This window comes from Manis pentadactyla, chromosome 14 (genome assembly GCF_030020395.1).
Source record: "Manis pentadactyla isolate mManPen7 chromosome 14, mManPen7.hap1, whole genome shotgun sequence".
Taxonomy (NCBI): domain Eukaryota; kingdom Metazoa; phylum Chordata; class Mammalia; order Pholidota; family Manidae; genus Manis; species Manis pentadactyla.
Window position 1 is genome coordinate 68589538 of NC_080032.1, and position 72089 is coordinate 68661626.

A 72089-nucleotide genomic window follows, 5' to 3' on the forward strand; every position below is an offset into this window, starting at 1 on the left:
TGGTAGTGCAGGTAAGTAGCCAGACGTGAACAGAGAGGGGGAGGGGGACTTCACTGGGGTTTGCCTTCCGCCGGATGCCTGCAAGGTACACATTCTAGGGACGCCGTTTCAAGGGATAAAGGGGGTGAGGGTACAGGTAACAGACTAGCCAAAACCGCTGGTTCCAACAGGGAGGAAAAGTTGGCCTAAACTTCACCCCAAAATACATTATATACTCATTAACGTCATAAAAATCATGCCTCCCGAGCTATGACAATTCTAATGAAAATCAAATATAGCCAAAAACTCCCCACCCAAAGTGAGGGAGAGCAAGCCTGGAGCCCAAGAAGATTCCAGCTGTTCCCTCTGAAACCCAGTCCCACCTAGTGAATGCTGATCCCTCTTTCCATCTCCCTATCATTTCCTTGGTGCAATGCCTCCTGGGTCTGCTGGCACCCACCTCTCAGGTGTGTACTCTCGCTTGTCTTTAAATTCTTACTCTCCAAATAAATTCTTAATGCCCGACTGCTTTTTGCATCTGTTCTCAAATTCTTTCTCTCGAAGAGACCCAGGACCAATCTCCAGTAACAACTGGGTAAAGACTAAATGAGATAATACAGCTGAGGAGCTTGGGAAAACATTAATACTAAAAAATGCTAAGCAATATAATTTTAAAGACTATTTATTTAAATTATTAAATAAAAGATATAAAATGGTATCCATGCTGTGATACCAAAGATATTAAAATAGAACTCTATATTTTAATAACTATTACCTCCAGTTGGCAGATACAAATTACTTTTAGCTTCTCCTTTTCTCTATTTTGAAGTTTTGGCAACATATATGTATTATACCATTAATGAAAAAAATGTATTTTAAAGCACTCAAAATTCCCTTTTTCTTCAATGTGGAACAAACTGCTGCTAAGAATAAATTGAGATTTGCCTTTTCTTAGAAAGATACTTAAGCTTTAATATCAAAAGCCTACTATTTCCTGCTTATTTGTTCATTTTTTTGTTCACTCACTTATTCATTTATTCAATTGTGGGTAAAATTGCAATATTTCCAGAATCTCTTGCTGGGCCTTAGTCCATCTCCATATCAATAGGTGTTTCCTAGAGTTGGAGAGAAGTAGTCTGTCTCCATATCAATAAGTGATTACAAGGGGGCATGTCTGGACCAGAAATTTGGCATTTTTCTACCCTCAGATATTCAGGAAAACAATAGCAAAATAATCACAGAGGGCATGTCTGGACCAGAGAAGTATGGTAGGGCCCTGTTTGTAGCAGGATCACGAGAGACATAGGTGAGCAGAAGTGAACAACTCCTTGTAAGCAATAAATGGGCTTCTCCCAATTTATTTCTTCCTTTGACTTATTTTGGCTTCAAAGGTTATTTGCCCTGGGCTGGGAGCATATTTTCCCCCCAGAGTTACAGCACTCAACACATTCATTCAATCAAAACATACAAAGAATGCATAAGCCATAGTCTGTGCCCTTAAGAAGCTTGCATTGTATTGGAAAAAGAGACACTGACCACCAATTATTATACCAATTTCAGGAACAATTATAGAAGCACTATGAAAAAAACAATTTATAATTTAACCTTTTACTTCAAATGAGATCACTTTAATGCCATTCATCTGAAATTGTGATTCCTAGGAGAAAATACTTGCTATTATTAAAAAAAAAATTGAAGAAAAAATGCACATAATGATAATGGCATTTTGGAGAATGTTTGCATTTAAAATGAGTTAGGCAAAGAAAATGTCATGAAAATGGGTAATTTGCTTCAAACATATGAAATCATCATGAAAACTCACAGGGTGTAAGTTAGTTGTATTTTTGTTGTTGCACCGAATTTATAATTTTAAGAAAAATATATTTTACTTACTGTCTTTAGCATTATTCTACATGAGTAGTAGCCACTGAATCTGACATTTAAATTAAAATATCCTCAAGAGAATGTCTGAAGTTTTATGGTCAAACAGAATTGAAACCAGTTTTCCTCTCTGTTTATCTGAAAATGTCATATGGCTCTGTCTCTGGCTCCATTTCCTACACGCCTGGTAACACCAGGGGCAGTCTCAGGGAGAGGCCCAGGGTCCCCAGTCCAGCCAGCACGTTCAACTTAAGCGAAATGATAGTTACTGGGCACCACACCTTCGATGCAGGGCAGAATCCTAAGACGATAAACAAATTCAGGAAAATGACATGAAGAACGCATTTCATGTTGCTTCCCCTTTCTCCAACCCCTCCACCTCCTGCCCCTCAGTGTATAGGAGTACTGGTACTCTATTTTTGTGTGTGAAAAAAAAAATGCTTGCAAAGTCAAGTAGCCCCATCTATGATCTGCCAGTGTGAATGCTTCTCTACATTCACATCTAACACTAAAAACACATTTTAAGTATATATGATCATATGATATATTTTAGATACTTTACGTACGCTCTGGTTTATATTTTAGAGGTCTTTTTTTTCTCCTCCTATCTTCCTAATTTTGTTCATTGTTCTACTTTCTCATCTCCAGGTAATCATTGTTGACTACCTGCTGGATATTCTTCCTTACTTTTTCTGTGCCAGTATTGAAATATATTACTTAATATGTCTTCCATTCCATTCTCTGATGATTGATCTTTTCCAATTTTCCCTTTATATGTTACAAGGAAGTTGCCAATTTCCTTTAGATTTTCAAATTTATTGCTTATTGTTTATGGCTACATATATAAACTTATTCCTAATATCTGCTAATTTTGCTTTCTCCATTATTCCTTTAGGAAAACCCCTTTGGCTATTGGATTCTGTAAGTCCCGGGAGAGGAAATCCTGGTGCCAAATGCCTCTAAAAACCGAAATCAGTCAAAGGGAGAAATAAAGTTTAAAATCCATTTATTGCTTACAAACTGCAGTCTGGGGCTGTTTCTTTCTCTTCCTGCTCCAGCAGCAGCAAAACCGGCCTCCACAGTCACCTCTCTGGTACAGATAAGCCCTCTGCTGCCCAGGTAATTACCCACTGATGTGGAGAAGAACTTCTCCACCCCTGAGGAAAGATGGGAATGCACTAAAGCCATACTTCTTTCCACCTCTCAACACCTGTTGAAATGCAGATGTACTAAAGCCAGGTGAGATATTCTGGAAATGTTACGATTTTACCCACAGTTCTTTTCAATGAAACCAGTCTTCAAATTGAATTTCCTCTTCAAAACTTATTTATTGATTTAAGCTTTTAAAATAGGAAATTGTCTCAATTTCTTTTATGATTTTTATTAATGTAAAGTCGGTTATTTAGTTTGGTTACTATATTCTTTCTTCTGTGGTAATGAAAGAGTTAAAGTCATAAATCTTTCCGTAATAGCTGTTTGTAAAAGGAAATGTTTTCCTTTGCAGTACATTTTTAAAGATTTGTAAGTTCATTTGTTTTGTTTTCTTTGATTAAAATATTCTTAGAAATATGTTTTTTCCCAAGTACTTAAGATTATTTGGTTTGTACTATTATTACTCTAATTTTATTGTATTATGATCAGAGAGTGAAAGGTCTATTAGTTTCTAAAAATTTTATATTTGGTATGTTTTAAAAAATAAATTACCGAGTCTTTGTTCCGAAGATACTCTATCTTAAGAATTCAGCCATATAAAATATGTATATTTATATGTATTAAATAATTGTATTAATTTAAGCATTGGATCATATATTGCATACTGATCAGATTTTTGCTAGCTCTTCTATAATAACAAAAGTAGTGTTTTAAAATCTCTGAGGATTTATTTCAAATAAAATTCTCCTTGAATCTCTAATAATTTATCTTTATATATATACCTCATATTATTTGATGCACATAGATCTATGGCTTTCAGATTTAATTCATGAATTATGTATTTGGTCATTAATTAACATACCTTTTCTTGGTTTAATTCAGACTTAATATTTATTTGGTGTTCTTCCTCTAGTAATTTAAGATTTACTTGTATGCCTTTCTTCTTGTTCTAATTACTAGCTCTTAGACACAGAATTAATCATCTATTATGAAATAAGACACTAACCCTAATACTTCCACCAAAGTGCTCTAATTATTCACTGTGTGAGTTACAATAATATAATATTATTATAAAATTGCCAATCTCACTCTCCAATCTGGATTTTTGTAATACTTTTTCCTTCACCAAATCTCTCCATATCCTTAGATTTTAATGTGTTTAGTAAAATTTCTTATAGACTATATTATAGATTTCTCTCAATAAATCTACCTTATTGCAAAAATGATTTAACATTTCTATTACTATCATTTTTATTGTAGTCATTTCATCACCAGCTATTACTTTTGCTTGCCTCTAAATTTCCCCTTATTTTGAGGGACAATTAATTTCTTGTGTATCTGGAAATTTCCTTGTGTATTTTTCTCAGATGGGGTGTATAATGATTTTTTATTTTGCTAGAATGGATGAATTACCTTTTCTGAATTCAGGGTGGGTGAATGGCAATTATTTTTCTCCCTATTTCTCAGTACTAGAGTGTATCTAATTAATCCTATAATTATTTCCTTGTTCACATCTGTTCTTTTTCCTCTTTATGGACTCTTATTATTTACATATTAGATCACTTGGCTTCATTGTCTGAGTCTACCATGCTCTTCATATCTCTTTAATTTTGAGTAATTTCTTCTGTATGTTCTTCCAGAGCATCCAATTGGGCCTGTATCTGGATGATAAGGTATGGCTTTAGGTTCCTTTCACTCAGCAAATGAGGAGAAAGAAGAAAGTTTGAAAATGTAAATTGTAGGCAGAAACTTAGTCTCACAGCGCCTTTATTCCATTTGTGTGGTCCACAAGATGTATGCTCTCTAAAGTTGCCTTTAATTGTTAGGACAACAGCTGAATCAAAGTAATTGTGCTAATTACACTTTTCTTCCATCTGGTGCTTCACTCAGTAGTGTAGCGTGCTGTCAATCTGCACTGAGTCAGCCAACTTCTCACATATAATTCTGTTTTTGTTAGTGCACTCAGCGTAATAAACAGCCTCATAATATATATATCCACAGTACATCTTACCATTTAAGTCATTTGTGTTTCTTACAAACCTGAAAAAGAAAACAAAGAACTACACTTGGTGAGTCAAACAAGTGCAACACATTCATGAACAAAAATTGCTTTTTCAACATATTATTGCTTCTAGGGTCTGCATTGTCTAAAATAAATTCTTATTATTATTCGGAATATCAAGAGTGACCAAGTTACTCATTTTTATCAACACAAATGCAATGTAAAACACTGCCTTATTTCTCTCTGTGTTTTTCATTTCCTCACAACTGAAATATCTGCCATCCTTTACTTCCAGTGGTGTAGGCACTCCCCTTCCCCAACCCTAGTATGACTAGAATAATGCAATTCCATTACATTCTCTAGTCTAACTGGCTGAGTAGTAAATCTTTGACACTTTCTTCCTCAAATGTTTTTCATACCACCCAAACCAGGAATTCACATAATGTGTGGCACCATAAACTCAGGGTCATCTCAAGCCATTTTTTAGAGATTTGACTCTGAAGTTCTGAATAATTATCAACAGCCCCTAATACAAGATTACTCATCAGGGCCACGCATTAAAGACAAAGTTGTGAATTGAAAATATTATCTTTGGGAAAAAATATAGCATCAATACTTGGATTGATAAATACAGATCATTAATGAACAAATAAGTCAATCAATTAAACTTTCAAAAGTGAAGTTTCCTAGTTGAGGTGACATAACACAGATGTCATCAATCACAGTTCCTTTCAAGAAACAAACCCCAAAATAACACTAAGAATAAAAAATAAGAGGAAATCATGTATATATGCATATATATTATATATGTGATTACATATATTACATAGATCACATAATACATATTATTATATACTTTTATTTCAATATTACTTATTGATAATTTGAAATATCTGTTTCCATGCCCTTATAAATTACCTCAAATTTAATTTCAATAACTTCAAATTCTTTTTTTCAAAACAAGATTGCACCTATAGTCTTTCCTTACCACCCTACCTTTTCCCTCTAGTCCCTCACTCCGAAGGAAAGCTTTCAAATATACATCCTTCCCTCCTCTATCTGTGCATATCTCACCCCATTCTTGCCTATCATTGCAAATGGCCAGAGAGAGAGACGTCTTTCTGAGCCGTATTTCTATCTGTAGAACCTACTATTTCTATCTGTAAGGACAAACAGAACAAAACGAAAGCTTCTATCTACTGTGTGACCCCACATGCTGAGTATGCAGAATTCAGTGGGTGTCAGCACCCAGCCCAGTTGTCCCGAGTTCAGTCCCACTTGACATGTCCTCAGCCAATGAGTGTACTTAAATTCATGGGCTTGCAATAGTATCCAGCAGGTTGAGGCTCTGGTTTCTTTCTTTAGCCTAATCTCTGCACCCCAAATTTAAGGGATTATGGGACACAAATAGAATTTTTGCATTATTTTTATGTAAGCCTTGTTCTTTTTTTCCCCATTACAAGCAGAATGAATGCAACATGGGAATTCATTTGTCATGGTATATTTCTAATCACATTTCTTCATTTATACCATATATTTATGTATTATGTCATATATATATGCATATGCCATATATGCAATATACTATGTCCATCTTCATTTTATTCTCTGTACTGGAAATGCTCTTCTAGTCTATCTCTAGATTTGTCATGCAAAAGTGGCCATTTCAAATGTCAGTAACACAAATTTCAAAGTTAAAACTTATTTTTGATTATTCTCTGTATTCTAACTGTAGCATTTATCATGTTACATTCCTTTTATTTATAGAATTGTTTATCTGCAGATACAATTAATGGTTAAGTAACTAAGGGAAGTTGAATCCCAGCACATGATTTTACCTACATGGATAGAGCCCTGTGAATATGTTGTCTTCTAAACTTTTATTATTCACAGAAATTCTCCCTTATTTGGCTACTATAAGTTCATTAATGACTTGCCAAGTTAATGAGAAGACATAACTTTTTCCTTTATTAAATACATTAAAGAAGGCTGCTGAAAAAGAGCTCTGTAAGGACTCAACTTTAAATGAAGCTAGTTTTAATGGTAACCTACAATGCTCCTGAGGAGAACACCTTTACTCAAACCAACCATAAAAATTCAACAAGAATAAAGACTTACCAGTCAGAGGAGACAATTATATCATCCAAAGCGTGGTAGTCTTTTTTATATTTACTGGGAGATAATCCCAGCCAATAGCTACTTAGTTCCTGGGATTTTATGAATTCCTACAGAAATAAAGATAGTTTGTTTAAATAATTGTCTCCCAGTTCTGTACATTACCTCACAATATAGTTTCTTACAAATTAGTATTTTAAGGTAACACTTTTGACATAATACCACTACTTTTAAATGCCATTAAAAGAAACTGAGACACGGTGCTCTCTACTGTAAGATTTCCTCTAATGTTTACACATTAGTTACTGTTGTACATGGAGAAGATCTACCGATCCATGCAACACCTTGACTCAGGGTCCACGAAGGCCACAAACTTTAGGATCCACATATCGAGCAGTGACCATTCAGCCCGGGGCCAAGAGAGGTAGCTCATCGCTATAAACACAAGTGAACAGAAGCAGAAAAAGTACGAGAAAAATGTAGCAAAATCAGATGGAGTGGCTATAGAACAAAATTAAGAACCAATGTAGAACTTTATAGCCAGCTTAACAGTTTTTCCTCATATTCCAGAAATTTTTTTGAGTAAAAAACTATGCATAGATCATTTGAAAATGACCAGATGAAGAAGAGACTATGGACTGATTCCCCCTCTTCTATAAAAGGGGTCAAAGATTCTTAAGGGAGCTGAGACTTTTGGGAAAATGAAATTTTTCCTTAAAAGTAAATATGTAATTACTATCTGAGAGACCAGAAATGCTGAGTATTAAGCAAAATATGGAGATACTATTTATATATTAGGAAAAAGAAAATAAATAAATACATAAATACATGAATAAATCTTCCAGGGAACTCACTTTTCCTGGGACCCAAGGACTTAGTGCAATATATCTGCTTGGCCTTGCCTCTTAATTCCACTTTCTTCAAATACATATTTTATCCAAACTATCTTCTTATTTTAGTATATATTGACTTTTTCTTTTAATTAAAAAAAAATACAAAAAAAATACAAAATGGTGGAATCTCCTTCTATGTAGATTTTATGAAATTGGTAACCATCAGGAATAATTTCCAGATCTGTTTTTAGATAAATGCTCAAAAATCGTATTTGGAGAGTAGATCCTAAACATCCAATTTGGAAATGCTCACAGACCTAAAGATTCTGGGTGCCCCGTATCTACCCATCTGCCTAGCCTCTGAGATTCCACTGATGCTAAGGTCTTAAGGTAGGGCTGTACATGATTCACCTTGGCAGTGACACCCTGAGATGAATGCACTATATCTCAGTCACCTCATAAAGCAAATAAAATGAGACAGAATCACATATGGATTCACACAAATCCTCCCCGATATGTCTCACTCCTCTCTATTACATGATGGGAAAAGGGACTATCTTCCTGACAGGCAGAGATCCGTGGGGCCTTACCAACACACTTTCACTTTTAATCTTCAACAGGCTGGCATTTTCAGCAGAACATATCCTGTTACTCTCTTGCCAGGTTTTAGAATCCTTAGGTAAAAATAGATAACAGCTGTCCTCAAGCCACAGCCACTCTTTGGGGCAAGGCTTACATTTGTGCTCTGGAAGAAGAAGGTTGTTTCATTTGGTTTGCATTGATTAGCTTCAGTATTCTTATTGTTCCCATTGTTAAAGTAACCAAATTTACTTGTCTTCTTTATAGAACAGAAGTGAAGAAAATGAATCCTGTGTTCCATATATACCACCACAATATGTCCAAAATGTAACTTACATAACACATTTCAAATTAAACACTTGGATTCCAGCGTACTTTCCTGCCTCAGGAGCCCTGAATCATGATTAATTGATTTATTTCTCTCCCTTTGTCTTTGTTTTTTATTACTACAAAGCCAATTACAAGAAACATTGTGTGATGAGAACCAGACCCACAAACCTACATCAGCCCTACCCTCTCCAATCCAGCAGTTCTAGCTCTCTGACATTTCAACAGCACGAAGAACATGTTTTAGTACTTTGAGCTACAGAAACTATTAGAGATATTAAAAAGACCAATTCCTCCCAATTCCAAGGATAGGACCTAACATTATTTCTTCTCTATTGACTCTCATCAAACATTGACTGAAAAAGAGTGAGGTCACCTATTCAGTCACCTATAAAGAGGTTACCCATCCTTTCCTCACTATCTTCTACTGACCTCAGTGACCAAAATAACTAGTAAATCTCAGATTAGAAAAACTTACACTGTCTAATGTTTATTAAGTAACTGTCATCCCCTGATAATCTGAGGGCCTATAGTTATTCTGTTTTCTTCTAACAACACAGAAATATCAATGAAATATCCCTATCAACCACATTTAATTCCTTCCTCAAATAATGGCTTCCTAGGGAAAGGTTGCTAGCTATTGATGAAATGATTATCAGGTGACTCGTAGGCTTAGTTCATGGTCTAATAAATAACTCAGAAGAGGAATAGGGTTACCTGGTTCTTTGCTATATAGCTCATGACATAATTTGGTGGCTATTTTTTGCAGAGTGACAGAGAGGTCCCTGATCTTCTTGGAACTGTCCATGTTATGCTCCAGTTGTAAAGAAACATTTCTCTGAAGTTCTTCTGTGAAATTCTGGAGTTCATTCAATCTTCCCATTTCTATATTCAAAGTTACATAAACTCCAAAAAGAGAGAGATGATAGAAAATTTTAATCCCTTAAGACAACTGTCACCTCCTTTTTGCTGACCTAGAATTAAGAATAATAATGGTCTAGGGAAGAAGTCACTTCACAGGAGTGAGAGAAAGAGACTAATTACCAGGTAGTAAGTACCTAGTTATAAGTCCCCTTTGTGAGTGTGTCACCAATAATCGTTCCAAAGCCTCAATTCAAGGAGTAAACTTTCTTGTAAAACTCATGCAATTCTAGGTGTTTTCCTTTTCAATCAAAACAGGGGTAATACATACATATGCTTCCTAAGACTCCCAGTCCGATCAGCAGCAGGAGGCATAGAGCTGTCAGAGCCAAGGCCCTGTGACGCCAGGCATGGGGAGGAGCAGGAGGCGCTGCAGGAAGCAGAATCAGCAGAGTCCTGGATGTCGCATACATCTTCACTTAAAGCTTTCATTCATTCATTTGCCTTTATTTCTCTCCTAACATGTTCCCAGGAAAGGAATGCGTTTTGCTGGAAACTCAAGGACATTCTAAAATACCTTTTTAAAGAATAAGTCAAAAAATTCTGGCCACTGTTTTACACACAAACTGGGTCTCACAGGAGAGGCTGATTCAAGAAACAAAGAAGCAAATATATATATATATTTTTTTAAAAAGAGAAGGTAAGGACACCAACCAATCTGAATACAACATACCTCATCTATACCAATCTGGGATACAGAGTAGCTGGCAGCTCACAGATAGGTCAATTTACATAATCCTTCCTAGAGCGGACAATTCTGAGGTGTCAAAGAAAATAATTTCAGCTATCTATGTTTTACCCAGAAAATCATGAGAGTGTGGCTGTGGGACATAAGTGATAGGTTGCCTCTTTGTAATGTTTCTGGGAGTCCTCCTGTCAGCCATATTTTAGGCCAGATCTACATTATTTCCTCCTTAGAATTTGTTCATGTTTTTAGCAATTGACTTTTGTTGAATGTGTCTTTTTCGCTGAATGGTAAAGCCTGAAACAGATCATTTCCCTCTTTAAAAAACAAAACAGGAATTTCTGAACTTTATATTATAAATTAATTATAATTAAATCACTACATGATTTGCATTATCATTTGTGTAGACAGATACTAGGTATTTCAGGAGAATGTAATTCAGGGCTACCTGAAGTAACAGTCTTACTCTAACTCCGGGAGAGGGGATTCCCCACCCAGAGCAAGTTCCCCGTGAATTTGCTGAAACAGAATCCAGGCAAGGGCAAGAAGTCTGGAAGTGAAGTACTTATTCTCATGGCTCCGCCTCTTCTTGCTGGCACGAGTCAGGAGCCCCTCTCACAGGGCTCCCAGCTCCCAGCTCCCAGCTCCCAAGCTCCCTCTCCAGCCTCACTACTCTGCCCCCTCACACACCAGGAGGAATTCTGTGGGTGCATCCCTGGTGACCAGTGGGCACCTGACCAATTACATACCAGGAATGGAGGGGAGGAGAAAATGGGTGTTTTCTCTCCATCCCTACCCTGGATGGCAATCCTGTGACTTGTCAGCCACTTTGCTCCCAGTAAAACATCCCACAGATGTGCAAACAGGATGCCTATAGGCCAGGCAGGAATCTTGGTCAGAAAGGTCCATTTTCCCCACACTTACTATACTTCTCATCTTTGTCCTACATCTACCTCACTGTTGGTGATACAATATTATGAAATACAGAATTGAACATAAAATGTGAAATAACTTTTTCAACTTTGGATATTTAATATGAAAGTACACAGTCAAGATCTGACCTAAGGTTAGAAGTATAAATAGCTTCAAGTGCTCTCTTTCTTAAGAATGACTTTCTCATTTATTATCCAATTACTCACAAGTCATCTATGAATACTGTCTTCATGCTGGACACTATTCTAGGTGCTAACAATATAGAAGTGAACAAGACATATATTCCTGCTGTCACATAAGATAAATTTTAATTGTGTGAGAAATGTATGAATATACATTAACATAAACATATATATATATATATGTTTATATATACACAGAGGGAGAGGGAGGAAGTGAGAGTGAGAGAGAGAGAGAGAAAGATCTCAACATGTGTTACGCTATGCACAGATTAGAAACAGTTATATTAGAAAAGGAGGTAGTTCAGATCTTATGGCAATGGGAATCAGCATGTAAAATCAGTGAGAAGAATATTACAGGCAGCAAGAACATCTACTTCAAAAACCCTAAACGGATTTAATCAGAAGGGAAAAATAATTGAGTTGATTTTTTAGAAAGGTCACTGTTACTGTGTATGGGGAATGAATTGCAGGGCTCGGTGTTAGGAGCAGATGAATGTCAAGAAGCCTGTTGCAGTATGCCATGTGAGAGAGAACAGTAGCTTGATTTACTGGTATTAGAGAATGTGATAACCCATGGACAGATCAAGAATACATTTTGAGGTTAGAATCTATAGTACACATTTATGAAATGTTTGTGAAAGATTTTTGACTTGATTAAGTTAGTAGAAAATAAGACATACACATTCATAGGTAGGCTGGCATACTGATTTAAAAAAAAGCACAGCACATTCTCTATGGCTAGTGTTCCTGGACCTGAATTCTGGTTTACTGCTTATCACAGAATGTGGGATCTTGGACATGTTATTTAATCGTGTCTTACCTTGTGTGTTGGTTAACAAAGAAAGCCACAAAGTAATTAAAAATCTATAATGCAAGTAGAATGGTGCTGGCGTATAGCGAGCACTTTGTGATTGTACTTAAGTATGATTTATTTTGTATAATGAGATGTGCATGATTGAAGACTGGGAACAGTTTTAGAGTAAAAATAGGTATTTCTCTTTCTGCCATTTTTTTGAAATGACATTAGAACTCCATATGGAAATATGAAACCGGCACATGTATTTTCTAGTCTGGAGATTTAGGGAAAGGTCATAAGGAGATACTGGGAGTCATGGCATTTGAATCCAAATGACTAAATGAGGCAACTTAGTGAAGTCTATTCAGTGACACAAGAGCAGGGGACCCAGAGTCCTGGAGTGCTCCATAATACAGAGTTTGATCCAGAGGAAAGAGTCAAACAGGAAGACAGAGGGAGCGGCCACTGTGGCAGCAGAAACCCTGAGGATGTGTCCATGAAAGTGTTTAGAGAAGAGAGACTTGAATTTTGTGAGGGCTGCAGGGAAGTCAAGAAATAAAGGAACAGAGATGTAACTATTGGGATGAAACAGGGAGGTCACTGGTGACCTTGACAAGGACAGTCTCCTTGGATCCATGAGGGGGACACCTAACAGAGTCAGCTGAGAAGAGAACGTGAGGTGGAGAACTGGGAGTCTGTGACCAAAGGTAATGCTTCCAACATATGGGCTGTGGAAAGAAACAAGAAATGGACGAAATCAGGGAGAGATTTACGTGGTCAAGCAGGGATTGTGTTTTGTTAAAATAGGTGTGACATAGCATGTTGGTGTTACAGGAGAGAAGGACACATGGACTGAAATTCATAGCAGAATAAGGAGGTAAGAGTAATAAATACTTTGTAAATACTATCTAGAAGCAAAGCAGAGTATGAATGAGGATTTGGTAGGATGGAAGTTTGGGTAGTAGAAAGAAACAGTGTAGGAAGAGATAGAAGGAAAGCTTGTCAGGTGAGCATAAACTGGGCTTCAAAGTTTGTATGTTTTTCACCAGTCATGTCCAGCTGTTCAGGTGGGGCACAGAGTGGGTGGATATTTAAGTTTAACCAGAATAGGAATTTTTTAAGGAAAAAACAGTACATTGAATAGGGGTGGCCAAGATATATATATATAAAACAAAGCTTATATTACATAATATAGACTTTAAGCTGGATAATGAGAAAACTAGAAGAAATTGAGAAAGTGAATAAGACATGGATTCAAGATTTCAATACAGTCAAAGAGTTCCTGAATTGGAAATTTAGAGTAAGTAGGCACAGGAGATGAGAAGGGGTAATGGCATTCCTATGGGAAGTTGTTGGTATATTTAATTCATGGTACTCTCACACTCTTTTTATTTTTTTACACCATTAAAAAAGGAGAAATACAAACAAGGAAAATAAGAAAGAAAATACTGTAAAGTCCTTAAGCCCATCTTTCTTAAAAAGAAGTCTGTGGTAAAGGAAAACCCCGCAGAATTGAGCTGTTACCCTTTCTAAAATTTACAGTGCTGATGGTAAATGGACACAAGATCTAACAATAAAAATTCTGTTCATAGCAAAGTTAGCATTTCAAAGAGTTTTGTGTTTTGCAGGGAAAAAATCCTTAAATAATATATGAGAATTCTTCTACTACTCCCCTCTCTTAATTTCACTGTTTCTACCAACTTCTGTGTTCTCCACTGCTACCGTTTGTTATTTTTAACTTAAACACACTGATTTCAAGTGTGGTTTTGCTGGGGCAAATTACATCCAAAGGGCCAGGTGCTTGGAGATAAGAGCTGTATATAATAAGAGAAATCAGGGATTATGACTAGGATGAAGTGAGGGTATGCTTTATTGAGTGTAAGCTGGAAGTCAACTTGAGCAGTCCACTTGTATCATACTTTAAATATGAATGGAAAAACACAAAACTTCCAGGTATAATGTATTTTTGAATGTTATATCTTCTGATATTTCTTTACCATTTTTTCCCCTTCCTTTAGACCTTGATATGTCCTTTTATTTAACTTAACCTCTTCTATATATTAGTAAGCTGGGAAAGATCTCCAAAAGAAGTAAGAGAAATTTTAGGATAATACATGCTTGACTTGGTAGAAAATGAAATGAAATCCTTTGAAGGTCTCTCTGTCTCTCTTTTTATCTCTGTCTCTGTCTCTCTCAGACATACACACAAAAAAGCTAAATTAGCTTTTTTTTTTTTGGTACAATATCTAGGCTCAACCTACAGGGATTGTGATTTGTGTATGTATGTGAGTATTTTATAGCCTCCAAATAAACATTATTTATTTCCTTTTTTAAATAATGAGTCAGATTCTTAATATAATAATCCCATCATACCACTGCAGGATAACTTTAAAATAAATTTTCAAAGTACTAAGTTCTCAACTGTTCAAATGAAGAAGGCACTTCTTAAATGCCACATTTAAGATGAGAGAATTTAGTCCAAAATATATTTCATACCTAGGGGATTGAGTTAATTGAAGATTTATGGAAAACAGCTATATTTCCATTCAGCCATAATATTCCCTGAACTTTCATCTAATCAGTCAGAGAATAAATAATAGACCTAAAAGCAAGTTAAAGAGAACTGATGTCTGATTTAATGTAGCTGAATGAATAAGATGTCTAGTGAATAATATATCTAACAGTATAGTAACATGTTCAATTAAAATATTACAGGATCTGAATGCTATTATTGTACTTTTTATCCCTTGTTATAGCATAATGTTAAAATGAAATCCTTTTACTTTTTAGTTTTAAATTCTTAATCTTCTACTTAGTCATCTCTTGCTACAAGGGATTGCCTAGCATCCTCCTATGAACAAAATTTGATTTGACGGTAACAGTCAAATTGGAGCAACTGTTCAAAGTAAAAGAACTTTAATTCCTTGTCATAGCCCTTTACAAGATATAATCTCAGATTTATTTACCATTGTCATTCTTCTTGAGATCCTCTTATTTTCATTCATGTTATCCAGAACTGAAAAGTGTGGTCAATTTTAAACATTAAAGATATACACACTAAGTTAAATCAAGAAACAAGTAAATAAATAAATGATTAGTGTAATCCTGACCAGTGAAAAACACTTTATTGGTGCATTTTTTATCATCTTATTTAATCTATCTTTAATTTGAGCCTCATTAAATAATTAAACATGTTAACCTTCTTCAAAATGGTAGAAATTTACGCTGCAAGATCATAATTAAACAGGTATCGTTGTCTCCATTTTAAAGGTAACAAAACAGAGACCTAAAAGATCCAATGATTTGCTTAAACGTGTTATGCACATCCAAACCCTCTTCAACATAATTCTGGCAGGTTAATAAAGTAGAAGGTCTTTTCCAATACACAGATGTTTACAGGACACCCAAGCAAACCATGTACTCATCAAGGCCAATGTTTTTCTCTTGCAAAATGGAGATGCCAATTTCTACCTCATAAAGAAAATAGGCTAGTGCATGTCACATGGAGGGCAAATGAGATCCATCCTTAGCATTTATTATATTTGTGACTAGCATTTCCCTGTACAAAAGAACATGCAAAACCATGATTTTCAGGGATAAAATATGCTCCTTGTTCCATGGCTTCATTTCACGGGGGAAAAAAATGTTTAAAAAGAAGTTGTATGAAAATATTATCCTAGCCTAATTATTTTTAGTGTGACATTTAAAAACATAGAAAATTTGTGAAAGGTTGACTCTTCAACATGCTGGTTGGTGCCTTAAAAATTTTTCTTGGAGACTTTTAGTAGCTTTGGAAAAATGGGAGATTTCATTAAAATATCAAATTAAAGGGTTTTTGTCAATCCACTGATACCTAAGGAGCAGGGCCTCTTCCCTTACATGTCCACACTTTCACTTGCTTGCTACACTGCACTTCTGCCACTGTACGACACATCCACGGCGCAAAATCTTACCTCTTATCTCACCTTTGTCAAACTTCTGGATATTTTCTGTCTTATTGGAGTCCTGGAAGTTTAGATCTGCATAAGTAACTGCTTCAGACATTGATGGCTATGAAAAGAAAGCTCAACAAACTGTAAAAGAAGAAGGAAAGATAAAGGTGAGCCAGAAGATTTGTTGGCTGAACAGGAGTTGGATTTTAAACTTCTGCTTTTAACCCAAAAATGAAATCCGTAAGCTTCAGCTTCTGTTTTCATAACCACTGTGCCAATCATACACATGTCTACAACTAGCCACAGACCAGGCAAGAAGAGACAGATATTGCAAGAGTCACATCTGTCTTCCTCTTCTCTCCCCCTAGTTCTCTTTCTCTGTAACTGTCTGGGGTATTATTAAAATCACTCAAGGGGGGACAAATCTTTAGCACCACATGATACAGGTAGAACAGAATTGTTTGGAGAAAAACTTCCAAGCAGAGGAACAACAGAGAAGATATATTCCTCAAACACTCACTGTCTGTGCGATATTGGTCCTTGGTTACATTACGGAAGGCTATTTAATCAGTTAATCACTTATGGAAGGAAGAGTATACAATGAATTGTCGGGGGGTAACAAATAAATTAAAAAGTCCTTTATACAATGTCGTCTTACTTGATGAAAATATTTGAATGACTGAAACTTCATACCCAGTTCTTTGGTTTAGAGCTGGCCAGATGCAGCTCCAGAAGGAGGGGCTCCCCACCTGGGGCAAATTCCCTATGAATTTGATGAGACCAAAGAAAAGCAAGCGAAAGCAGTGGAGAATCAAAGAGGCTTATTCTCACGGCCCAGGATGTCCTCGCTTGCACCAGCCGAGACGCCCTCGCGCACAGCTCACAAGCTGCTGGCTCACAAGCTCTCTCTCCTCCTCACGCCCAGAGGAACTCAGTGGGTGGGGACCTGGTGACTGGCGGGCACCTGACCAATTATGTACCAGGAATGGAAGGGAGGAGAGAATGGGTGTTTCCTTACAACCCCTACCCTGGACCGGCAATCCCGTGACTGACCAGCCGCTCTGACCCCATTAAAACATCCCATAGATGTGCATACAGGATACCTATTAAGGCCAGGTGGGAATCCTGGTCGGATGGTTAAATGTTCCCTCCACTCCATTCTTCTAGGATTCTCGCCTCACTATCTACATACCCACGATGTTCTGTGATGGCCTTTGTACAAGAAAGCCAGAGCACTGCAACCACATTCCACAGTATAAAGATAGCAACAAAACCATGACAATCCTCAAGCCTGAGGATCCAGCTGCATTCACGGCCCTACTCAGATTGAGGCCACAGCGCACACTTTCCATTGGAGGCCAGCAGCCGAGCAGGCAGGGAGCTCCGGGCATGCTCAGCAGGCAGCAGCTGTAGCTACGGGGTGGACCCAATCCACAAAGACTGTAGAAGAGATTAACCTTCAGGGTGATAAGACACATTTTCTAATGACACCAACACAGGCAAATTTTGTCCATCAGATAGGATACATGCAAGAGAGTGGGCCTGTGATAGGACAATGGCAGGAATGGGGTCCTGGTCTAGTGGGCAAGACCTTCACCCCTCTCCCTGTGGGAGTTACTGATGGATCAATATGTAGGGCTACTGGAGGTGCGTACATTGGCCATAATGATAAAACAAAACTCCCTGCTAAGATACCCTTACCTTCTGCTGGCTGTCATGGGTACCTACTGTAATCTTTGTGTACCACTCTTCTATTACTACAGGAACACACAGGAGGCCAGCTTCCAAGCCTTGCCCCCAAGGTGCCAGAAGGGCCAGCCATCACTGGTTCGTGTGTCAAAATGTCCAAGGCCAGGTAGTCTCCAAGCTGCTGTGGGACTCAGTCGTGCACTTCTGCCAGGGTTCTGCTGACTTTTCTACAGGTCAAAAGCAGTCCCCACTGATGGGCTATAGCTCACACTCTCTTCTGCCCCAAGACAGGCTGTCCTGCCAGCCAGTTCACCCGGACCAAGGCTTCTGCTTCATCAGTCCCTGGGGATGCCAGCAACAAATGGTCTGCAAGCCACTGTCAGAGGCTCCAGTCACAGGGACATCCAGCTCACAGGGCCTGATAGGTCTAGCTCACTCAAGGCCTCCATGGCCTTAATTGCCCACTTTGCAAAGGCAAAGGTAAATGCACACATTTCATCCCAGCCCCACCTAATGCTCTTTCATACCAAATGGCATAAGGGCCTTAGAATTTGTGCCAAGGGTGGGATAAACACTCTTCAGTGGCCTACTAGACCCAAAACTCTTGCAATAATGCCACATTTATCTGTAAGAGAATCAGAGGTAAGCATAGCATCACACACAGTACTAGATGTTCTATTCCCAATGGGATTTGGGCTTGTCCCACTCTGACAGCCCCACCCCTACATCCATCTATGACAGTGGGGGTCCAAGGAAAACACTCAGAGTGGCAATAAATCAGGTAGCATTCAGCTCCTGTGTCCACCAGAGCCAGGACACACTGCACATTCACTGGGGACTAATTAATTGATTGACATGTGACCTCTGGTGCTAGAGGCCCAAGCCAGTCCCTCAAGGCAGGGACCTTGACACTCCCCTCAGTCAAACCATAACACCCAATTGCCCAATCACCATCTGGCAAGGGTCTAGGTGGGGTCTGTATACCCTCCCCCAGGACGTCCTGCAGACACACAGGCTGGACATGTGACTTTGCCTGCAACTTCCATTTCTTGGACCTCAGTGGCTAGAACTGCTCTGGCTTTAATTGTTGCCGCAGCTCTAGCAAGATTTTACTGGGCTGCCCATCTTCTTTCTCTTTTACTGCCTCCGCCTTTATCAAATCGACCTACATCTGGGTCCTCAAGACCCTCACAGGACCCTTTAAACCTTCTTGCTTAGTAGCAGACCATATTTCCTTTGTGTTCTCAGTGTTTCAACCTTTCCCTGATCAGCTTCAGGACGAGTAACCTCACTTATGGGTTGCCCTAAGTGAGGGGCAAGAATAGTCACTAGGGACCCAAAGAGAGATGGGGGAGCTGTTTGGAGCGCCAGATTTCTCATTCTCATGATGAACAACTCATCTGGACCCTGATGTTCTATATTATAAATGATATTCTTCAGGCCCAACTCCTGTAACACCTGTTGGAGCTCAGCATACGTCTGCCATCTAGTGGGCAAAGATGGCAAATCACCTTGATCAGGCCTATGGCCTGGAGCCCGGCAGTTACCCAGTGGAGAAGCACATGGTTCCCTGGGGCCTGGTGAGCATTTTGTAATCCCTGCCAGAGACAGGGGTGAGTCATCGGGGAAGCCAGCTCCCCCATTTCTGACATAGACAAAATAATTCCATTTACTCCTGAGTCCCAAAGGTGCAAAGGCCAGGTTGACATAGGCTCCCAAGGCCTCTGCCAAACTGGGAGCTCAAATCCTCCAACTCTGCCTGGGTACAGGGGCAGAGCACGGAGTGCTCCACAGCCGGGGGGAGGCTGAACCTCTGCCTGAGGGACCCACTGTTGTTCCGTTTTTACTTTCTTAACTATAACCGGGTGGAGGGGCTCCAGCACCTGGCCCCACCCCCTCACCCTCCCCTGGCTCCTCCTTTGCTGATGTCTCTTCTACTACTTCTGGAGCTGGAGGCACTACCCCATCCTTCACCTCCCCCACGGCGTGTTGCAGCCTGCATTCTCCTGATGTCCCTTCCCGCACCACTAGTACCTCTCAGCAGTGCAATCTGTTTTTAACAGCTTGCTTTCATTCCTCACGGCATCCCACAACTTTCATTCCCATTCTGCCATTTTCTGCTGAAGTGCATCTCTCTCCTCAATAACCTTTCCCCAAACTAAGAAACATCCACCCACAGTTCCTGCCGCCTCATGGGCACTCAGTTTCCTTAAGGAGTCCCCAGTTTTTCAGAGGGCCAACTTCACTACCTCAGGCTTCTCCATCTCTCCCCAGTTCTCAGGAGGTGCCCACTTGTCTAGGAGGCAAATCACCCCAGGCCAAATCCCTACTGAGGGATCCCTGGTGTCTCCCCGCCATCCACAGGGGCAGCCGCTGAAGCAATCCTCCCATGACAGCCCTTTGGTTTCACTGAATCCTGCCAACGGCAACAATAATGTAGCTCTGAGAGGAGGGAGGGGTTCCCCGAGGGGTTCCCCGCCCAAGGGAAGTTCCCTCTGAAAACGATGAGACCAAAGAAAAGGCAAGGGCAACAAGTTGGGAATTAAAGGGGTTTATTCTCACGGCTCAGTGTCTCCTCCCTTACACTAGATGGGACCCCCCTCCTGGATGGCCCCCAAGCTCTCTCCCCCAGCCACCCTCCTCCAGCCCCCTTCGCACACCAGGAGGAACTCTGGGGGGACACCTGGTGAGTGGTGGGCACCTGATCAGTTACGTGCCAGGAACAGGGGGGGAGGGGAGAATGCTTGTTCCTTCCCCACCCCTACCCTGATGGCCATCCCGTGACTGACCTGCCACTCTGCCCCCAGTAAAACATCCCATAGATGTGCAGACAGGAAACCTATTAAGGCCTGGCAGGAATCCTGGTGAGAAAATTCCATTTTCCCCACACCAGATCTTTAGAAAACATTTTATAGTAAATAAAACATTTATTTCCACATAAATAAACTGAGATCTAGGATGATTTAGCAAGTTGATCTCCTCAGAATTATGTTAGTCTTGATTCCAGTCAAATTCTGAGAGATGATCTTCAAATGTAACTGCAAATGTTTTCCAATAACAAATGTACGTGATAGTTAAATTATCCAATACCTGGATTAACTATATTTGTGTGTGTTATTATAATGGAAAGAAGGGAAAGAAATAGAGATGGGTGATGAGAAGTGTGCCCAGTGGCAAAAATTCTGAGACATATACCATCAGAGTCGTATAATTGAAGACGAGTGACCACATGAAGTCATACACTCAGGCTGAAAAAAGAGACCCACAGTCAGCATCCAAAGAGAAAATCAAGTATATACATTTTTTAAAAGGAGTTTGAAGAGAACAGAATAATGGGACAAATTGCAAGACATGGATGGGCTCAAAGGAAACAAAGAAGGAAGTGAAACACCCCCAGGTAGCTGCTGTGGGAAACCGGGTCTGAGACCAGCTTGAGAGGCAAGGCTTCTGTGGCATCTGACGGGAGCCGCAGGGGCTGTAACTGCAGCAGGGGCCCCCTTGGGGGTTCAGTTTTAGGCAGGAAACTGCATCGCCCTGTCCCAGCCCTGTCGGGGGTGCTCTCCCGCCTTCACACCTTTCCCAAGTCTTCCTATTTTCCACCAAACAGCTGCAGGAAAAGAGTGTCCAGTGACCCTGTGCATAGGAGTCAGCTGTCTCGGGCCCTGCAAAGGGAAGAGAATGGTGGAGAGTAGGTCTGGAATATCTAACATGGCTAATCTCTTTTGCCTTCTGACAAAATCCTATTGCTACCCCATCATTGTGCGTAAATATCAATTCTGTCATACCTACAAAGAAACCTGTATTAGGCAGATTTCTCCAGAGAAACAGAATCAATAGAAGATACACACACACACACACACACACACACACATTTTACCTATATAGACATATGTATATACATATATTTTCACATATATATTTACCTATATACACATACACATATTCACATACATATACATGATTTATTATAGGAAATGTCTCATATGGCTGTGGAGACCAAGAAGTCCCAAGATCTGTTGTCTGCAAGTTGAAGAACCAAGAAAGACAGTGGTGTAATTCAGTCTGAGCCCTTAGACCTGAGAACTGGGGTTGGTGGGGGGTTGGGGAGCCGACCAGTGGAAAGTCTGCCTGACTCTGGAAGCCTGAGCCTGAGAAGATAGAGAGAAGATAGGAAAAGACCCCAGCTCAGAGAGAGAATCTGCCTTTCCTCTGCTTTTTTGTTCTGTGGAGGCCCTTAACAGATTGGATGTCACCTTCACTGGTGAAGATAATCTTTACTCAGTCTTTTTATGTGCTAATTTCTTCTGGAAACACCCTTACAAACACACCCAGAAATAATGCTTTTCCAGCTATCTGGGCTTCCTTTGGCCCAGTTCAAGTGGACACATAAAATTCACTATCAGAGGGCCTAAAATATTAACTATCACTAATCCAATTCAAATAGGGTAGCAGGGTTGTGTAGGCAGATGGAAAGTGAAAAAATCCAGTTACAAAAGAATCATAGTAGTTCAGTCTCTCCACATAGAGCCGATCACGTGGTCGAAGCTGGGATCAGAGCTTTCTATTCATACCACAAATCTCGTACTCCCCTTACCTTCTTCCAGCACCGTCTTTATCACAATCTAACCCACATGTCCATCCTCACAGGACTGCACTCCTTCTTAGTCCTGTTTGTGAAGGGCTACTGCAGCTCCCTATTGCCCTCTAATGAGGGACCAGGGAGTCGCCTCAGCTGTTCCTTCAGCTCCAGGTATCAACCTGCCTGTCCCATTGCCCAGACACAGCCCAAGTTGTACTTAGTATTTGAATCTGTCTCCTTGAACCTGTTGTAGAGACATGAGGGACGCACAATGGCCAGTAGTGACCTGTCCCAACTGGCAGTTTAACAGAATCGTGATTATGTTCTTAGTAGAAACATTGCAACCTTCGGCTCCAGATCACCAAACACATGAACACGTAGTTTGGTAAACAAACAGCAAAATTTCACCACGTGGGTTTCTGCCTAATAATAATAATACACCAAACAGCTACTCCTCTTGTCGCGTGTCAGCTCCCAGACAACAACATTCCGGGCATAGGGGCTGACACCATATGTTGATGGCTATTTATACAATTGTTATAAGGGAGCACTTCAATCCTCTAAAGTATTGTCTCCCAGATTATCACATCATTAAGTCTTACAGAGCATTTAAGTCATTCCTCTGCTCAACTAAATTCATTGATCTTGGGTGGGGGGCATGTACGAAGTCCAGTGAATTGTCATTGTCCCACTACTTGTGCCTTGAAATGAATGTTTTGGTCAGAAGCCGTGTCATAAGGAATGCCATGGAGAACAATGAATCACCCTGTAAATCTACAACTGATGGTGCTGCTCATGCATTGAGTGTAAGGAAGGCAAATCCGTGTCTGGATCAGTGTCCTGATTCTTTGTAAAGCTCAGTTTTCTCCTATTTCTCAAATGTCTCTCTCTCTCACACACACACACACACACACACACATCTCCCTCTACCTAGAGTCTAAAAAATCCAGTCCAATCTGAATTCTTCTCTTTCATTCAACAAAATGTGTCTCACCAAGTTCAAAAAAGACTGTATTTTCAGTGTATCCTTTGAATGCTTTTATAGATGATCTTAACTCACAGGGAGGTAAGTAGTTTTCCTGGGAGCCTGTTTACTAGGGGACAGCAGCACCGATGCAGAGGCAATGGCAGCGGCTTGGCTCTCCTCTCAGCTACCACACGCCGGCGGCCCGCACAGTGATCTGGCACGTCCGGATGTCAGACTCCAGGGGGAGCACAGTGCCCCTGCCCCCAGCGTTTCAGCTGCGTGGCTGCGGGATCCGCAGGGTCTCTGTAGGCAGTGCTAAGGGCCGCATTCTAAGCATTTTGGTCACAGCATTACACCCTGGGGCCAACTTGCTTCTCCCCTATTCTGCTGCCTCAGCATTTTCGCCCCACCAGCCCCCTCGCAATGTCTGACTGCAGGATGTGTCCAAGCCTGTCCCCCGAGTCCTCGCTTCAGGACGCTATCCAAACTGTCTCAAGCATGACTTTGGAGATCGCCAGGAGCTAAAGCGGAAGCAAATCAGTATTGGGTGAGTTGATTCTTTACTCTCATCCTACCCTTGACTCCGCAGTGTGGCTGACATTTATTCCTCTCTAGCTGAGCGGAGACTTCAACCTGTGAGGGCTGCAGGCGGGATCACGGAGAGACAGCTGTGAAGGGGAAGGCTCAGTTCCACTTAGCATGGAGAAAGCTGAGAAGTACGTCACTCCTGCTCCTAGGACAGCAAAGCAGAGCTAATATAATCTGTAACTTTGTAACTTTTCTTAAACCCATCAGAGATCTGAGGTCACTGGACAGTCAACTAAGTTGAAATCTAAGGAAAGAAAGGCCCCTCCAAGGACAAACAGGGCTTATTTACATGATGTCAATATTCAATTCACTTTAGTTGTTATAACAAGTAGGCTAAAGCTTTTTTACAAATTGCAGAAGGCAGAGGGTGGGTTTGCACGATAGCTGAGAAGCCCTGACGCAAGGAAAATCACACCCACTTGCAGGCACATTGCAAGACCTCACAGGATGCTGAAAGCTTGAGAGCCAGTTAGAGACTTCAGCAAGTTCCCCATGTTGCAGATCTGGGGGCAGAAACAGCACAACAGGAACAATGGAACAAAACTGAAGCCTAGGTACTTGTACATCAAAATGCTTGGTCCAGGAGGGAACATCTCTAGCTCCCCTGATTTCTCGGGCAACTGGGCATCTGGTGGGGAGCACCGACTCCACAAGCTCAGCGCAGTAGCCGCCGGAGGCGAGACTGGTTAGGGAAATGTTGCTGGGTGACAAACTCAGCCCCAGATCTTACTCTGGTCATACACACTGGACACTAGTTAAATGTGTTGCCTGGCAACATCCTCTTGTGCCATCTCCCTTCAGTGACCACTGCACCATATTCCTGTTTACTGCACTTCTAGGCAGTTGAATTCCAAATTTCGCAAAATAGAACTATTACTAATTTAATTTTTTACATTTTCTACTGTGTGTCAAAAATATTTAAATACTCTTTCTGAAATAACTCATCTCAAAATCCAATTGAAGAATACAAATAGGGAATTAAATAAATTAATAAGATGATATTGGAAGGTGATTTTAAAATGTCATTGGAAATAAAGAGCCTGGATCAAGTTCTGAAGTATATACAACACCAAAGGCTGAAAAGACAAATGTGTGCTTTGTTTCTCCTTTTTGATCTTTGCTACCTCAGAGGTCAGGTCATTTCTCTTATGTAGGAGCAATCCCCCCATTTGTACTTCAGACCGCAACCCTTCTAGCCTATGCAAGAACTGTTCTTTTTAATTTAATCTTCCCTCCCCCTCCTGCCTATGTCAGCAATCTATTCCTTTCACACTCAATCATCACTAAATGCATAGAGACATTTTTGTTATATCTTAAAAAAAAATCTTACCAGAACCATTCATCTCATTCTAAATAACTACACTCTGTCTGCTCCTCATTCCCAAAGCAAAAGTTCCCTGAGAGCCTGTGTGTGTCCTTCACTTGCCTACTTCCACCAGTCCGACGTCCTTCTGCATTGCTCCTTAAAATCACTCTGCTGGGTGCACTGATCACCTCCATGTGCTCCTTTCTTATCTCTCCACTGCTACTACGCTGTTTAAGAGATCACCATAATTTGATTGGCTAGAGTAATAGCTCCTAAATAATCTCCCTACCAGTAGAGAACTTTTAAAAATATAAGTCTGGTAATGCCAAACAACCTACCTAAAATAATTCAATGGCTTCCTATTATACTTAGAAGAAAATCAGGTTCTTCCCCAAGGCTTTCAAAGCATCTTAGCATCATTTTGCTCCCAAATAGTCATTACTCTTGGTCATGTCTCTGACCAAGTCAGTTTGCTGTAATTTGCCACATTCTTTAAAGTTCTTTCCTGGCTTAAGGCACTTCCACGTGCTGGTCTCTGCTTGAAATGCTTTCTCTTATTTATTCCATGTAGATGGGCACTATTCATATTTTACGTCCTGGTTTTAATGTCATTTTCACAGAGTGGCCCTTCCAACTATTCTTTTGATCAATCCACTTGCTCAGTCAGAGTGCCCTGTTTATTGTCTTTCCAGCACTTGTTGCAATTTATAATTTTTTAATTAATTTTTATCAGTTTATTGTAAGTCTTTTCCACTCAATGCAAGTTCCAAGAAAGCATGGATTATGTCTTTTTGGCTTGCTGTTATATTTATGAAAACTAGCACATAATAGGTGATTAGTAAAGATTTTACTAAATAAATAACAGCAGCGCTGGTTCAAAGGTGAAGCATGGCAGATACTTCAGTTCATGCTTATTTTGAAGCTTTGAAATTCTAGATAGTCAGAAAAAATGCACAGCTAATTACAAGACTTTTCAGAACTATAGCAGAAATATACAAGTTTAGACTTAACTTCATAAACATATTTCTCAGACAGATGAAATAACAGTTTGGTGGCTCAAAAACAATGCTGATTTTCTTTTTGCCACTTTCCCTCTTCCTCCTTGTGATACTTTATAGAATCATTTAAAATTCTTATGGGTACCAATATGTTTGTGTACTACTCATAATAATGTAGATTAGTACCATACTTTTGGAAGAACATTAAACCAATAAATGCCAATTTGTTTTTGAAAATTTTTCTTAAAAGGTAATTAGATATGTACGTAAGATACATTTAAACTACACTTGTTCTAGTTCTGGTTTAAAAGGGGATGAACAGCCTAAATATCCATCAGAAGAGGATTAGTGTGTTCTGTCTTTTCTAACAGTATATATAGCCAAAGATTATTAGCAACTCATAAAATGGTAATGTCAAATTATTCTTTTACATGATGTGTAAATTTAGCTGTTGCTCTAAATGAACAACTACCCCAATGTTCAGTATATTAAAACAATATTCATTGTATTGCTCATGGTTCTGTGGGTTAGGAATGTGGACTAGTTTCAGGGGGATGGCTCATGCCTTCTCTGTGTTATGCCGTTTGGTGTATTTGGGTAGGGATGGGGGATCCAAAATGTCATCACTCACAGACTTGAGCCTTAGTGATTGAATTCAGCTGTTCATCCTCCTTATTGTCTCTCTCTCTCTCTCTCTCTCTCTCTCTCGGAGACTTCTTTAGATGGTGGCTGGGCTCCAGGAAATTGAAAGTAAAAATTATGAGGTCTCTTAGACCAGGGCTTCAAAGTCCCGGAGTGTCACTTCCACCACATTCTGTGGTCAAAGCAATGCCCAAGGCCAGTTCATGCTCAAGCGTCAGGAAACACAGTATACCTCTTGATAGGAGAAACAGCAAGATCGCATGTCAAAGCAGTGATGGACGCATGGAGGCATGATCCATTGAGGGCCAATTTTAACAGTCAACCACACATGGGAAGAGCAATTCGCTCACCGAAAACACTAGAATATAAAACAATGGATACATGAAAATTGTATTCACTTACAAATACGTGTATTTGGTAGGGAGAGTATGAGTGAAAATAGGATTAGGAAGATACGTGGATGGAAGGATGTAACCCCAATATATTGCTGGTAAACTCTAAGTGGTATAAAGTTACATGCAGTTTCAATTTCATTTCTTTAATACATCCACTAAGGAAAAAAGTTCTCTTAACAAAGAAATAACTAGTTCTTTACTAGTTAAAAAAGATAGGAATCATATGTGCTCTCAATAAGTTTAAAGTTTATCTTAAAGTAACTTCCATAATTTTTTGTTTCATAAAACTTTATGAGTTTTTCATAATATATAAAATAACAATGTTTCATTTCAGAAAACTTATGTACCATATTTTTTTCCCTAAATGGGCACTAAGTAAAAGAAAAATAATTTCTCACTGAAGATTTATTCTGTTCTACTGACTTTGCAGACAAAAGAAATACAGGACCAGGAAAGAAAATTACTTGCCCAAGTTCCCTTCACTGGTTTGTGCAAAAATCTGAATCTCAGGTCCTTTGACTGATTCTGTGAACTTGTAAGTCTATGAACTTTCAAATATGCTCTGCTATCTATCCTCTCAAATAAACTTTTCATCATTTAGAATGTAGATCTTAGAAACATTCAAGGAATGTTTAGGATGTGCTGATATTTCACCATAAAGGATACTGAAGTCCTAGGAGTGGCTCCAGGCCTGGGGAAATTTTTTAAAGAGTCATACATATTTGATTCCTTGGACTATGACATTAAAATCCATGGAAACATTTGAATTGGCTATAAGGAGGTCCTGAGAAATTCCAACCAAAAGGAAAAAGTGATTTTTCACATAGAACAGAATATGTATGTTTTGTGTTATTTCCTTGTGAAACTTCAGAATAAATTGCCTAGAGAAGTTTGTTAGGTATGGTTATGAATGCAAATTTAGTCTTTTACCTATTTCTTCATCTAAGTGTGTTTTTTTTTTCTTTTTCAGGTGTTAAGAACAAGTGTAAGTGGTATTTAATATATTGTACTGTTGTTGTATTACTAATTGTATCAATACCACCTACAACTATTACTTTGGGTGAGTAAATAAGATCCTTTATTTCTTCACTTACTTTTTTTTCTTTTTTAGAGCTTCCTTTTGTACAGTCCTTTTCCTTTGTGTCTCACTCATGATATTTTCTTATTATCCTCACTCCCTTCCCATTGTTCATGATATAATTAGTGGGCATCAATGAATGAATTATTATGAATTACAGACCAACCTAAAGCATTGGGAGATGCAAAATTATTATGACAAAATTACTCACCCTGATCATCTCACATTCCATCCAGCATTCTCATGTTAAGGGCAATAACTGTTTTGACTTCTGTTGCATAGGTTAGTTTCTCCCATTAAAAAACTTGTATGTAAATTAAATCGTGCAATTCACAAGCATCCTTTGCATCTTGTTTCTTTTGTTCCACATTATGTTTGTATGAAGCTTCCATGTCATGGCATGCAGCAAAGTTCATGGAAGGCAGAAAAGTTTCTATACAATTTTTACAAACAGTAAATAACATAAACTTTGTTAGTCATATAATCTCTGTTGCAACTACCCTACCTACTCTGTATTTGCAGTGCAAACCAGCCAGCCACAGACATGTTAGGTGATTTACATAAACAATTAAGCATGGTTGTGTTTCCATAAAAATGAGCCTGATAATTTCATGTATCAAAGAATGTTTTCTGTCTATTTTGACTTTTCATTGTTTTTTATTCTCTTGATCATTTTGAAGTGTAAACACATTTTTAGCTCTGAATTTGCCTTGGGTTGTAGTTTGCAGATCCTTGCTGCAGAGTATCCATGCCATATATTAAAGAATTCACCCTTCTACTTTTGATGGACATTTGGATTGTGCCACTTTTTGACTACTGCAAATTTGTGCTGCTCTGAACATCCTTATGCTTTTAGCCTTTTGTGAATAATGGATATCATTTGGGATATACTTCTGAGAAGAATTGTTAAGCCATGGAGTATGCATAAGTCAGCTTTAGTAAATAATACCATGGATAGTAGATAAACCAACCAAAAGTGTATGAGAATGCCAGTTGCTCATCATAGTTGTCAACACTTTGCTGTCAGTATTACCCATTTTGCCATTCTGCTGAGTGTGTTGGTCCCTTATTGTGGCTTTGGTTGACAGTTTCCTGATGAACAATAGTGTTTGACTCCTTTTTGTTTTTAAAACAAACTGCTCATTTAGCCACCATATTTCGTAATGGTCAAGTTCAAATATTTTGCTCATATTTTTATTGCATTAGCTCTCCTATTTTGTTTGATTCATAAGAGGTCTTCAATATACTAGATAAAAATATTTTCTACTCCTATTATAAATATCTTCTATGTAAATATTAATACTCCTATTATAAATATCTTCTATGTAAATATTAAGTATAGTAAAAATCTTCTTCCACTACAAAGCTAAAATGTATCCTCCTTATGATGTCTTTAGTGAACAGCAGTTCTTAATTTTGAGATAATTTTAGTTTTTATTTTTTTCTCTATCATTACTACATCTTGCATCCTGTTTAGGAAGTTTGCTGTATTCCAATGGCATGAAGATATTACTCTAGAGTTTCTATTGTAAGATTTATTATGTTTTTAGATATTTATGTTTATTTCACCTTCAGATCTATAATCCTTTTGAAATTGGCTGTTACTATGAGATATAGTAATCAAGATGTAAATTTTTTTCATTAACATAGTCTTCCATTTTGGAGCAATTTATTGAAAAGTCCATAGTTCACAATTCACTCCTGGTGTTGTGTATTCTATGAGTTTGGAAAAATGTGCATGACATGTATCCTTCATTAAGGTCTCCTACAGAGTATTTTCACCTCCCTAAAAGGTGCTCCACCTATTCATCTCCCCTCCACCCTAACCACTGGCAACTGCTGATCCTTTTACCATCTCCATAGTTTTATTTTTTCCAGAATGTCATATACTTGGAATCATACAGTGTGTAACTTTTTTAGACTGGCTTCTTAAACTTAGTAATATGCATCTAAGGATCTCCTGTGTCTTTTCATGGCTTGATAACTCATTTCCTTTTTGCACTGAATAATATTCCATAGTGTATACATATCAGTTTATTTATACATTTGCCTACTGAAAGACATCTTGGTTGTTCCATTTTTCGGCAGTTATGAATAAAGTTGCATTAACATCCTTGTGCATGTTTTTGTGTGTTGTAAGTCTCAACTCTGTTGGGTAAGTACCAAGGAATGCAATTGCTGGATTGTATGGTCAGAGTATGTTTCATTTCCTAAGAAACCACCGGACTGTGCTCCGAAATACCTACACCATTTTTGCATTCCCACTGACAATAAATGAGAGTTCTGTTGCTCCACGAGTTTTGAGTCCTTTATATATTTCAATAACAGGCCTTTATGAGATGTGTCTTTTGTAAATATTTTCTCCCAGTCTGTGGCTTGTCTTCTTCTCTTGACACTGTCTTTCATAGAAGTTTCTAATTTTAATAAGGTCCAATTTATCAATCATTACCTTCATGGATTGTGCTTTTAATACTGTAGCTAAAAAGTCATCACCACACTCAAGGTCATCTAGGTTTCCTCCTATGTTATCTTGTAGGAGTTTTTGGTTTTGTGTTTTACATTTAGGTCATTGATCTGTTTTGAGTCAAATTTTGTGTTAGTTTTGTTAATCATAAGATTTGTGTTTACATTCCTTTTTTTGCATGTGGATGTCCAGTTGTTCCAGCACCATTTGCTAAAAAATATTATTTTTGCCCAATTTCAGTTGATTCTATTTATGTTGATATATTTCTGGGCTCTGTTCTGTTCCATTGATCTATTTGTCTGTCTTTCACCAATACACACACTCTTGATTCCTGTAGCTTTATAATAAGTCTTGATGTTGGGTAGTATTAGTACTCTACTAGCTTTGATTTTTCTCCTTCTATTAAAAACTATGCTAACTTTTCATTTCTGGAATAAACTCCTTTTATCCATAATGTATTATTCTTTTAACATTCTTGAATTAAACTGGTTAACATTTTCTTAAGCTATATATGTTCATGAAAGATGGAAGTATAATTTCCCTTTTTTATAATATTATTGCCAGATATTGATATCAGAATTATGCTTGTCCCCAAAATTGAACTGGAAAGTGTTCCCTCTTACTATATTTTCTAAAAGATACTGTTGTTAATGTCTTTCCCATATAATGAGAAGTATTCACAACTGAAGCCATCAGGACTGGAAGATTTCTTTGTGTGGAATTACTTTAATTAAAGATAAAATTTCTTTGCTAGATAGCCTATTACTCATTCTTACTACTTGTAACAGTTTTGCTAAGTTGTGTTTTTTAACAATTTCTCTTTTTTCTTATTCCCTTATTGCTCATTTGTCTACCCTTTTAATTTTTTCTTGTATCAGTCTTCCTAGTTTTCTATCCTATTTTAGATTATTCAAAAAGCCAACTTAGGAGTTTGTGGACATTTTCTATTTCACACAAATTTTCCACTCAACTGATTTCTGGTCTTTATTTAAAATGTTGTCTTTTTTTCCCCACTTTGGTTTTAATTCACCATTCTTCATCACTTTCTGAGATAGATTAACTGTCTTTTTTAAAAGTCTTCCTTCTTTTTTTAAAACATAAATTTAAGCCACCAAATTCTCCCTTTATCTTTAAGGAAATGTGGTATGTTCCACAATTTAGTTGTATCCCATAAATTTTAGTATGATATGATATATGATGTATGATTGATATATATGTAAATACATATCCATATATCAGAATATATGTAACTACTTTTCACTCCAAAATATTTTCTACTTTCTATGATTCATGAGTTACTTAGTATTACGTTGCTTAGTTTTTATGCTAATTTTATTTTGTTATTATGTGGCTCAATTCTACTGCTATCAGGTGATATACTGTAAACATCTTCAATCTTTTAAAATTTATTATTGCCATTTCATTGTCCTGCATTTTGATAAATATTATATGTGCACTTAAATGTATGTATATTTGGGAGTTGTTGCATGTAGGTCTCTGCATATGTGAACTGGCTTAGTTTTGTTAATCATGATGTTCAGATGCCATTATCCTCATACTTTTTGCCTTCTGTTACACCAATGAGTAAGAGAAAGGTGTTAAAGGTTTTACTTACTATAGGTACTTGGCATCAAGTGACTACAGGTGATAATTTAACTATTCACTTTACCTCTATGTACCATAGATTGCCAGCATCCCATTTGCAACTGGTAATTGGATCAATGCCTTTAAAATGAATCACATTGGAAAACCAGTATCATGTCTCATCTTTAAGTTTTTTCTCCCTTAGACCAACTTTTAGTACCAAAAATGGATTCATCTGGCGTGTTCAGGAAAATAGACACTACCCGTGTTACCAAATAGAATTTTAACATAGGATTAGGGATAAAATGACTCTGGGAGGAGCTGAAGAGTGATGGTCTGGGAGGCTGCATACCTAGAGGAGAAATAGTCACTAATGGTTTTTGCTTGAAGCACTAATGTGCTTGGAGAACTTGGAGATGAGAGTTAAAACTAAGAAGCTAACACATGTAAATCCCAAAACTACAAAAGGGAAATCTGTGAAAAGCCCTGGGAGCTCTATGCCCAAGGTCTCAAGAAAAATGGCTTCTGCTTTACTTCATCCTTCCAAATCTCATGTTGTGGGTAAAATTGCAATATTTCCAGAATCTCTCACCTGACCTTAGTGCATCTCCATGTCAATAGGTTTTTCCAGGGGCTGGAGAGAAGTAGTCCATCCCCATATCAGTAGGTGATTACAAGGGGAAACCAGGGCATATCTGGACCCCAGGGGTTGGGTGAGGTCCCTTTTTGCATCTGGGTCGTGAGAGAAACTGGCGAGCAGAAGTGGATGACTGCTTGTGAGCAGTATGTTGGATTCTCCCACTTTAGTTCTCCCTTTGACTGATTTGGTTTCAAAGGTATTTTGTCCTGGGCTGGGAATATATTTTCTCCCCGGAGTTACACATGTGGATTCTTTTCATTGGTTAACCCAGAACCATACAGTGCTATTGGTATTTAATTGACAACAAGAAAGTCAACATATATTTTTTTAGTTATACATTCTTTTTTGGTATTTTCATTGCTTTCTTCCAGATTAAAACATGTGTCCTTGATTCTAACAATCAAACATAAATTAGTATTTTATTACTCAAAAATAATGCTAGGATTTCTTTATATTTTGTTTACCCAGAAATGGCAACAGTGAATCAACACAAGAGAACTCACACTGGTTGCTCTAGGAAATTTTGTGCACCCCTGAGGTTGGGGTTGAAGGGAATATTTGTGTCCTCTCAAGTCCTGAACTTCTATCATTTAACCTAACATGAAATTTGCTTTCCAACTTGTTATATAATAGATAGTAATTCTGGTCATGATCATAATCTTTTACATCACGAGCCTGTCTTTTCCTGAGTGATCTCAAAACATGGCCTCATATTATTTCACCTGGCCCTAAAAATATGTATTTGTTTCTTTTCCAGTTAAGCATTGCTGGTGTAGACAAGCTCAGAGTATCCCACATACAACTCAGTATTTCTGCCCAGAGGATTGGATTGGTTTCCAAAATAAATGCTATTACTTCTCTCAAGAAGAAGGGGATTGGAACTCAAGTAAACACAACTGCTCTACTCAACTAGCTGATCTAACTGTGATTGACACTACAGGAGAAATGGTAATTTAATACACATTCTTTATTAATTATTGTGAGTTGGGGCATTAGAAATATTCAAATTCTATTATGATTTTTAAAACTTTACCCACATGCCTATGAATATATGCAGATTACTGAAGATGTTCAGAACATGCCATGTGAGATATAGTTGAAAAACCTGGTGGGTTTTGCTTGGATAGTGTAATACTTGTGCCAAGTAGTAGATTTGATAGCTATTTTTATAGTTGAAGGAGTATCAATAGAAGAGCTAGATTTTATTCATAAACTTTTTAAAGCCAGTTCACCACAAAGAGAGAACTGCCTCAGGAAGAGTGGAATTCTCCCCTCCGCTCCCTATGAGGAACATTCCTGACTTCTCTGTCTTGCTTCGTTGCCTGTCCCTGGGGTCCCACGGCAGCCTCCACTTGAGCACTCACTACCAGGAATACAATAGTGTGTAACTGAACATCTCCCTATTCTGGAATATGAGTTTCAAGTAAGCAGACAGCATGTTTTATTTGAAATTGTTTCCTTTGCTGTAGCATAAAGGCAAGTAAATTAAAAGCTCAGTGGATCTTTGTTGAATAAATACTGTTTTACATGGCAAAAAATCCTATGAGTAAAGAGAATCTCCAAGAAATTCAACAAGGGATTGAAAAACTGTACTTCTGCACTTGTGAAATCTTCTTTCTGAGTCGTTTATTGGTTATGCATATGTTTTTACTTTTGTGTAGTCTCTTGAAAAGTAAAAGGTCAATACGAGGTAGTATGACTTGATTTAAAATTTTCTGTGTGTAAATAACGTGCAACTAAGGAGTGTTTAAAATGTAAAGTGTCACAGACAGCAGTCAACATTGTTAATCTTACTGCTGTGGTGAAGAAAGTATATTTATACAATCTGCCTGAAGACTGGCTCAAATTTAAATGGATGTGAACCAGGCTGAGGCAAGTTATAGATCAGTGCAAGGAAACCAAACTATCTGGGAAGGATCAAAAGCTATAGAAATCTGAATAAAATGTGAAAACCTAGAAATGTTAAGAGTTGACAGAGCAAATCAAACAGATGCAGGTTCAATTTAACAGGAAGAGCTTTGATAATCAACAGTTTCACTGCTGCATTTCAAAAGGCTTTTGAAATTGAACATTCTGAGAAATGTTTAACTTCCCCTTTACAGTTCTTCATAAGGGGAAAAACAGGCTAAATTTATAGCAAGATAGAAAAATAATAAGTGCTAATTTTTTGAGGGGTAATGAGATAACATGATGAAATATTTTTTAAATCTTCACTTCCAGGAATTTTGTCAGCAAAGACTGACAAAAATAGGGAATATCATAGAACAAAAAGAAAATAGTCATTAACATATCAGATGAGGATGATGATACTGTTTGGATCAAGAAAAAAGACTTTGAAAATATAATGTCCTGATGTGTTTTGAATACCATAGATGCCTATATATGCCAACCATATAATCTGGGCAAAATTTAAGTGACAAATTGGGTTTAGTAAAGCTATCTGGGAAGGGCTGATCAAAGTAATGCATAGAAAAAATTGTAAGGGCTGTTTATTTTAGATAGTTTAATTAAAATATTACATATATTTACTTAAATTACAAAATGTTTTCCTTAAGGTGACATGAAACCCATTTTATGAAATATTTTCCATATTTATGTTCACCTATTTAAAATTATCTTGATTTTTAATGAGATGCCACAGGGATCCCCTTTATTGAGCAAATAACAGCATTTATCACAGGACAGGCTCTAGGATGCATTTCCCAGGCCTCTGTCACCAACACCACAACTACTGAACCTCACTTGATTTTCCCAGTTATCCAATAATACATATCCTGTGGGTTTCCAATAAATTCATCCTCTTACATTTTTTCTGCCAAGCTGTTTCCTGAACCTAGACTATGAGCTGCCCTCTTCTCCTTTGCCTTCTGTAGTGGTCATGAAATCTTCTACTCTTGCCTTCCAGATGCACCTCTTAGAACACATCTTTTGTGTAAATGGTCCATGAAAATTCAGGTGTTATGTCCTATAAACTAACTTCACTCTGTATTTATTATGCTCACAATCTTCTCCTTAGCTAGTAGAATATTTTCTAACTCAATGTTTACATAAATGTCCTTACTCATAAGTGAAACCTTGTGAATCCAAGGACAGTGTTTTATTAATCTTTTCCTTTATAAAACCAAGTCTGGCCCAATGACTTTCAATTTTTTTCAAATAAATTCATAAAATGCTGCAGAAGATGGTATATTAAAACGCCAAAGGTTATTATTAGTGGCACTGTATTAGGTAGGAATGGACCATAGCCTTGTGGTCTGTCATAATTCCCTTATACTTGCCACTAAATTGAAACATGGAGTGATACAATGTCAAGCTTATGGATTCCCAGTTATTTAGTAGCTGAGTTGACTCAATGATTTTCTATATATGTAATTCTATGGTAAAGGTTATAAGATAGAAAGAAATTTCAATATTGAATGAATGAATAAGGAGGAAAAAAATGAGACATATCAGGAAAAATTGTATTGTTCCCCAAATGATGTTTTTAGAAATCAAAATATTTGTCAGAAACATAAAATTTGAGAATTAGATTCTACAGGAGTTGGATATAGAAGGGGAATGTGTGTGTACATGTGTGCATGCTTGTGTATGTGTGCATATACATGTGATAGTTTTGGGAGAGAAGTTGAAATACAATATAATATTCAATTCAATATACTACTATTTACTGGGAAGTGAAAAAACATAATAAATATCTGATGCTTAGGAAGGCTGAGCAAGAACTCAATAAACTCCTGGCTTTCCAGGAGTTTCCAGTTTAAACATCCTGGAGGAATAGATTGACATATTGAATACTTATCAATTTGGAATCAAAAAATATCTTAAAGAAAATTTATCTCACATTTTTGTTTCACAAATAAGAAACTGAGGGTCAGAAGGTGAAAATACTTTGTCAAAATCCCATAAGGGTTTTTTGGTGAAGGCAGGAATTGAGCACTTGTTGCCTTGTTCCTCAGAATTTGCAAAGCAAGAGAGGATTGGTAGATTGTAGTAAAAACTGACAAATAAAATTATGAAATTTATTTTATCTCTAAAGAACTTTCACAGGAGATTCAAAAGCAGTTCTGATCACTGGATTGGGCTGGAAATGACAGAAGATCAAACAGCAAAATGGATAAATGGAGCCTTATTTAACAAGTGGTGAGTTTCTTTCTGGGATTATTTAAATTTAGACAGTGCAAACTTCTCTAGAATTTGTGCATGTGGGGTAAACTGCAGAATTTCCAGAATCTTCTGTCTAGCCTTAGCTTATTTACATATCAATAGGTGTTTACTTCCTGCAGCCCCCAGGGCAAGGGCTGGAGAGATAAAGGCCATTCTCTCCTCCCCTCCATCTCTGGTACATAATTGTTCTAGCATCTGTCAGTCACCAAGGACCCACCAGTGGAGTTCCTCCCAGAAGGGGAAGGAAGGAAGTAGAGACCATGCCAAGGGAGCAGAGTGTGAGCAGCAGCCAGAGAAGGGGATTGGGGCTGGGCCTAGCTAGCGAATTCAAGCAAGCTGTGAGCAATAAAAATGTTTCTCCCAATATACCTCTCCCTTGACATATTTCAGTTTCACCAGTTTCATAGGGGATTCGTCACAGGCCAGGAACACCCATCCCCGCCTGGAGCTATAGTGCATTAGCTACATTTCTCTAGAGGCCAACATCTGTGTGCATGTTGGGAAAATAGGGTGAGGAAAAATTATATCATATATTGAAATTACTTTGAAGAGTCAATCCAACAGGTTGAAAATCAAGGTATAAAAGGGAAGATCTCTTAGTTGGTTATTTTGAAAATAAAGACATGAGGTTTATATATACAGTCTCTCACCCACCAAAAAAAGTCAACTTTTGCTGATTTTACCCTATCCTCTTCAATTCCATATCTATTCTTCAAGTTTCATGCATCCTGTTTGCTGATATCTTTGACAGTTCAAGTAAAATTTGTTGTTCATTGCAACCTGATTTTATTTGCACTGACAGTACAGTGCAATTTATTCTGGGCTTTGTATTTTCCATTTTATGACAAGGAAAATTGGATCTAAAGACCTGAGATCACTGCACTCATGATCTCAGCATGACCACCCTAAATGGTGACTACCAGCTACTTAGCCACTTAGTCTATATAGAATTTCTCAACAAAAACATAAGTCACATTTTGGACTGAATCATTTGTTGTTGCAGAGAAAGGATACTTTCTCTTGTATTATAGAATGTTAGCAGCATGTCTGGCCTCTATGCACCAAACAGTAGCAATCCCTCCCACTTTTGTCTTCAGATATTGCTAAGGGTCCCTTTTGAGGGATGTGGGAGATAAGTGGAAGGCCAAATTGCCCCAGCTTAAGAACTATTGGTTTATAAAACCTGATAGTTCTACTGACTACATGTAACTAACTTAATGTCAGTTTGACAAATGTAAATTCTAGAAGAGAGACTCTATACCAAAATGGTATAGATATCTTAACCCTAACAAGATAGGACTGGTCACAGCACGCCTGTTTGGGACTCTGGACATATAAAATTTTTTTAAAAGTGTCACTGGGCAAGGGAGAAATCACAGGACTCCCAGTACATAGTTTTAATTTCTCTATTGTAGGTTTTAATATAAGAGGAAGTGAAAAATGTGCTTACCTGAATGATGATGGAGTGGCAACAGCCAGATGCTACACCAAAAGAAAATGGATTTGCAGGAAAAAAATTAACTAATTAAGTCAGTGATTATGGACTTAAACCCAATGGTAAAATGATTTTAATATCTGTAACCTTTTTTTTCTTTCCCACTGAATAACAACTTTCAACATTTCACTGCTTTAATTTTATAGCCTAATAACACGTCTTGATAATTTCCTTCAACTTGTTTTTCTACTTTTCAAACAGCTTGTATCTTTGTTTCACTATGTCAATTTCAAAAGAATCATACAATTTCCAAGAATATATTGGTCAATCTTAGGTGTGTCATATTTGTAATCATATTTAGTATTATATTTTATCAGTATATCACTTATATATGCATTATAATGTTTATTTTATATTTATTTTTAAATTTTATATAGCTTACAGTTTTTCTAAACCGTTATTACATATTTATTATGTGTCATTATATGTATCTAATGTTTTTATTATTGCAATTATGTAATTTTACTGTATTTCAAAACAGCTGTTTTTATATAGAAATGTAATTGCTTTGGATATTCTGCTCAACATACATTCTGAAAAATCCTCAATTTCTAATAGTTTGTGGATTCTCTTAAACACTATAAAACATAGTCTCTCTTAAACACTATAAAACATAGTCTCTACTATTTTTTCCATCTTATAACTCTTATTCCTTGTCTAATTGATGGGTTAGACTGCTGGGAAAATGTTTATGGGAACATTCTTGAGTTGTTTCACATTTAAAGAAAAATGCTTCTAACATTTCAACTTTAGTAGTGCTATACCTAGGCTTGTTTAAATGCCTTTTTTTCAGCCAAAGTAGCTCTTTTTAAACCCTATTTGCTAAGAGAATATCTTTATAGAAAGAGCTTTTGAATTTCTCATATACCTTTGTTTCCTTCATTTATTTCAATGTTCTTCCTTTGAATATGGTGAATGACATCTATAAGTTTTCTTAATATTAAATAAGTACTTTGCATTCCTAGATAAAATTCAACCTGGTCATGATAAGATGTCATATTCATTCCAGATGGATTCTGTGGGTAAAACTGTAGTATTTCCAAAATATCTTGCCTGGCTTTAGTACATCTGCATATCAATAGGCATTCAGAGGTGAAAAGAAGTATGCCTTTAGTGCATTTGCATCATTCCTCAGGGGTGGAGAGAAGTTCATCTCCACATCAATGGGTAATTACCTGGGCAAGGAGGGCTTATCTGTACCTGAGTGGGGAGGGGAGGGCCAGTTTTTGATGCTGGAGCAGAAGAGAGAGATGGGCCAGACTGCAGTTTTGTAAGCAATAAACGGGTTTTAAACTTTATTTCTCCCTTTGACTAATTTTGGCTTTTAGAGGTCTTTTGCCCTAGGATTTCCTCTCCCCAGACTTAGAGATTCATTCTGATGTTTCTTTTTTAATATTCTTATATCTAAATTCATGAGTGTAATTTCCCTAAAATTTTTTATAGGAAGGTAGGGATTATGTTGTAAATAATTCAAGAAGACATGGTTAGAAGATGCGTTGCTGTACACTTACACTACAAAGTTGTGAATGGCAAATCATAAGTCTAGAAAATTATTGTTCACATTTTCCATCATATTTTAGGTTAGGTTTACATTTGTGATCATCCATGCTGCAGCAGCATGGGAGAGAATTCCTGGAAACCAGGAGTCACAGACAGTGCGGTCATGTAACCAGCATTAACTGCCTGGTGCTACAGACCTGAAAGCTCGTGAAGAACCATTTCATACATGAAAAAACTATTAATTCTATCCCATATGGTAGTAGTAATTTTTGTAACCTCTTAGTCTTGCATAGATGCAATAAAACTCTTCTCTGTTATGGGTTGTTCTCAAAAAGATATGTTCAAGTCATAACCCCCAGTACCTCAGAATGTGACCTTATTTGGAAATAGAGTCGTGGCAATGTAATAGGTAAGATGAGATCATTAGGATGGCCCCTAATCTCCTTATGACTAGTGTCCTTACAAGAGGGGAAATTTGGATTTAGTGAGGGACCTTCACCAAGGGAAGACCATGTGAGGACACTCAGGGAAAAGATGACCCTGTCACAGGAGTGATGTAGCTGTTAGCCAAGGAATGCCAATCACCTATTCAGCTATCTCCAGAAGCAAAGTTTCTTTCCAGGAGCAGCCTAAGAGAGCATGACCAACCAACACCTTGATCTTTGACTTCCAGCCTCCAGAACTGTGAGACAATAAATTTCTGTTTTAAACCACTCTGTTTGCACTACTTTGCTGTGGCAGCCCTACCAAGTGAATACATTGTATTATAAAGATCGCTTTATGTTCATTTGTGTGTTCTATCTTTCTCAGATTTGAGTTTGAGCTAGAATGTCCCTTTTTTGACACAAGACCGTTCTTTAAGTTAAGGAGAATATATTCTCTCAGCGTCTCAGTCAGATCTCTTTGTAATCTATCACCCCACATAAGCAGCTTTCACCAAATCAGCTCTGATCTGTATTGCTGTGTCCTGTGGCCTTGCTTTAGTTAACATCTCACATGTCCTCTCTAGCAGGTTAACATTTCTTTTCTATTTTATCCTCTTCAAATACTGTCTTCCAAGAATTCTGTGCACTGAATTCACTCTGACTTCTCTGCTCTCTCTGATTTCAATCCACTCTTTAGTCCCTGCCGTATATGTCAGCCTTCCTCTAGCCGAGGCTTCTCTTCTTTCTTTGTACGCCTCCCAAGGCAATCTCCTTTACCATTTTGGGTCTACATCTACTCTAAAGCATCCCAAGTTTACATATGGAACAGTGAAACTTCCTGTGAATTCCAAATTTCCTACCTACCTGCCTACACCACTTCAACATCTCAGTTGCATCCTCATCTGAATATATCTAAAATTTAATTTAGAAACTTTCCTCCAAAATGTAGCCCTTATCAGTGCACTAGATGGAGTCACCATCCAATAGTTGCATAACAAGAAATCTGGTATTGTCCTTAACATTGCTTTCTTCCTCATTACCATTTTTAGTCAATCAACAAGTCCCAGCAGACTGGTGGTTGCCATAGCGAAGGAGGGGGGATGGGTGAAATAAGTGAAGGGGGGAAAAATTAGAATGTTTGATATCTTGGTCTGGGCAATGGTTACATGAGAGTATACACGTCAAACTTCATCAAGCTGTACACTCAGATTTATGCATTTTATAGTATGTACCAAAAAAAAAAAAAGTTCCATTAATGTTTGCATTTCGATTCATTTCTCTTTATCTCCAAAGCCTTCATTCTAGCCCAACATCTCTTGCCTAACAGTCACCTAAATTTACCTTAAGAATCCACTTCCTCATGTTCCTTTTCCCACATGATAGCCAGGGTTATGCTTCCAAAACTCAAAGCTGACCGATTTACTCTGCTAATTAAAGCCTTTTATTGGCTTCTAATTGCTGCTGAAAAAAATAACTAGAAATACATGACGCATAAGACATCTCAAAATTCTCAGACCCAGCTTTTCCTTTTTTGGCTTTCAATAACTCTAACTTTCCTTGTATTTTTAAAAAGCATAACATACTCACTAAATCTAAAAGGCTTTTGCACCTATTAGTGACTTATCTGGGGCCTCTTGGAAGGTTTCTTCTTTTTTCTAACCAATTCTACTCACTTCAGATAATAGGTCATTTGTCACATATTTAAAGAAGTACAAGCTAAATTCAGTGACATCAAATCCCCCTACCTTATATTCTCAAAAGTATCACACAATTATTTTTCGCAGCACATACCAATTTTATTCAATCAATATTTATTGAGCACCTATTATGTGTCAGGCACAGCTTTAAATTAAAAAAACACAACAGGAATCCAAACAGAAAAAAATCATTGCCCACATGGAGCTTAAATTCTAGATGGAGAGACAGAAAATAAAAGCAAACATTTTAAGAGATACAAAGAAAAACAACTTGTTGGACAAATAGAGTTTTGTGTGTTTATTTTCATCTTGGTTAATCATTTTATTAATGCTTATGAATCAAGCTAGAATGTAAAGTCTAGTTTAAACATTAGCAAAAATGGTTGCTGGCATTCTGCTGAAGTTATTACCATTTTTTTAAAAAACTACAAACCAACAAAGAATTGTGGAGATCAATGATACAGATGTCACCCTGAAGGTGACTCTCATAACTGTAAAGGAATGCAAGAAACACCCTGGAGCGAGAGCCACCCAGTTTCTATACTCTAAGGGGGATGAAACTCGTGGGGACGAAACTCATGACAAGATGTTAAGGGATGCTTGTGCGAAAGTCAGACAAGCGGCAAGTCCCCGTTTCAACTTTATTGGTTAAAGCATGGGGTGTGTTTTAACTTCATTAGTTGTAGTAATGTATAGGCGTTGGTGTAATGGCTGTGGAAATCCTATATAATCTATACCTAAAGTTGCTTGGGGGTCGACAGCTCAGACTCGACCTGCATGTCAGGGGAGGTGCTGTCGACCCCAGCTAGCTGGCTGAATAAAGACTTTGCTTAGATTTACATCTCCGTGCCTGCGTGGCTTATTCTCTAGAGAAGCCCTGGAGTCCCGAACCCTAACATTTTGGGGGCTCGTCCGGGATCCGAGCGACTTCCTGGAGAACAAGGGACGGCTGGAGGCAAGGTCTGATTGTCCGGACAGGGCAGTGTAATTCGAGGTTCGCCCCTCGTGTCTGCATAAATCCAGTATAAAGTGGGAGTCGCCATCCTGTGTCTGGTCTCGGGTTAGTGATCCCGAGTAAGGAAGTCCGGGTTGGTAGTCCCGGCCCCCAGGTTAGTGACCCTGGGTGAAGTCCAGGTAACCAATCCTGGCCCTAAGGTTCGAGTGATTCGGCCTTAGGAAGGGAAGTCCGATTGGCAGGAACCTGGCACCCGAGGAGGAAAGGACCGAGCTCGTCACCCTGTGGCAGTCCGAGTGGACGCCTTTTGGGAGAATCACAAGAGTTTTTGAGGATCCTGAAAGTAGTGAGTGTGGTGCACACCAGAGTGAGAGAAGGACCGGTCCAAATGAGTGTGATCAAATGTGGTGTGTGTGTTTGGTGTTATTGTTGCTTGTTTTATTGTGTATTGGTTTATATTTCCTTTTGCTCTTTTCCCTTTAAGTTTCTCTTACTCTGAGGCTCTCCTGTTCATGTTCTCTCCATTCCTCCTTTCTGCCACTAAATCATTCCCCTGCAGGCACGGGTCGGGCAATTAAGAGCCATTAGGGCGCCAGCCGCTGGAAGACTCCCGTGACAGGATAAGGGGATCACAGCCGTGAATCCCAGATAAATTCATGTCCCCCGCAGAAGAATAACTGTGAAACGACAGGCACCCGTCCACAAGCACATACACCAGTCATCATCTTGTTTAAAGTGGCACTTCTACTTTTTGCCTTTTGTCTTCCTTGCATTATTCACCATGGGCCAGACTCAAGCTACTCCTAAAGGTCTGATCCTTTCCCACTTTCCGAAGGTCAAGGAACAGGCCCTAAACATGAGTCTTAGTATCAAGAAAAGTAAGCTTGAGACCCTTTGTTCAGCCGAGTGGCCCTCCTTTAGAGTAGGCTGGCCGACCCAGGGGTCTCTTTCCCTGGACCTTATTAGCAAAGTCAAAGCCGTCATCTCCCGGCCAGACCCTGAGGGCCACCCTGACCAGCTTCCCTATATTCTTGTCTGGGAAAATTTGGCCAAGAATCCCCCTTCCTGGCTGAGGCCTTTTTTGGTGAGGAAATTTCACACTGACCCACTAAAAACCTCCGTCCTAGTTGCCCCTGTCATAGAGGAAGATCTAAAACCCTCTGATCATGATCATAGGGCCAGAAACCCTGTGCACCCAAGTGCGCCGCCTGTTCTCTCTGACAGTTCCCCCCTCTAACTCCCTCTGCCGATTGAGCAGCCACCCCCGTACACAGGAGAAGGGGGTGAAGCTGCCAGAGGGGTAGAGAACGAGGTTAGAGAGCCCAGCAGAGATCTGGTGGCCACAGCTTCCCCAGACTCTTCAGCAAGAGAAGGCAGGAGGCCGGAAAGAGCTTCCTCACGCTCTCCCGCCCTGGCTCCATGCTGGGCGCCAGGTAGAGTGAGAGGAATGCAGTTGAAGTCTCGAGGGGCGAGGGAGCAAGAAGGGGAGGCCCCCTCCTCCACCTCAGAAGAAGCAGTACCGGTTCTGCCCATGCGTGCCATCGGTGCAGGCGGTCCGGGCAGAGCTCAGCAATATCAGTATTGGCCCTTTTCATCTAGTGACCTTTATAATTAGAGGACTCAGAACACTCCCTTCTCGGAAGACCCCAAGTGTCTTATAAGTCTGGTAGAGTCCATTATGTTCACCCATTGTCCCACATAGGACGACTGCCAGCAGTTGCTCCGCACCCTCTTCACAACCGAAGAGCGAGAGCGCATCCTCAATGAGGCCAGGAAAAATGTCCTCGGAGAAAATAGAAGACCTACTACCCTCCAGCCCATCATTGATGAGGCGTTTCCACTTACACGCCCAAACTGGGACTTTGGGACTGCAGAAGGTAGGGAGCGTCTCCAGGTCTACCGTCAGACTCTGATGATTGGTCTCCAGGCGGCCGCCAGATGGCCCACTAACCTAGCTAAGGTAAAAACTATTGTTCAGGGAGAAAAGGAAAGCCCGGCCGCATATCTGGAGAGGCTGTTTGATGCTTACAGGCAATATACCCCCATAAACCCAGAGGCAGAAGAACACAGATCAGCTGTAGTCTGCTCATTCATCAATCAGGCAGCCCCCGATATCCAGAGGAAACTCCACAAGCGAGATGACTTAAGAGAGATCTCTATTAGAGAAATGCTGCAGCAAGCGGAGAAAGTCTTCAGTGCTAGAGAGACTCTGGAAGATAGGGAAGAAAGGCTGAAGAAAGAGAAATGGGAAGTGCAGGAGAGAAATAGGAAGGAAGACAGAGAATTTCAGAAGAGGGAGAACAAGAAGCAGAGAGAGGAGATGGCTAAGATATTCTTAGCTAGAGTAGAGAAGAGCCCTAGATCTCCTCGAAGAAAGGGACCCTGCCCATCCCGGCTAGGACGAGATCAGTGCGCCCTGTGTAAGGGACATGGGCACTGGAAAAGAGAGTGCCCCAAAAGGAAAGAACAAAGAGGAGGGAACCCCATTAAGACCCTGCACCTAGGAGAGGAGAATTGACAGGGACAAGACTTGGCACCCCTCCCCGAGTTCTGGGTAACCGTGTGTGTGGAGGGGACTCCTATTGGGTTCATGGTAGATACAGGGGCACAGTATTCAGTTCTCAACCAAGCCCATAGTCCCCTAAACCCAAGATGCACAAGTGTAGTCCAGGGAGTAACAGAGTCCAAGAAATGTGCCTAGACTACTAATAGAAAAGTAGACCTAAGAAGACATCAAGTCTCTCACTCATTCCTGGTTGTACCCAAAAGCCCCGCACCGTTACTGGGCAGAGACTTATTGACCAAGGTCGGGGCATGCATTCATTTTGAACCTGAAGAGATAAAGATCATGGACAGAGAAGGGCAGTCCCTACAACCAGTGCATGTGCTAACCCTATCCCTAGCCGACGAGCATCACCTGTTTCAGGCAGATCAAGAAAAGGGGGGCCAGGGAGAAATAGACTCTTGGTTGCAGGAGTTCCCTTCTGCATGGGCCAAAACCGGAAGAATTAGTCTCACCAAACATCTGCCTCCAGTTGTTGTTCAGCTCAAAGCCGCGGCCCTGCCCATCCGAGTCCGGCAGTATTCAATACCGGAAGAGGCTAAAAGAGAGATAGCACCCCATATCCACAGACTGTTAGAAGCTGAAGTCCTTAAATCTTGCCAATCTGCATGGAATACGCCCCTGCTTCCAGTAAGGAAGCCTGGCGGCAGAGAATACCGACCGGTGCAAGACTCGCGAAAGGTTAATGAAAAGATCGAGGACATCCACCCCTCAGTGCCCAACACTTACACCTTGCTAAGCCACCTGCCACCCTCACATGTGTAGTATACTACTCTAGACCTGAAAGATGCCTTCTTCAGTATTCCCCTTTCTGAAGTTAGTCAACCTTTGTTTGCCTTTGAGTGGCAAGAACCAGGGGGAGGAAAAAACGGGCAGCTTACCTGGACTAGACTGCCACAGGGTTTCAAAAACTCTCCCACTTTATTCAATGAAGCCCTAAGCCAGGACCTGGAGCCCTTTCGCAAGAGCCACCCCCGCGTTACATTGCTGCAGTATGTAGATGACTTGTTGCTGGCCACAGAAACCCGTGAGGAGTGTGAAGAAGCCACAGAGAACTTGTTGGCTGAACTAGGCAAACTAGGATATCGAGCCAGTGCCAAGAAAGCCCACATCTGTCAAAAGTCAGTGATCTACATGGGGTACAAAATATCTAACGGAGCCAAGTGGCTAACGCCGGCCATGAAACGAACTATTCTGACTATCCCAGTCCCTTTCTCACCCCGGGGAGTAAGAGAATTTCTTAGCTCCGTCGAGTTCTGCAGGCTCTAGATTCCAGGGTACGCAGAAATAACCCGACCGCTATATGAGGCGACCAAAGAAAGGCAGGGCTGGCGATAGACTCAAGAACAACAAGAGGCTTTTGACAGACTAAAAGAAGCTCTCCTCTGGACCCCCGCCTTATCTTTGCCAGACCCCAAAAAACACTTCATCCTGTTTGTAGATGAAAAGAAAGGAGTGGCTAAAAGAGTCTTAGCTCAGAGGGGCGGAAGATGGCGGCATGAGTAGAGCAGCGGAAATCTCCTCCCAAAACAACATATATCTATGAAAATATAACAAAGACAACCCTTCCTAGAATAAAGACCAGAGGACACAGGACAATATCCAGACCACATCTGCACCTGAGAGAACCCAGCGCCTCGCGAAGCGGGTAAGATACAAGCCGCGGCCCGGCGGGAGCCGAGCGACCCTCCCCCCAGCTCCCGGCGGGAGAAGAATAGACAGAGCGGGAGGGAGACAGAGCACAGGGCTGCCGAACACCCAGACCCAGCCATCCGGGCCAGAGTGCAGGGCCCTGGATACTAGGAAAACAGGGCAGCAAGAACAGTGAGCGGGCACTGGAGGCCAGGCGCCGGAGGACATAAGAAAAGCGCGCGACCATTTTTTTTTTTTTTTTTTTTTTGCTTTTTTGCTGTTTTGTTTTGGTGAACGTTTTTTGGAAGTCTTAAAGGGATAGGAACCCCAATACTAGGGAAACAGGGCAGCAAGACCAGTGAGGAGAGGCCTGAGGCTGGCACCGGAGAATAAAGAAAAACTAGCGACCAACTTTTTTTTTTTTTAATTAAAAATTTTTTTTTTTTTAAATTAAAAATTATTTTTTTCTTTTTTTTTTTTTGATGGTCATTGTTTTGTTTTGGCAGGTGCTTTTTGGAAGTCTTAAAGGGGCAGGGCAGATCACTTAATCCAGAGGTAGGGAATCCGGGGATCTCTGAGCACCCTAACACCTGGGCTGCAGCGAGCAGGGAGGCCTCTTACACAGATAAATAGCCTCCCAGCCGCTCCTGCTCCAACGCTACTCCACCATTTTGGAGTAGCTGCCCGAGCCAGGCCACGCCCACAGCAACAGCGGAGATTAACTCCATAACAGCCGGGCAGGAAGCAGAAATCCAGTCTGCGCGAAGCTGCGCAGCACAAGCCACTAGAGGTCGCTGTTCTCCCAGGAGAGGAGGGTAACAAACCAGCAAGAAAGGAAGTCCTTCCAGCCGTCACTCGTCCCAGCTCTGCAAACTATTCCTATCACCATGAAAAGGCAAAGCTACAGGCAGACAAAGATCACAGAGACAACACCAGAGAAGGAGACAGACCTAACCAGTCTTCCTGAAAAAGAATTCAAAATAAGAATCATAAACATGCTGACAGAGATGCAGAAAAATACGCAAGAGAAATGGGATGAAGTCTGGAGGGAGATCACAGATGCCAGAAAGGAGATTGCAGAAATGAAACAAACTCTGGAAGGGTTTATAAGCAGAATGGATAGGATGCAAGAGGCCATTGATGGAATTGAAATCAGAGAACAGGAACGCATAGAAGCTGACAAAGAGAGAGATAAAAGGATCTCCAGGAATGAAACAATGTTAAGAGAACTGTGTGACCAATCCAAAAGGAACAATATCCTTATTATAGGGGTCCCAGAAGAAGAAGAGAGAGGAAAAGAGATGGAAAGTATCTTAGAAGAAATAATTGCTGAAAACTTCCCCAAACTGGGGGAGGAAATAATTGAACAGACCATGGAAATACACAGAACCCCCAACAGAAAGGATCCAAGAAGGACAACACCAAGACACATAATAATTAAAATGGCAAAGATCAAGGACAAGGAAAGAGTTTTAAAGGCAGCTAGAGAGAAAAAGGTCACCTATAAAGGGAAACCCATCAGGATAACATCAGATTTCTCAACAGAAACCCTACAGGCCAGAAGAGAATGGCATGATATATTTAATACAATGAAACAGAAGGGCCTTGAACCAAGGATACTGTATCCAGCATGACTATCATTTAAATATGATGGTGGGATTAAACAATTCCCAGACAAACAAAAGCTGAGGGAATTTGCTTTCCACAAACCACCTCTACAGAACATCTTACAGGGACTGCTCTAGATGGGAGCACTCCTAGAAAGAGCACAGCACAAAAACACCCAACATATGAGGAATCGAGGAGGAGGAACAAGAAGGGAGAGAAGAAAGGAATCTCCAGACAGTGTATATAACAGCTCAATAAGAGAGCTAAGTTAGGCAGTAAGATACTAAAGAGGCTAACCTAGAACCTTTGGTAACCACGAATTTAAAGCCTGCAATGGCAATAACTACATATCTTTCAATAGTCACCCTAAATGTTAATGGGTTGAATGCACCAATCAAAAGACACAGAGTAACAGAATGGATAAAAAAGCAAGACCCATCTATATGCTGCTTACAAGAAACTCACCTCAAACCCAAAGACATGTACAGACTAAAAGTCAAGGGATGGAAAAACATATTTCAAGCAAACAATAGTGAGAAGAAAGCATGGGTTGCAGTACTAATATCAGACAAAATAGACTTCAAAACAAAGAAAGTAACAAGAGATAAAGAAGGACACTACATAATGATAAAGGGCTCAGTCAAACAAGAGGATATAACCATTCTAAATATATATGCACCCAACACAGGAGCCCCAGCATATGTGAAACAAATACTAACAGAACTAAAGGGGGATATAGACTGCAATGCATTCATCCTAGGAGACTTCAACACACCACTCACCCCAAAGGATAGATCCACTGGGCAGAAAATAAGTAAGGACACGGAAGCACTGAACAACACAGTAGAACAGATGGACCTAATAGACATCTACAGAACTCTACATCCAAAAGCAACAGGATATACATTCATCTCAAGTGCACATGGAACATTCTCCAGAATAGACCACATACTAGTCCACAAAAAGAGCCTCAGAAAATTCCAAAAGATTGAAATCCTACCAACCAACTTTTCAGACCACAAAGGCATAAAACTAGAAATAAACTCTACAAAGAAAGAAAAGAGGCTCACAAACACATGGAGGCTTAACAACACGCTCCTAAATAATCAATGGATCATTGACCAAATCAAAATGGAGATCCAGCAATATATGGAAACAAATGACAACAACAACACTAAGCCCCAACTTCTGTGGGACACAGCAAAAGCAGTCTTAAGAGCAAAGTATATAGCAATCCAAGCATGTTTAAAAAAGGAAGAGCAATCCCAAATGAATGGTCTAATGTCACAATTATTGAAATTGGAAAAAGAACAGATGAGGCCTAAGGTCAGCAGAAGGAGGGACATAATAAAGATCAGAGAATAAATAAATAAAATTGAGAAGAATAAAACAATAGCAAAAATCAATGAAACCAAGAGCTGGTTCTTCGAGAAAATAAACAAAATAGATAGCCTCTAGCCAGACTTATTAAGAAGAAAAGAGAGTCAACACAAATCAACAGTATCAGAAACGAGAAAGGAAAAATCACGACGGACCCCACAGAAATACAAAGAATTATTAGAGAATACTATGAAAACCTATATGCTAACAAGCTGGGAAACCTAGGAGAAATGGACAACTTCCTAGAAAAATACAACCTTCCAAGATTGACCCAGGAAGAAGCAGAAAATCTAAACAGAGCAATTACCAGCAACGAAATTGAAGCGGTAATCAAAAAACTACCAAAGAAGAAAACCCCCAGGCCAGATGGATTTACCTCGGAATTTTATCAGACATACAGGGAAGGCATAATACCCATTCTCCTTAGAGTTTTCCAAAAAATAGAGGAGGAGGGGATACTCCCAAACTCATTCTATGAAGCTAACATCACCCTAATACCAAAACCAGGCAAAGACCCCACCAAAAAAGAAAACTACAGACCAATATCCCTGATGAACATAGATGCAAAAATACTCAACAAAATATTAGCAAACCAAATTCAGTAATGCATCAAAAGGATCATACACCATGACCAAGTGTGATTCATCCCAGGGATGCAAGGATGGTACAACATTCCAAAGTCCATCAACATCATCCACCACATCAACAAAAAGAAAGACAAAAACCACATGATCATCTCCATAGATGCTGAAAAATCATTTGACAAAGTTCAACATCCATTCATGATAAAAAATCTCAGCAAAATGGGAATAGAGGGCAAGTACCTCAACATAATAAAGTCCATCTGTGATAAACCGACAGCCAACATTATATTGAACAGCGAGAAGCTGAAAGCATTTCCTCTGAGATCGGGAACTAGACAGGGATGCCCACTCTCCTCACTGTTATTTAACATAGTACTGGAGGTCCTAGCCACGGCAATCAGACAAAACAAAGAAATACAAGGAATCCAGATTGGTAAAGAAGAAGTTAAACTTTCAGTATTTGCAGATGACATGATACTGTATATAAAAATCCCTAAAGACTCCACCCGAAAACTACTAGAACTGATATTGGAATACAGCAAAGTTGCAGGATACAAAATCAACACACAGAAATCTGTAGCTTTCCTATACAGTAACAATGAACCAACAGAAAGAGAAATCAGGAAAACAACTCCATTCACAATTGCATCAAAAAAAATAAAATACCTAGGAATAAACCTAACCAAAGAAGTGAAAGACATACTCTGAAAACTACAAGTCACTCTTAAGAGAAATTAAAGGGGACACTAACAGATGGAAACTCATCCCATGCTCATGGCTAGGAAGAATTAATATCATCAAAATGGCCATCCTGCCCAAAGCAATATACAGATTTGATGCAATCCCTATGAAACTACCAGCAACATTCTTCAATGAACTGGAACAAATAATTCAAAAATTCATATGGAAACACCAAAGACCCCAAATAGCCAAAGCAATCCTGAGAAAGAAGAATAAAGTAGGGGGGATCTCACTCCCCAACTTCAAGCTCTACTATAAAACCATAGTAATCAAGACACTTTGGTACTGGCACAAGAGCAGAGCCACAGACCAATGGAACAGACTACAGAATCCAGACATTAACCTAGACATATATGGTCAATTAATATTTGATAAAGGAGCCATGGACATACAATGGCGAAATGACAGTCTCTTCAACAGGTGGTGCTGGCAAAACTGGACAGCTACATGTAGGAGAATGAAACTGGACCATTGTCTAACCCCATATACAAAAGTAAACTCAAAATGGATCAAAGACCTGAATGTAAGCCATGAAACCATTAAACTCTTGGAAGAAAACATAGGCAAAAACCTCTTAGACATAAACATGAGTGACCTCTTCTTGAGCATATCTCCCCGGGCAAGGAAAACAACAGCAAAAATGAGTAAGTGGGACTATATTAAGCTGAAAAGCTTCTGTACAGCAAAAGACACCATCAATAGAACAAAAAGGATCCCTACAGTATGGGAGAATATATTTGAAAATGACACATCCGATAAAGGCTTGACGTCCAGAATATATAAAGAGCTCACATGCCTCAACAAACAAAAAACAAATAACCCAATTAAAAAATGGGCAGAGGAACTGAACAGACAGTTCTCCAAAAAAGAAATACAGATGGCCAACAGACACATGAAAAGATGCTCCACATCGCTAATTATCAGAGAAATGCAAATTAAAACTACAATGAGGTATCACCTCACACCAGTAAGGATGGCTGCCATCCAAAAGACAAACAACAACAAATGTTGGCTAGGCTGTGGAGAAAGGAGAACCCTCCTACACTGCTGGTGGGAATGTAAACTAGTTCAACCATTGTGGAAAGCAGTGTGGAGGTTGATCAAAATGCTCAAAATAGACTTACCATTTGACCCAGGAATTGCACTCCTAGGAATTTACCCTAAGAACGCAGCAATCAAGTATGAGAAAGATCAGTGCACCCCTATGTTTATTGCAGCACTATTTACAATAGCCAAGAATTGGAAGCAACCTAAATGTCCATCGATAGATGAATGGATAAAGAAGATGTGGTCCATATACACAATGGAATACTACTCAGCCATAAGAAAAGTGCAAATCCAACCATTTGCAGCAACATGGATGGAGCTGGAGGGTATTATGCTCAGTGAAACAAGCCAAGCGGAGAAAGAGAAATACCAAATTATTTCACTTATCTGTGGAATATAAGAACAAAGGAAAAACTGAAGGAACAAAACAGCACCAGAATCACAGAACTCAAGAATGGACTAACAGGTACCAAAGGGAAAGGGACTGGGGAGGATGGGTGGGTAGGGAGGGATAAGGGGGGGGAGAAGTAGGGGGTCATTAAGATTAGCATGCATGGGGGGGTAGGAGAAAAGGGAGGGCTGTACAACACATAGAAGGCAAGTAATGATTCTACAACATTTTGCTCTGCTGATGGACAGTGACTGTAAAGGGGTTTATAGGGGAGACCTGATATAGGGGAGAGCCTAGTAAACATAATATTCTTCATGTAAGTGTAGATTAGTGCTACCAAAAACAAAACAAAACAAAAAAAAGGACAATTCCTGTGTGGTAACCTCCAATGAGTTCTACACAAGGGTATAAAGGGCATATACAAGTGTAGGCAAAGGGTCTGTTTGCATTTATACAGAAGATCAAAGCCTAATTAGGCTACCCCAAAAATGAACTAAGATACGATATGAAAGAGAACTTCCAACATCAGCACTCTCTGGAAGACTCATGCCAGAAGATAATCATCAAGAAACCCCAACAAAGATCCACACACTGCTACAGCTGTAGATGCATTCATCCCCCTAGCTCCTGGACTTGCCATGGGAATGAGGAAGGAGATATCTAAGCTGGCCTGTGCATACAGTAAAATAACAAATTTGGCTGGATTTATACTTTTGGAACTCAACCAAGAATTAGGAGAAATGTAAATTGTAGCGCTCCAAAATCTTACAACTACAGACTATTTACTGTTAAAAGAACATAAGGGATGTGAACATTCCCCAGGAATGGGTTGTTTTAATTTGTCTGATTTCTCTCAGACTGTTCAAGGTCAGTTGGACAATAGCCACCATATCATAGATAAGTTTTCACAAATGCCTAAGGTGCCTAACTGGTTTTCTTGGTTTCACTGGAGATGACTGGTAATTACAGATATGCTTTGGTTATGTAACTATACTCCTATTATGTTAATGTGTGTGCGCAATTTAAGTAGTAGCTTAAAACCTATACATGCTGAAGTTACTCTACAAAAAGATATGTCAAAGAAATAATCAATCTTCCCATGTTTTCTTCCGCCTGCTACTTCTATAGCTTTTCTTCTTCCTTCCTAATTACAACCCTCTCGTAGAATTAGTGCCTCATATCAAATTTAACGAGTATCATAATTCTTCCAAGTGGTAAAGATACCTCAAGACAAATGCTGGGCATAGAAGCTACAGGGCATAAATATGCAAAGAAATAAAAAGCTAACCATTTCAAACAATAAGGCTTCTCTCTCACTTACCAACTCTACATTTCCCTGTATGGCCCCGGAAGATGACTGGTTAGCCAGAGACGGGTAAGATTCCTCAAGGGAGGAACAACCTAAGACAGGCACAGTCGCAGGGGGGTCATCAGGTGAGAAATTGGGGATCAACAGAGGTGAGGCTTAGAGCCTCACCCCCCCATTCTGAGAGAAATCTTCTGCATACGTGGATGTTTTATTGCCCTTGTCTAGCTTGGATTAACACATAGTCTACAGGCACACACCTGATCATCTACATTTGCTCTCTTACAACACTAAACTATGTTTTCTACCTTTATCTTGTATCTACCTACCACTTCAGCATTTTATTAAAAATAATAATAATAAAGAGAGAAATGTGGTATCCACATATAAATCAAGTATAAAAACCAAATGAGTATTCATATTGGAACTGACTGTTTAGAGTTCATAATGCATGAGCAAAACCGAAAGTTTCTGTGATGACTGCCCTTGTACTGTTCACTATGTAACTTATTCATTATGTAAGAATTTGTTCTCCATGTAAGAACTTGTTTGTTATGCCTCAGAAGATTGGAGACTGACGAAAATTAGGCTTGGGGTGGATTAATGATTGTGCATTGAGCATTGACTCCGCTATGCAGAATTTTATTGTTGTTAACAACCATTTGATCAATAAATATGAGAGATGCCCTCACAAAAAAAAAAAAAAAAAAAAAAAATGACAGACTTCCAATGGTAAAATAAATAAGTAACCGGGATGTAATGTATAGCATAAGGAATATAGTCAAGATATTGTAACAGCTTTGTAGGGTGATAGCTGGAACCTAGAATTATGTATATAAATGTTTTATCACTGTATTCTACACTTGAAACTAATGTAATGTAATACTGTGTGTCAACTACCCTTAAAAAAAAAATAATTATCAAAAAAAAAAAAAAATAAGTGTCTTAGCTCAGCAGCTAAGCCCATGGAAAAGACCTGTGGCCTATTTGTCCAAGCAACTAGACCCCATAGCCTCCGGATAGCCACCTTGTCTGCGTATCTTTGCAGCCATTGCTCTACTGGTAAAAGAGGCATACAAGCTCACTTTTGGCCAGAACTTGGGAGTAACAGCCCCACATACTGTGGAAAGGATCCTCAGGCATCCTCCAGGAAAATAGATGACGAATACAAGACTCACCCACTACCAACGGCTCCTACTAGATTCTCCATGAATTGCCTTCTCCGACCCTGTGACCTTAAATCCTCCACCCTTCTGCCGGACCCAGACCTGTCGACCCCCATCCATGACTGTAGAGACATCCTCTCCGGAATTATCCAGATGCGAGCAGACTTGAAAGACACAACATTACCAAACTGTGAGCTAAATTAGTACACAGATGAGAGCAGCTTTGTGCAAGAAAGAGTCAGGAGAGCAGGGGCCACGGTGGTGACCCACGAAAGAAAAGTAGTCTAGAGCGCAGCCCTGCCCCCTGGCACCTCAGCACAGAAGGCAGAACTTATTGCTCTTGCTGAAGCCCTGGAGAGAGCAGAAGGCAAGCGGGCCAACATCTACACAGATAGCAGATATGTCTTTGGCACTGTCCATGTTCACAGTGCCATTTACCAAGAAAGAAAGTTCCGCTCCACAGAAAGAAAAGAGCTGAAGAATCTACAAGAAGTCCAAAGATTACTGGCTGCTATCAAAAAACCGAAGGCAGTAGCAGTTATACATGTACCCGGCCACCAATCAAAGAAGATGCCTGAGGCCATCGGCAACAAACATGCTGATGCAGAAGCTAAGATGGCGGCCCTCTTGGACTCCCTTGTACTTGCAGCCCTCGAGGTACCCATACCTGAACTGCCCGTCTTGCCACCCAAACCTGAGTATTCCCCTCAGGATCTTGAGTAGATTAGGAAACAAGTCTCGAGTAAAGTGTTAGAGGAGAGAAATTAGAGTAGGGACCAAGAAGGTAGATTGATCCTGCCAGAAGCATTAGAACAGTACATGCTTGCTAATCTGCATAAGTCCACCCATCTAGGCTGGAAAAAACTGCTCAGCCTTTTCCACTCTGCGCAGTTGGTGTTTCCCCACCAGAATGAAGCAGCTCGTCAGATCACGAGAGAATGCAGCAGCTGTGCAATGCTGAAACCAGCCCCAAGATGGCCCCACCTGACAGGTACTCGAGAAAGGGGGAGGGCTCCAGAGAGGAATTGAGAAATAGGCTTCACCGAAGTAAAACCAGGGAAGTATAGGTACAAGAATTTGCTAGTTATAGTAGACACCTTCTCAGGGTAGGTAGAAGCTTTTCCAACCAAGCATAAGACAAGCCAGGTAGTAGCAAAAAGATTAATTGAAGAAATTATCCCCCGATATGGAGTCCCTGAAGCCATAAATTCAGATAACGGCCCGGCTTTCATTAGCAAGATCCTGCAGGGACTGGCCCAAGCTTTGGGAGTAGATTAGAAGTTACATTGTGCTTATAACCCACAAAGATCTGGGCAAGTAGAGAGAATGAATCAGACCTTGAAAGAGACCCTTTCTAAATTAGTATTAGAGACTAGCAGGGACTGGGTGACCCTCCTTCCCTTAGCCATCTTCCATGCTCGAAACTCCCCCTATGTACATAGTTTAACTCCATTTGAGATAATGTATGGGGCTCCTCCACCCATAACTCAGCGAGTACAGCTTTCCAGAGCAGGGGACCCGGCCCCTGACTACCTGAATGTGTTGCAAGCTCTCGCTAAAATGCAACAAGAAATCTGGCCCCTGATTAGAACATATTATGAGGGCAAGAAGATTCCGAGCCCAGAACATGGCATAGTCCCAGGAGACATAGTGTGGGTCAAGAGACAGCGAGTGAGGACAGGTAGAAAAGACCTTATGTTGTATTGTTTACCACCCCCACTGCCCTCAAGGTAGATGGTATCGCTCCCTGGGTGCATCACACCCACGTTCAGAAAGTCCTGCCTCATAAGGATCCAGGAGCCCTCGAAGAGGAGTAAAAGGTGCAGCAGTATCCTGCGAATCCTCTAAAACTACACCTAAGCCAAAGATGAAAGAGATCCTGCTAATAAACGCCTTAATATAAACTTTCAAAAGAACCACATCTGTGAAGCTGATTCCAGAACCTGCAGGAAGACCAGGTTTAAGTCCGTCCGGGTTAGATAACCCCTTGTGAGAGATAGTGCAGGCAGTAGCAGAAACTCTAAACCATCCCACTCCCTCCTTCACTAATCCCTGTTGGTTATGCTACCCAGGTTCACCTCGCTTCTATGAGGCAGTGGAGATAAATGGCTCCTACACCATCAACGACTCCTATCCCACTCCTTGGGACAGGGGACCGAGGGGACTTACGATCGCTCAGGTCTCAATCGCTGGTACATGTGTGGGCACAGTCCCTATGGCCCAGAGTCAGTTATGCTCCTCCTATAATAACACCGCGTGGGAGCCAGGAAAGTAAGTTATACCCTCCTCAGGTTAGTGGCTCTGTTCAAAGGCAGGCCTCACCCCGGCCCTATCCACCCTTGTGTTCAATGCTAGCAGTGAGTTTTGTGTGCTCGTAGCCATTCTACCTCGCCTAATATATCGTTCTCATGAATCCCTCCTTTCTTTTTGAGAAAAAGTGCCGAGTCCCCACCGGAGAAAGAGGGAGCCTATTACTGCCCTGACAATTGGGGCCCTCTTCTCCCTAAAGATAGCAAAGGCAGGCGCTGGGGTCGCAGTCCTTGTAACTCGGGAACAGAGGCTTACAGCCCTAAAGCTGGCAATTGATAGAGACCTAGAACAACTCCGACAGACAATGTCAGACCTGAAGCAATCCCTCACTTCCTTGTCGGAAGTAGTTCTACAGAACTGAAGAGGCCTAGACCTCCTGTTCTTAAGAGAAAGTGGGCTGTGCGCAGCCTTAAAAGAAGAATGTTGTTTCTATGTAGACAAAACAAGTGCAGTAAGAGACTCCCTGGCTAAACTGAAGAAAGATCTAGAGAAGAGACGTAGAAAACATGAAAGTAGCGAAAAATAGTTTCAGTCTTAGTTCAAATACAAACCTTAGTTCGCTACCCTCCTCTCGGCCATTGCAGGGCCACTGGTCATCCTGCTGTTGCTGCTTACGATTGGCCCATGCATAGTTAACAAGCTTGTTAAGTTTCTGCGAAAAAAGATTGACACTGTCCAACTTTTAGTCCTTCATCAAAAGTATCAGGCTCTAGATGCCGCTGTAGAAAATTCCTCAGTTTAGTCAAGAAAAGGGGAGGATGTAAAGGAATGCAAGAAACACCCTAGAGCGAGAGCCACCCAGTTTCCATACCCTAAGGGGGATGAAACTCGTGGGGACGAAACTCGTGACAAGACGTTAAGGGATGCTTGTGCGAAGGTCAGACAAGCAGCAAGTCCCTGTTTCAACTTTATTGGTTAAAGCATGGGGTGTGTTTTAACTTCATTAGTTGTAGTAATGTTTAAGCGTTGGTGTAATGGCTGTGGAAATCCTATATAATCTATACCTAAAGTTGCTTGGGGGTCAACAGCTCGGACTCGACCTGCGTGTCAGGGGAGGTGCTGTCGACCCCAGCTAGCTGGCTGAATAAAGACTTTGCTTAGATTTACATCTCTGTGCCTGCGTGGCTTGTTCTCTAGAGAAGCCCCGGAGTCCCGAACCCTAACAATAACTAGGTTGGGAAAAATTTGACCATCAGAATAGGAGACTATAACCCACTGAACAAAATGTGAAAATGGGAGCCCACAATACTGAGTAAATTGAAATTTTGATGATGAATGAGATATTTACAGAATTTTAAAGTACCTGCTGTCAAAGCAAAAAATTGCAGCAGACAATGTCACACAGGAAAGGCAGACTATTCAAGGCTCTTGCAAAGGGGAGATGCACCAGGGCTCAGTCTGAACTAAAATCTGCTGAAACAGAGGGCAGTAGGGTCTTTCAAAACTGAGGAGAGGGGAACATCATACACCATCTATATTTGCTAAGTAGTTTAACCAAAGGAAATTTGAACTTTTCAGATCTTTATTATAAGAGGTGGTTTTACAACTTGGAGTAAGTACTCACTGGTCAGGCTCCTGTCCTCCCATAAAAAATGAGAAATAGAGGTGCTATTTTTTCTTGATGATTACATTTCAAAGAGATGGCTGCCAGGTCCTTGAGAAAGATTATCTCTAGGCTATAAAATCTTTAAAAGGCTTTTTAAGTGATTTACATCACAAAGGGGCAGAGAAAGAATTTCCTACCGTAAGTTTTCTAAAGTAAATGCTCTAACAAAGGGGAGGTCAGGGATACATGGTCAGGAAGAAAGAAACTTGTTCAAACTGAAGGGAATATCAAAGCCATCTAGTCATTGTCAAGGCCGCACTCCCCCCCCAAGTTATTTATTAAATTATTAATTTTATTAATTTATTATTAATTACAAAAGAAAAAGCGTAACTTTACAGTGAAGCCTGGTAGACACTACATTAATCATGTGAACAAAGTGATTATCACCAATAATGGAAGAAATAGAAGTGTGTCCCACTCTGAAAGGTTGCGGTGAGACGAACATATACTCCATCTTCTCTGCTGTTCCTGCTAAGGAGGCCTAACCTGAGCTAACCACGAGAAATAGTCAGACACACTCAAACTGAAGACCATTTTACAGAATAACCATCTTGTAGTATTCAAAAGTGTCAAGGTCACAAATGTTAATGAAGGCTAAGGAGCTCTTCCAGATGGAAGAAAACTAGAGAGACATAGTATTAAATGCAGAAGATAGTTATTTTTCTCTAAAGAACTTTATTTTGAAAATGGGCAACTTTTAAGGGAGCCTGAGAATTAGATGGTATTATTGCATCAATGTTAATTTGTTGATTTGGATGATTGTACTGAGATTAATTAGGCAACTGTCTTGTGTGGGAGTGATACCTGAAATTTTATAATGAAATGCATCAATTTGGCAGCTAATTCTTGAGAGGGTCAGGAAAAAGGTTAAGTTCTTTTATCTGTACCATACTTCTTAGAAATTTGTGATAGCTTCTAAATTTAGATAAAAGTTGTATACAATCTAAAGCAAACAAAGAACATATTAACACGTTTTACCCAGAATTTTCAGTTTTAAGGTTTATAGCATAGAAATGAAAGTGCTACTATTTAAGAAAATATTTAGAATATTTATTGCAAACATGGTTTATAGTAGCAAAAACCTGGAAACAAAGTTAATGCTCATCAATAAAGGAATGAAAAAATATATAAATCCACACTATAGCGCAACTCAAAACTACATAAAATTTGCATAGGATATGAATAAAAACACAAAATACAGAAATGCAGACATAATTTGATCACACTTACTGTAAAATTTAAAAATGAAGGAAAATCCTGAATATAGATGCATGGGTTCACATAAAAAATTGGAAGGTTTTCTTAGTGTGGGCTACTCAGAGCTTAGGACCAATGTAGATGATGGAAGGAAAACTGAGATGAGATTTGGATGTTTAGTTGCAGTTGTGAATTCTTACTCCTGAAGATTATTATTAAAAACTAGTAAACAGAAGACTTTGATCACTGATTATTTCACTACCAATTTTTTTCTAATCCTAATATTGGCAAATCCATCTGAAAACGCTGCTGCAGGCTTCGGAGTAAATTTTGTTTTCCTTGGTGGAAGCACAGCTGTTTTTGTAGAACCTGAAGAATCAAAAGTTAGCATAAGCACAGTCATCTTAAAGGCTCAAACACCATTTTCTAACCTAGAAAGAGAAAAACTACTAGACCTTTGAAAAACAAGTTAGTCAGCCAGTGTTAATTGTAGTGACCTTTAGTTAGCCAACCTCAATCAGTTAAGCTTATCTTGCTAGAACCACCCTAAACATTCCAAAAGTGATTTTATCTAACCAGACCCCCAGGATGAGGCGTCAGCCGAAAATTTATGTGTCTATGAAAAAAAAACACTGTATTGTGACTGTAGAAAATACTGCCCCTTTGAAAAAAACTTCTGGCTTTGTGAGTTCAGGGTCCTCGTTGAGACCCACTGTGTCGGGCTAACGCATGGACCCCAGCTAGCTGGCCTCTGAATAAATTCCTCTTGCTTGTTGCATCAAGAGACGCCTTCCGTGAGTGATTTGGGGCGGCGTCTTCCTCTGGGAGAATCCAACATTTGGGGGCTCGTCCGGGATCGTGCGCTCACCCCGCTTCACTCCCGAAGCCATTCTTGGAGGAAGAGGTAAGATTAGTGGCGCCTTGAGTTGTCTGTGTTCTGTGTTCTGCTTTTCAGTGAAACCGGTCGGAGTTCTGAAAAGGGTACCCTCTGTCTGGCAGCCGTCCCAGTCCCATAAGGGGTCGCGACTGTGGTCGGTAGACATACTTGGAGCACCACAGGCTGCAACCCTGGGGGACGCCCCGGGGAGTTTGGAGGGCCAGGGACGCCTGGTGGCCTCCCACCTGTTTTTCCGCAAAAGTGAACCGGATGAGATAGGGTTGGTTTTTGGGCGCCGAGAGTATCAGCCCACTGATTCCTTCTGGTTCTTGGTCAGAAATCTGAGGAAGACAATAAGCGGCCGCTGTGTGTTTAATCTCTGTGTGTCTCTGTTTTATGTGTCCTTTACGTGTCTAATAATTGTTATACTGGCATTGGGACAGACCGTGACGACCCCCCTTAGCCTGACGTTAGGTCATTGGACAGAAGTGAGAGCAAGGGCACATGACTTGTCGGTAGAAGTTAAAAAAAGGCTGTGGCAGACTTTCTGTACCTCTGAGAGGCCCACTTTTAACATTGGATGGCCCCCGGAGGGGACTTTTGACCTCTCCACTCTGCTTGCAGTAAAAGCTGTTGTTTTCCAGAATTCAACTCGGGGACATCCGGATCAGCAGCCCTACATTGTGGTCTGGCAAGAATTGGTGGAAAATCCACCGCCCTGGGTAAAGCCCTGGGTGTGAAAGAAAGCGAACTCTCGAGTCTTATTGGCTCAGGCTCAACCTCAGGGAAAAGGGAAAGAGACCACCAAAATACACCCTGACACTCAAGACTTGCTCATGGTTGATGATCCCCCTCCTTACCCTCCTGCCTCTGCCCCGGCGCCCGAGGCCCCGGCGGCCGAGGCCCCAGTGCCTCTGGCCCCGGCACCTCCGATGCCTCTAGCCTCTGGTACCGAGGCATCGGGGCCAGCTCCGGGACCGGCCCAGAGAACTTGGCGGCGCCGAGGGGCCGCATTGGACCCATCAGGTATTTTTCCCCTCAGATCTTATGGGGCCCCCATTCTCGGGGAGGAAGGAGACCCGCCTTTCCAACCTCTGCAATACTGGCCATTCTCCTCTGCCGATTTATATAATTGGAAAGCTAACCACCCCCCTTTTTCAGAGGAACCGCAGAGACTAATGAGACTGATAGAGTCCCTGATGTTCTCTCACCAGCCCACTTGGGATGATTGTCAGCAGCTCTTACAGGTACTCTTCACCACGGAAGAAAGAGAAAGGATCCTCCTGGAAGCGCGAAAGAACGTGCCTGGAGCTGACGGACGACTGTCGCAACTCCCTCATGATATAGAAAGGGGGTTCCCACTGACCAGACCCAACTGGGACTTTAATTCTCCAGAAGGTAGGGAGCGACTAACCATCTATCGCCAGGCTCTGGTGGCAGGTCTTCGCGGGGCTGCAAGGCGCCCCACCAATTTGGCCAAGGTAAGAGAGGTTAGTCAGGGAGCCGCTGAGGCACCCGCAGTGTTCTTAGAACGCCTGATGGAAGCCTTCAGGCGGTATACTCCTTTTGACCCCACTTCTAAGGAACACAGTGCTTCAGTGGCTCTTGCCTTTATTGGGCAATCAGCGCCTGATATTAGAAAGAAGCTTCAGAGACTAGAAGGCTTACAGGATTTGTCGTTGAGAGATTTGGTGAAAGAAGCTGAGAAAGTTTATCATAAGAGAGAGACTGAGGAAGAGAAAGAATTAAGGAAGGAAAAGGAAAAAGAAAGTAAAGAGGAAAAGAGGGATAGGAAGCATGAGAGAAATTTAACAAAAATCTTGGCCACAGTAGTAGAAGGTAAGGGATGCCCGCCCTCTAGTGGTAGAACTAGTAAGGCAGGGCACCTGGGCAACCGGCCTCCTTTAGATAAAGATCAATGTGCATACTGCAAAGAGAAAGGACATTGGGTGAAAGAATGCCCTAAAAAGCCACTGCAGAAGCCTCCAAAAAAGGTGTTGTCTCTGCTGGAAGACGAAGATTAGGGAGGACGGGGCTCGGAACCCCTCCCCGAGCCCAGGGTAACTCTGAAAGTGGAGGGGCAACCCGTTGAGTTCCTAGTAGACACCAGTGCTCAACATTCTGTATTAACTAAAGACAAGGGCCCTCTCTCTGGCAAAAAGTCTTGAGTGATTGGAGCTACAGGCCAGAAACAATATGCATGGACCACCCGAAGAGCAGTAGACTTAGGAGTAGGACGAGTAAGTCACTCGTTCCTCATTATACCGGAATGCCCTACGCCCCTGTTAGGAAGGGACATCTTGACCAAAGTAGGAGCCCAAATATCTTTTCAAGCTGAGAAACCTCTGGTGACTAATCAGGAAAATAAGCCTTTGAACTTGAGTATTCTGACCATAAGATTGGAAGACGAATACTGTCTTTTTATAGAACCAGAGCCCTCCCGAATTAGTCAAGAGTAGCTCGACCGATTCCCAGGAGCCTGGGCAGAGACGGCGGGCATGGGGCTCGCCAAGAACCAGCCCCCTGTAATCATAGAACTAAAAGCTTCAGCCTTGCCAGTGACTGTGAGGCAATATCCAATAAGTAAAGAAGCCAGGGATAGAATTAGGCCACATATCCAGAAGCTTATGGAACAGGGAATATTAGTAAAATGTCAATCCCCATGGAACACCCCCTTGCTGCCTGTAAAAAGGCAGGAACGGGAAATTACCGACCAGTACAAGATTTAAGAGAAGTTAACAAAAGGACACAGGACATTCACCCCACCGTGCCAAATCCCTATAACCTACTAAGCTCCCTGGCCCCAAAAAACATCTGGTATTCAGTTTTAGATCTAAAAGATGCTTTCTTTTGTCTGCGCTTGCACCAGAACAGCCAACCGCTGTTTGCCTTTGAGTGGAAAGATCCCACCACAGGAACTACTGGGCAATTGACCTGGACTCGTTTGCCACAAGGATTCAAGAACTCGCCCACCCTCTTCGATGAGGCTTTACATCAGGACTTGGCTTTCTACCGAGCTTCAAACCCACAGGTAACTTTGCTGCAATATGTTGATGACTTATTGATAGCCGCTCCCACCCGGGAGACCTGCCAAGAGGCCACTAAAGCCCTTTTGACTGAACTTGCCAAATTAAAGTATAGAGCATCTGCTAAGAAGGCACAGATCTGCCAACAACAAGTGATTTATTTGAGATATTCCCTGAGAAAAGGGAAAAGGTGGCTTACTGAAGCCCGGAAGCAGACTGTGACGCAGATTCCGGTCCCCACTACAGCACGCCAGGTTCGCGAGTTTCTGGAGACAGCGGGGTTTTGTAGATTGTGGATACCCAGATATGATTCCTTAGCCGCCCCTCTGTACCCCCTTACCAAGGGGACAGCCCCGTTTGTTTGGGGATCTGAGCAACAACAGGCCCTAGCCCCACCTATAGACTCTGCCACCACTCCCTCCGCCTCCACTCTTGGCCGAGTCACCTCCTTTCCTGGCACCGGACAACGCCTTCTCAACCTCCTTGAAGGGGCTTTTCAGGTCTTAAATACCACCAACCCTAACACTACTGAATCCTGTTGGTTGTGTTTCTCTTCTGGGCCGCCTTATTATGAAAGATTGAGATTGTTAGGCAGTTTTAACAGGACAACCCATCACGAGATCTGTAGCTGGGGAAGCCACAAGAAGCTAACTCTGACTGAAGTAACTAGAAGAGGAAAATGTTTAGGTTCAGTTCCCCCCACCCATAAAGCTTTGTGTAATGAAACTATAGCTGTGACCTCCTCAGGTGAAAATGAGTATCTAGTCCCTCCTCCCGAAGGGTGGTGAGCTTGTAACACTGGAGTGACCCCATGTGTCTCTACTTCTGCCTTCAACTCCTCCCGCGATTTCTGTATCATGGTTCAGCTAGTGCCCAAGTTGATGTATCATGATGACCTCTCATTCGTAGCTGAATTTGAACCTAGGCATAGATATAGGAGGGGGCCGGTCTCACTGACCTTAGCTGTGTTGTTAGAGATAAGAGTCGCAGCTGGAGTAAGAACAGGGACAGCTGCTATTATCCAAGGGAACCAACATTATGAGAGACTAAGGACAGCTATTGATGAAGACCTAAAAACCATAGAGCAATCCATTACTAAACTTGAAGAATCTCTGACTTCCCTCTCTGAAGTAGTCTTGCAGAACAGACGAGGGCTGGATCTGCTGTTTCTAAGAGAAGGAGGATTGTGTGCAGCTTTAAAAGAAGAATGCTGCTTTTATGCAGACCATTCCGGAATAGTAAGAGATTCAATGTCAAAGCTTAGGGAGAGGCTAGACCAGAGAAAGAGAGAATGAGAAGCCGGCCAAGGGCTATTTGAATCTTGGTTCACTAGGTCCCCATGGTTTACAACCTTGATATCCACTCTGGCTGGGCCCTTACTCATCCTTGTGTTGCTCCTCACTTTAGGACCCTGCATATTGAATCGGCTGATAACTGTTGTTAGAGAAAGAGTGAGTGCCGTTCATGTACTAATGTTAAAGCAACAATATTATTCACTCACCCAACAAGAAGATACAAACATTCCATGATTGGAATGCCCTTAAAGAGAAGTGGGGAAATGTAGAACCTGAAGAATCAAAAGTTAGCATAAGCACAGCCATCTTAAAGGCTCAAACACCATTTTCTAACCTAGAAAGAGAAAAATTACTGACCTTTGAAAAACAAGTTAGTCAGCCAGTGTTAATTGTAGTGACCTTTAGTTAGCCAACCTCAATCAGTTAAGCTTATCTTGCTAGAACCACCCTAAACATTCCGAAAGTGATTTTATCTAACCAGACCCCCAGGATGAGGCGTCAGCCGAAAATTTATGTGTCTATGAAAAAAAAACACTGTATTGTGACTGTAGAAAATACTGCCCCTTTGAAAATGCTATAAAAACTTCTAGCTTTGTGAGTTCGGGGTTCTCGTTGAGACCCGCTGCGTCGGGCTAACGCATAGACCCCAGCTAGCTGGCCTCTGAATAAATTCCTCTTGCTTGTTGCATCAAGAGACGCCTTCCGTGAGTGATTTGGGGCGGCGTCTTCCTCTGAGAGAATCCAACATTTTCTTTAGCTGGTCCTTTTATGAAGAATCTGCAGAAGAAAGGAAAAATATAATAATACTCATTATTGCTGAAGACATCCATTTGTGTTTCCAGGTAACACTCTCCTCAATAAAAAGGTAATTCAAATTTCAAGGCTTTTCAAATGTGTTGATTCACTAAACATTACAATATCTCTGTGACTTAGTATCTCTGTGATTGGCACATGTTTCCCAGAGAGTCTGTTTGCAAATGACAGAGTGAAAAATAAGTATGTGTCCATATACTTGTACTAGTGACCCATGTGGTTGTTAGCTAAGAAAATTAGTTGATGTCACAGAGAACAGTTCACTTAACCTTTCTTGGCTGCTCCTTTCTAATTGTACATTGGTGATAATAATATTTACCTTATGATATTGTTATAGAGATTTTATAGATGTTTGTAAAGAACTCAGTATGAAAACTGACACATGGAAGCCTTTAATAAATTGTGCATTTATTGTATTGTTTATCCATGAGGCAAATGTTAAATAAAATAATAAAGATAGCTATAAAATACTGCAGCATCAGTGATTTATTGGAAAAAGTTCAAGAAAGAATCATGGAAAAGATGCCCATGTTCATTAAAGCTTCCAAATTAATAGGGGGCAAGTAAGTACTGAATTTTCACAAAAGAAAGTACACCATGCCCAAGATTATATCTGAATTTTATATTGAACATATTTTGTACAAAAATCCCTAGGCATGGTGTAGAGTTAAAATCAATCCTAAAGGTAGTGCTGCGTGTATGTGGCGTAAGGAAAAAGACTGAGGTTATCATCTTCACAGTCGTCTATCAGGTAACATTCAGTGATATGACTCAACCCTCAGGACACACCCATAATTTTGTTCTCCAACCCAAATAATGTCTTCAGTTGACTCCCTTAGATTGATTGATTTAGTGCAGTGAGAAAAAAATAAGTACTATTTGTTGATGAAGTAGTAACAAAGGGAAATAACAGTGGTATTATTAAGTTGGTTACCATACTGTATTATTTTCTTATCACTGTTATAGTAAATTAACACAGACTCAGTGGCTTCAAGCAACACAGATTTGTTTTCTTATAGTTCTAGATATTAGAAACACAAAACTGGTCTTACAGGACCAAAATCAAGTGTCTGCAGAGGTGCCTTCAGTGAGCACTAGGGAAAAGTTCAGTCATCAGTTTTCCAGCTTGAGAGGCCCCTGCATTCCCTGGGCCAGGGTCACATCACGTGGACTCTGTGTTTGCCATCACACCTCCTTCTCTGACTTCCCTTACTTATTCCCTCTTATAAGGACTCTTGTGATGACTTGGCCCAGCCAGATAAGCCAGCATAATATTCCTATCTCAAGATTGCTAATTGAATTACACCCATGAAGTCTCTTTTGCCATGTAAGGTAATGTATTCACAGGATTTGGGAAGAGGATATGAACATCTTTGGAGATCATTATGCAACTACGAACATAGGGATAAGATGTGAATTTACTGATTTTACTGTTTGTGTTTCTAATTAAATATTTTAAAAAATTAATACAAGCACACAAAAATGTTGAGATTTTTCAAATCTCCAATAATCTCATGCAATTGCTACAAGAATTTTGGATTATTTTGTTCTGTCTTGTACTTCTTTTTCACCATTAATATTATGATAATCATGCAATACAAAAAATTGTACATAGGTTTTTATTTTTTAATTATTAAAGGTGGTTTGGGTAAGCATTGAGCACTTTGAAAACAGAAGGCTACGTTGGTTGAGTCCACCTTTCCATATACGGTGTGAGCAGCCTTTAAACATCAAATGTACAACCTTTATTGTTTCCAAGTCCTTTTACTTTAAAAACCAAGTCAAAATATCCATCACTACTCCAGTGAACATTAACTTTCATCCTTTCAAATTTTAGTACCAAAAACTATTTCAGAGTTGATTCTTACAGACTTGGAGGTGCCTTATGAAGATAAGTTCTACAAATAGACAACAAATCAGATCGCAAATTAAAAAAGACTCACATCTTGGAATTTAATGGAGAACCATCCACCCAAGTCCATGTCTTCCTCAGGGAAGTAAAGTTAAATCCAATCCACACATAGTTTCATTGTTTTAGGTTTCTCTGTATAAAAGCCTAAAAAGTGAGTAAAAATTAAATAGATGAACAGAATATTTTAATAATTCAGACACACCAAGTAAGATTTTAGAATTTTATTGTGCAGCCAGGACTCTGCATAAGGATTCAATACTGATCAATTCATACCTTATGTACACACATTATATAATACCTCCTATATCATATACATAAACACACATATATTACTTGCAAATTGAATACAAGTTTTTAGACTACCATGAGTCAAGCAAAACATTGGCTTTGAGCACAAAATTTAACAGGGTGCCAAAAACTTCATAATCAAGATAAATAATATTTAATGGAGGGGTAGGAAAAAATAAGAGGAAAGTCACTTTTAACTGCAAAGAGGCTAATGCCATAACCGTGATACTAAACCACTTACCATTTCAAATTGGTCCTGAAGGATTAGTAGATGAGAGTTTCTTCCCAAACAATATCCATAACTGTCACTCCAACTTTTCATCTCCTTAGAGAACCAATAACACTTTCCTTTATGTTTGATCCAGTCTAATGGGCAGAATCCTATAAGGAAATGATGGAAACAAGGAAAATTAAGTTACAAAAAAAAGTAGAATATACAGTTTCCCAAAATTCTGTATGATTGGAAATTTTAAGCTTAACATCATGAATAGTTTGCTAGATAACTGCTTTTATCTATTTTTCATTTCAAAAAAGGATAAATAGCTAGAGACAAAAAGTATAGCTATTTACATACTGCCTTATAATCAGAATTAACTTTCAGTAGTTATATGTCTCGACTTGATTTTAAATTCGTGGAGGAAAAAGCCTATTTGTTACATTCTGTCTTAACGCTCTCCTCCCACCACAAAAAAAATTTTTAAATATGAATCAAGTTTTGAGTGAAAAGTAGATTTGTCATATTATACTTTTTTAATCTACTGATTTTTCAAACATAGGAAGTCTTAAGATTTAAGCTATTATAGGCCAAGACTTGAAAGATACCTGCATGATTTGTAGCTCTTGAAACACAGTGACCTGCATCCTTATTACTTATATTTCTTCTTGTGTCACTGTTCATTTTCAGATTTCCAATATCATCATGCTGGGTGATATTTAAATCATTTCCTTTTTGATATTTCAGCAACACTTCCTGAGAAACTTGAAAACAAGATTATTTTAAGATTGGGTAAATATCTTCTCTGTGCAAAGTCTCAAAGACAATTTCTCTGGAATAATTCTGATTATTATTATAAGAAATAACTGAAGAAGTAAGTAGAAAGTTTCTTTATTAATTTTCTTGTTTATTTAATTAAAGACAATTTCAAATATTACACAATTAATTCATTTATAGAATAAATATTTGTTGAGGGTCCATTCTGTGCCAGCCATTGCCCTGAGAACTGGTGATATAAAGTAAGGCAAAGTTCCCAATTTTGGGAATTTGCAATAATGTTTGGGGTATAATAGCAGTCAATATTTGTTGGATAAAACAAAAGTAAACTAAATGCATTCTTAGATAAAATATATCAACATTTTTAAGGAAAATAATGTAATTCTACCTATTCACAAGTATCTAAGAAATCTGAATATACGGTTTCCAAATACACCATACCACACACACACATACTCAACTTCCCTCCTATGAGACCATATGCCACTTGAGGACAAAACACTTATCTAATTTGACTAGCTGTTAAAGACATTACTGTGGAGTATAATATACTACTGCTTTATACATAATAACTTCTTATTAAGTTTTTGTTAATATAATAATGAATGAATGAATATGAAGAGTCATGAGAAAAAGAGGAAACATTTTTTCATATTCTTATTTAAGATCTTTTAACTTACCTAACAAAGTCAGAGAGATCAAAGTCAGAACCAGAATAGCACTTACTGTTCCAGATATTCCCAGCAAGATTTTATACCAGTGCAACATCACAGAACAGTCTGAGAGATTAATCACATGAATTAACTTAGAAAAGTACATTTTCAAAAAGTGACAACACTGTAATGATAGGATTGTATAAAATATTGGCATCGAATTTCAAAGGATATTAGGCAATCAAAAGTATAAACCTTAAATAAATAGAAGAATGCCTATTTTATTTAACAATGATAATATTCTGGGTGGTCAGAAGCTATGGTGTATAGTACATTGAATCTTAAGAAATTGCTAATACTTGACATAACTGACCAATAGAAAAAAATTTTTTATATCTATACACCTAATAATTCCCTAAGTATACACACATGTATTGTGTACTATACATATGTATTCACAAAAATAATTTCTAATTAATCTTATGTTTTAACATAATATTCACAAGTCATTTGACTTACTGCACTTATTGAGGATGTAATATAAATCCAAACTAAATATAACTTCTGGTACTCGCTATTTTAATCTTTAAAAAAATCCTAAAATCCTTCCTAACCCAAGGAATAATGATGCTTCAGCTTCTCATTAGATGGTAAACTACTTAAGAGTGGCAGTTTTAGTTTTCATATACTTGTGCTGCTAGGTTCAAGATAATAGTGCGCCCTCACTGATGGTTACTAATCAATAAACTGATATCATTAGACAGAAAGTAAATAGTCTCAAGCATTACCTCAAGTATATATGTTGTTATTTTTCTCTATCTCATTAAAGAGGACTGTTATGCAAAATATAGATTATATCGTTATCCTTTGCAAATGAATCATAGTAATTGATGAGAAATCACTCATAACTGTGATCATTTTATTGTTCGGTCAATAAATTGAATTATTAATACTGAAATTCATATTCCAAATACCCTTGAAACCTGTGGAAATAGAGAAATGACATTTTAAGTTGTCAAACCCAGGCAAAAGGAGCATAATAAACCATACAGAACTATTTCAGAGAACTAGTACACAGTTTTTTTCTTATAATATTGAAAAAAATAGTAAAATAAGATTTATCAGAATCTAATTAATGAATACCCTGCATTTCCCAGATTATTTGTGAATATTTTTAATTATTAGCAATAGTAATTAGTAAATTCCAAGAATTCAATAGT

The 72089-nt window shown here is 39.7% G+C and overlaps 3 protein-coding genes across 3 annotated transcripts in view; 1 reads left to right on the plus strand and 2 right to left on the minus strand.

Moving 5' to 3' along the window:
- Nucleotides 1–4426: 4426 nt before the first annotated feature.
- Nucleotides 4427–17413, minus strand: LOC118924925 (C-type lectin domain family 12 member A-like). Its single transcript, XM_057491538.1, has 7 exons — nucleotides 17011–17413; nucleotides 16339–16458; nucleotides 10061–10159; nucleotides 9586–9774; nucleotides 8553–8707; nucleotides 7133–7239; nucleotides 4427–5052 (listed from the first exon to the last, which is right to left on the minus strand). The coding sequence occupies exons 2-7, from the start codon at nucleotides 16427–16429 to the stop codon at nucleotides 4899–4901; spliced, it is 795 nt and encodes a 264-aa protein (XP_057347521.1). The 5' UTR covers nucleotides 16430–16458; nucleotides 17011–17413; the 3' UTR covers nucleotides 4427–4898.
- A 7219-nt stretch (nucleotides 17414–24632) lies between these two features.
- On the plus strand, nucleotides 24633–38936 carry CLEC2B (C-type lectin domain family 2 member B). Its single transcript, XM_057491286.1, has 6 exons — nucleotides 24633–24825; nucleotides 28452–28466; nucleotides 34005–34195; nucleotides 37284–37387; nucleotides 38163–38167; nucleotides 38827–38936. The coding sequence occupies exons 1-6, from the start codon at nucleotides 24633–24635 to the stop codon at nucleotides 38934–38936; spliced, it is 618 nt and encodes a 205-aa protein (XP_057347269.1).
- Nucleotides 38937–61292: 22356 nt separating this feature from the next.
- LOC118934928 (killer cell lectin-like receptor subfamily F member 1) overlaps nucleotides 61293–72089 on the minus strand; it is a 13503-nt gene continuing 2706 nt past the window's right edge. Inside the window, 7 exon segments of the mRNA XM_057491541.1 lie at nucleotides 61293–61368; nucleotides 65814–65815; nucleotides 66959–66989; nucleotides 68969–69081; nucleotides 69467–69606; nucleotides 70048–70203; nucleotides 70897–71007. Coding sequence (XP_057347524.1) covers nucleotides 61293–61368; nucleotides 65814–65815; nucleotides 66959–66989; nucleotides 68969–69081; nucleotides 69467–69606; nucleotides 70048–70203; nucleotides 70897–71007 — 629 coding nt within the window.

Coding starts and splice junctions, on each gene's coding strand:
- LOC118924925 (XM_057491538.1), bottom strand. CDS start 16,429: ATGTCTGAAGCAGTTACTTATGCAGATCTAAACTTCCAGGACTCCAAT. Junction 10,160..16,338: donor TGACAAAGGTGAGATAAGAG/GTAAGATTTTGC, acceptor TGCTTCCTGCAG/CGCCTCCTGCTCCTCCCCAT. Junction 5,053..7,132: donor ATAATTGTCTCCTCTGACTG/GTAAGTCTTTAT, acceptor TTTCTTTTTCAG/GTTTGTAAGAAACACAAATG.
- CLEC2B (XM_057491286.1), top strand. CDS start 24,633: ATGTTGCAGATCTGGGGGCAGAAACAGCACAACAGGAACAATGGAACA. Junction 34,196..37,283: donor TTGACACTACAGGAGAAATG/GTAATTTAATAC, acceptor TTATCTCTAAAG/AACTTTCACAGGAGATTCAA.